A 72,089-nucleotide genomic window follows, 5' to 3' on the forward strand; every position below is an offset into this window, starting at 1 on the left:
TAAACGTTAGCCAGGAACCATCTCCTGGTAGGCCCATGATAAACGAAGAGACAGATGGCACCGAAGGTCACCAGTAACTGGCACATCAAAATGGAGTACACCTGAAAAATTAAAATACATATCATAAAAATACATAATAACCAAGCAGCCAAGGCAAACCAAGGCAGCGGCAGCGGTGGCGTAACGTCATCGCAACAAATTTAAACGCCTGTGGGGTAGCGGAAACCGATGTCCAGGATAGAGCGAAGTGGAAGGAGAAAAGTAGGAAAGCGGACCCCGTCACAGTACGGGACAAACGCTAGGAGGATGATGATGATAAAAAAAAACCTAGTACAGGCATGTGATGCGGAGGGGTAAAAGTCATGTGACGAGAAAGATATTACGAATGAATGTGGAAGGAAAGAACGGGAGAGGAAAACCGAGGAAAAGGATGGACTGTGTGAGAGATGATATTTAACGAACGCGAGCGAATGATGAGATGACAGGCGAGAGAGAGGTATGGAAGAAAAAGACATGCTGGGCCGACTCCAAATGAATGGGATAAGGGTAAGCGAATCATGAGGTTTAATATTGTTTACCAATATTATGAGTCATGCCGGGTATACCTACCTACCTGCCGGATATATTATATTATCTAATTTCTTATCACTCGTCAATGATTCATTGACGAATTAGTCATAAAATATTTATTTCAAAACTCTGACCTGCAGGTGTTCTTTTTACACGCTTTGTGTACAGTCACCGTCAAAACTAACAGATCAGCGGGCCTAGCTAAGATTAGAATCGCTATCGCTTCGACAACGAAAAGCACTACGTCTCTCTATCACTCTTCCATATTAGTGCGACAGTGACAGTTGCGTTTCGATCGCTACGGAGCGTAAGCGATCGGCATCTTGGCTACGCGGCCAGACTACACGTCAAAAGTAGGTATACCTATACAATTTTCTAATACATACTTTATAAGTACCGTTGCGTGGAGCACGAGTTTGGTGTATTGGGGACGGGGTGGGAGGAGGTCACCCAAGCTGCCCAAGACAGGGGTCAGTGGATGAAAATGGTACACTCCAGCAGGGGCTTACGGGATGAAAAACCTCCTAAATATATATGATAAGGATCCTAGCCGAATATTTAGTACTAGCTTTTTCCCGCGACTTCGTCTGCGTAGAATTAGTGACAGCTGCTATTAAAGTAGGTATAGCGCCTGAATAATGCTAATAGCAATCATTCAATTCGCGCATGCTTACTTCAATTATTAGGCAATGCATTAACTATTTCAATTCCACCCCCCCTTTGCATTCTCTTCAGGGATGACTTCCGACATAAAAACTATCCTATGTCCTTCATCGGGACTCAAACTATCTCTATACCAAATTTAAACTAAATCCGTTCAGCGGTTTAAGCGTGAAGAGGTAACAGACAGACAGACACACTTTCGGATTTATAATACTAGCTTTTGCCCGCGACTTCGTCTGCGTGGAATTAGTACCAGCAGCTAGAGTAAGTACGGCGCCTGGATAAAATTTAATAGCATTTCGAGCATAATATACTTAATTGTTTACACCAATTAACAGGCACTTCATTAATATTCTCATTTCTAACCCCCTTTTCACCCTCTTTAGGGATGACTTCTGACATAAAAACTATCCTATGTCCTTCCCCGAGACTTAAACTATCTCTATGCCAAATTTAAACTAAATCCGTTCAGCGGTTTAAGCGTGAAGAGGTAACAGACAGACAGACAGACAGACACGCTTTCGCATTTATAATATATCGCATTTTTTATAATATAAAGTATGGATTAGTATAGATTTTTTTGCAATTTTAGTACAACTAAGGCTTGTAACTCACGATTTTTGACCACAACACACATATGAAATATTTAATCTCACTACAGTCACTACTATGAACCACAAACTAAACCACCTAGGTATATAATATGACAATTATTTCAGTTTATAATTTAATCTCACCTTTCGTATAAATCCTCTGCGGATGCTCTTGTCGTTGAATTCGAAGCCCTTGACCTCTCCATCTTCCACCTCCATGGTTCCTGGTTGCACGTAACCAGACGTCTGGAAAACACAACCGAATATATTTGATTAATTGACGTATTATCTAAGGACTGCCCCTCAGGTATTATAAATGGTACTAGTTCAGCGGTGTCTGGGTGTCACTCACGAATTCGAGCCAATCGTGCAGCCTAACGCAACTAGTTGCGACCAATCGCGCGCGTGATGGCTCCTCTTCACGTTGGGCCAACGCCAACGCCAACGAGGGACGCAGCCATGCGGTAGAATGAGATAGCAATATCACTTGCTCCCTCTAACGCATAAATGCGTCCCTCGTTGGCGTTGGCGTTGGCCCAACGTGAAGAGGAGCCATGATGCGAACTCATCAACCAATCGCGTGCGTGATCCGAACTCATCGCGTTATTCGCGTTGTAGCGATGTCACACCGCTGTACTGGCCCCATTCATGCACCATTCTTATTGCCCTCAAGGCCAGTCCTGAGATACATACGTCAATGATTTGATTCCTAATGAGAATACCACAAGTGTGGGCTTATTATCTCTTATTTGTGGTATAATCTCTAGATTTAAATAAAAGGCATATTCATATTTACAAAAAAAAACCTTGCATTTTGTCAACACATTTAAAGAGGATATACAGCAGGAGATAGGCATATGTATGCAGGCAAGGAAAAATTAACGAGAAATTTAAATTATACTAGAACATACCTAATATACAGGGCGTTTTTTGAACAACTTTTTGGAATTTCGGGGTTGGTCCAATAGAAAAAGTTGTTCAGTATGACCTACCTAATCACTTCGCACAATATGGCTAGTTGTTCAAAAAACGCGCTGTATGTATATGGGTAGAGTTCTGGTAAAGAGTGAAAAAGACTTTTGGGCATGTATTATAATGGTTGATGTTTGAGTGCATTGTGTAATTATTGTGGGTGATATTTAAATTTAACTTACCCACAATGTAAAACACAAATTTAATTATGCCTCTGTTTCAGTTGTGTTGTTGCTTATGAGCAATTTAATTTAATCCTCAAAACCTTAAAATCTTCATTAAACTTAACTGAAATTACAACAAAATTAGAAATATAAATATAAGCCAACTCGATGGAAAATCATAGACATATTCCCTTAGTGGCATGCAAAAAAATCACAAAAAGATATTTAGATGAAAACTTCTGGCTTTCTAAAATACCGTAATTAATGCTCTTGCTCTGCTCTATCAAGACTAGTGAAAAAAAACATAATTGCACACTGAATACTCAAACCTTGCACTTGTCCGATAATTTAACGATTTATCGTATCTTAATCGGTTTCGAGAAAACGATAAGCATTCTTACTTACCTCTCGTCCTAAAATATCACTTGCTTAACAACACTTCTAATTAATATGAATCAATTGTCTTAAAATAAATGTTTAACACAAAACAGCAAGAGAAAATACTAACCTCAGCCATAACAGGGGCACAGTTCCTAACACACTATGTTTAGGGAGCGTTATCACTGATAAGGACCTCTGGATATGATAAGGATAACCGCTATATCAAGTTTTTTAGCTACATTTATATCTGTGTTACAGTAATTTAGTAGTGCACAGATTTAAGTCAGTGACGATAATGTATTAAAAATATATAAACTTGATTACCATCTAACTACTTAGGCATATATAGATATTATGTAAATAATATGTACAATTTTAGATTAGATTAGTATGTTGCTCTATGTGGAACTATGTTGCCGTGCCCTAACAGGGCGTATTTTGAACAGCTTATATGTACGAACACCTGCACCTGCCATGTGATATGCAATAAATAATTTCAATTTCAATACTTTCTAGTAACACACTGCATCTAGTATTTCGTTACAAATATAGGGAAGGCAACCATGGAATTAATAATATCAGTACCTTTTATCCATAGAAAAACTAAAATTTAAACCTTGTGGTTAAATAAATGACCGCAAAATAATAAAAAGGAAATTAAATAAGTACCTAAAACATTTTTTATTCCATTATAATCCTAGATTGTATGAAAACTTATCGTTTTCTTTTAAACCATGGTAAGTGTCAAAAACATGGTGTTGCGTGTGTGTGCAAGTGATGTTAAAAAATAGTTTGTAAAAATGAGAAAACGTTACATATCTATCTCATCATATTTTATTCACAAAGGCATTGAGTTATTATTATTGAAATTGTCGCAATCACAACCTGTACCAGGCGACCAAAACGTCGTAAGCGCCGTAAAATTCATGGCGCTTACGCGATTAGGTCGCGAGATTCACGCTCCGCTTCTATGGATTGATGTCAATACAACATCAACCCATGGCGCAAAATACTGGTTCTCTGTGCCGGTTCTAGACGTTAGTAATAATAGTTCAATAATAGGCTGCCTTCACATTGGGCTCCAGTACGCGAACGAAACATCAATACATTCTTACATAGCTCTGTCTCACGCACACACCGAAGCATCATAACCTAATAACACTGTCTCTACTTCTTCGATTTAAACAATAAGTCCAGCACTATCATGAAGATATTGACAATATCTACATACAAGTTCAGCGTCGCGAACACATAGTCATCCGGACCTACGGTGTACTTATGTTTGCCCATTAACATGAGTTGTGTGTCGTAGACCAGGTACATTGAGAACATGACGCATGTGACGGCGGAGTAGACGTAGTCTAGGATGTTTTTGCGGACGAATATGCAGATGATTCCTGAAATGAATGTTAAACATGTTACATTTTAAAGTTATTATTTAGCTTAACATGTTTCTATTTCAAGGTTCTTCTAAACCCCTGTAAATTTAATTCGATAGCGTGACGAGTGTTCGCGTTTGCGTTGTCTATTTTTGTATGGGATTTTGAACAGCGCGCCAAGCGACGTTTTGTAAACTCAAAATCCCAAACAAAATGACGCTTAACGCAAACGCGTACGTCACGTCACGCCATCGAATTAAATTTACAGTAAGGAAGTTACATATATGTCTTTGCACTAGGGGTACAGAATACGTGCCTAGTCTAGATATAGGTAGATTGAAGTCGGTAGGTAAGTATCATATTAAACTTACCAAGAATTAAGATGGGTATTGAGAAGCATATTAAGAATCCTCCCCACGTAGTGAAGTCATATTTGGATTTTAGCGCAAATACGGTTAAAGCCAGAGTTATGATTGCTGTAATGGCGACTGCCGTCAACACCTAGTAGGGAAAAAATTAACACTAATTGTGGTGGATAAAATCAGATTTTACAGATAGACAGAGGTAGAGTCGCTTAAGTTAGAGGAACCTAGCCGACGCCTACATTCTGAAATATGTGTCATGAAATTTGACATGAACATTCAAGTAACATATATACATATGTCTGGCACTAGTTTTCGTATCTAAAAATTATAATAGGTATAAAGAAATTAGAGTGAGTAAGTTTACATGGTACAAAGAAATTAGAGTGAGTAAGTTTACTTTGTACAAAACTTTTACTCGCTTTATTTTATTTGTGTACCTAATAAGTAACAATTTTTAGCAACCAATACTAGGTACCTATACCTACTAGTTTTCCAAACATGTTTAAGTATATGTTACTTTAATATTCATGTAATTTAAGCATGTCGTTTTAAATGAGAGCTTAACTTCGATTGTATGGGAACGGCTTTTTGGTGGATCATGTCATCGAACTTAAAATTGGAAGTTAGTCTGTCTAGATCAGAAAAAGCCGTGTTTATACATGATTTTATGTATGAATGTTACAAAAAATGACCAAGGTTCGAGTCTCCTCTGCGCTCAATTGTCCTAATGATTCTGGTTCAGAAAAAAATACAAAAATTGGGTCAAAATTTATGCCGTTTCTAACCTACGTTGCGAAATAAAAGGTTGTACATGTACCTAATGGTAATAATTACCGCATTGCGCGCATAGCAGCTAGCCAACATCCCCAGAATAACTCCCTCTGCCACGGTGTAGGCGCCTAGGAACAGATAGTTCCATGGCGCCTTGCGTCGAAAGTCCATGAAAAACGCCAAAAGGACGATACTCATAAACGCCACGGCTAGGGATATGTATCTACAAGAAACCAAAAACAGATGTAAAACAGTTGACATAAAAATTGAAGAGGTTTCGAGCTGGAAGGCCCTCAAGTGTTCCGAGGTGCCTTCAGCGGAGTAAGTTGCTGGAGCAGCCCCAAATGATGGGCTCGCAAGAGCAACGCCGACGGGGTTTCGGAGGTCTACAATCGAGTTCCCGAAACCCCGCCAACAAAGCGCGCGGCGGAACACCCCAGGGGGTTTAGTCCGTGGAAGTCGGACATAACCACTGAGCTTCTCCCGGGCCAGTGGGATCCATAAAGGATTCCCTCTGGGTCGTCAAAAAAAAGGTTGTGTGTGAGGTGTTCGTAGCCGATCCCAGCATTTTTTCGCTCTGTAGAGGAAAGCAACTACGTACAGTGAACCCACCCAGCGGGTTCTCGGTACCCAATGTGTTAAACTATAAACTACGAGTTTTAATAAGTAGTTACTTACAGAATGTAAGTATTGTTTTGAATCCAGCGCTTCGTGGGCTGGTGAAAGGAAAAGAACAAGATGAAGCCCAAAACCACCAGCAGTTGAATCGTCAAGATTACGTACACCTGAAAACACCTTCGTTTTATTGATCTTTTTTTGCATTTTTCAAATCCAAATGCTTAAGAGCTGTTTCCCACTGACGTCCAGATTTTTGCGGATATACCTACGGTTTTTTGCAGGGTCCAGTTTTCTGTAGTATGCATGCAGGATCCCGCAAACACAATCCTCGTGTGAAAGTAACTATATTAGCACCTATACTACAAAAATGGGATCCTGCAAAAACCGTACCTACCCGCAAAAAACTGGACGTCAGTGGGAAACAGCTCTAATACGTAGGTATCATTTAGTAGATTGTACAACAAGGGCATAAAGTGACCTATTTTTACCCGAGGCAATTTTTTGGTCTGAGCGAAGCGAAGACCAAAATAGTAGACGAGGGTAAAAATGGACATTTATGCCCTTGTTGTACACTCTGCTTTTCACTTCGATTGCGAGGAAAATATACAAAAAATCTAATATTTTAGGTTATTTTAACGTATTTATTCAAGACTAAAGAAAATTGTTCTTGGGCCGGTCGGAGGCGCGGGGCACGCCGATCGGGAGAGCGCCGGTCGGGGGCGCGCCGGCAGGGCTAGCAGTTTGCATGGCTGAATTTGGACTTTATTGCTAAGTCAATAGGGTCGTAATAGATGATTTTACTTTATGCTCTAGAGCATAAAATGCGATTTTATGTCGTCTACGCACGACATAAAGGTGAACTTTTTGAGCATGAGAAGTGAAAAAAAAAATTATGAACAAGAGCTTAGTTCATTATGTGTAAGTAGTTAGTTGCTTAGCAAGGTAGCAAAGTTCGTGCTAATATTGAGATCCCAATAAGTAGAGTAAGTCCAAGAAAAGTCTGCAACGATTTTGATAGCACACGCAGTGCAAGTGTTATTTATACGTCATAATTTCATAGAAGTTTGACGTATAAAATAACATCGTGTGCTATCAAAATCGTTGTAGACATATCTTGGTCTAACTCTTTAGAGCTTCCAAGATTGGAATCTTGAGCGTTACTAGGGCACGAGAGGAGAACAAATATGACATCAAAATTATTTTTCATTGTAACGGATAAAATACGACTTTGCTCACTGATTTAAAAGAGTAAAGAGAACCTTTCCGAGCGGCCGCGATGAAAAATATTTAGCTAATTTGAAATTACCCCCTCCCCGAACTAAAAGTCACCCCAATTCTTACCTTTTTCACAAAAGCCTTGCGTATCTCCGCAGTACTGAATTCATTCTCAACTTTTTCCTGCGACTGATCGCCCTGGACTTGTGACGGATGGTACGAATATTGCGTGGTAACTGGTGACGAAACTTGAGTCGCATCGTCCGGGTCCTGGGTACTGGGAAACTTAGAAACAAACACACTATTATTGAGACCAATACACAGGTATATACTTACGGCCAAATGTGGCCAAGACCTGCATATAAAAATTATTGCTAGGCTAGGAAGATATACAAGAACTCTTGTTTTTGTATAAGTCGGCCGCTCAGACCGTCTGAAACGAGAGCTTCACTACTTCTTTGCTTTAGTTACTTACCGATCTTCTCTAAGGCCCACTTGCACCATTCCACTAACTCGGGGTTAAGCGGTTAAACCCGGGTTAGTAAGATGGTGCAAGTTTTATTATTTTTACCTCAACCGACGTTTCACCTCAAACCCCACACAGCTGACAACACCACTGCACCACACAGCTGGTGCAACCCAGCTGAAACGTCGGATAAGGTAAAAAAAAAATGAGTGTTATATTATAATTAAACCCAATGTTTTATAAAATGGCTCTTTTATATCCCCCGACCAAAAACGAGCAGTTTTTGACGACAATGTTTGAAAACTAGCTATATCAGTGGCATCGTTAGCTCTCAAACGGACGGACTGATTTAGATGCGGTTTTTTAAATAGAAATCGAGTTCCTTTGCGGTGGTTCTTAGCTATGTTTGATAAAAACCGATCTAGCAGTTTCAAGAGATTCAGCACGATTCCAAAATGACTAAAGGGTTTTTTATTAATTTAATATTTATTATATTACGTACCAATACCATGTTTCAGCCTTCCAATACCACGTGTTTTCGAAGCAATGCCCTCGAAGTAATTACATATGAGCACCTAGTTTGAAACTCATATTTGATACACTTAATGCTGTAGATATGCTTAATGAGTAATCATTAGATAGTTAATTGAATTTTCACGCTCATCAACAATAAGGAAATGAAAATTCATTCTTGCACTACCTACCTAAAAGCAAGAATCCATATGCCGCCAGGAATCAGTTTTGGGGGCATTTCAGAAGTGTAGGGACTGTAGGGTAAGTGACGCTATGTTATCGAAACTTCTGATGAAGCTAAGAAGCCGATATTTGGCACGATAACTTCGCTTTAAATTCAACGGCATATTAAAGTGGCTCAGTCGCTCAAATAACGCTATACTCTGTAGCACCCTTACGTGTTAGAATAATCATTGAGCGTCCATTTGACTTTGTTCGATTACTAAATGTATCTGTTTTATTAGCAGTGAAGTCTCTCATGTTGTAATTATCAGTGTTGGCCGAAACGTTAATGCAATTGACCATTTTTGACCATTAACCAGTACAAATTTAACCGTCCTTTACTGTTTACGGTTCAATTTGTAATGGTTAATGGTCAATTGCAATTAACGTTCGGCCAACACTGGTAATTATACTCTGTAGTTTTAGGTATTTAAATAAAAGTAAACACATAATTTTGTATTGTTTCGGATAGTTATAACATTTATTGGTTAACCAACCAAATACAAAACCGCCTGGATCTGTCACTGAACGACCTGACTTTAACCAACATTATTAATGTTTTCATGAGGGTAGATTTTCTTTACTTTTATTTAAATACCTAAAGATACAGACTAGGTTAAATAAGCCACTGTATCCGGCATTTTTTTTCCGATTCACTGTTCCCTACCATACGTCTATTTTCACGGGGGATTGGGATGTTAAAAAAAGACACTTTTGGAATGTACCTGCCATACATTTATTATAAGTAGGTGAGATTTTAAAGCACAGATTCACGTTTTATCTAAAAATACCGATTATCAAAGGTATGCCAAAGTTAGTAATGCATTGTACATTGTACAGTCAGCAATAATATACACTTGGGACTCAAAAAAATCTATACACGCCAGTATTGTCATTGTTTTTGTAAAGTATTTGATATTTTTTTAAGCAGTTTCTTCAAGTAAACATAATATGTCTATATCTACTGCTGAATGTACAGTTTAGTACAAAAATACGAGGCAATGAAATTTCTACCAAATGTTTTATACTTATTGTACAGTAAATCGTCTAAATATCACGTTTTTGAAGCCAATGAGTTGTATTCATATTTTTTTAACACGATACCAATCTCGAGGAGAAAGGAATCTAAGGCGCGAAGTAAAAAAAAGCTGAATATATGGCGCTGTAAGAGACACCCCACACTGGCGTCTTTTGAGCGTGCGAAAATGGCGTCGCTGTGCAGTTGCGCCAACGTTGCGTCGAGCAGCAGCCATAGAGTTGACTAGACGCCGACACTCGGGAGACGCTAGTGCAAGGTGTCTCCTAGGGCCACTACACACTAGCGTCTTTTGAGCGTCGGCGAATAATCAGCAACTGAGCGCTATGGAAAATGGCGACGCTGTGCAGTTGCACCAACATTGCGCCGTGCAGCAACCAGAGCTGACTAGACGCCGTTACTCGGAAGAGGCTAGTGTGGAGTGGCTCTGACGATATTTAGATTTGACTGTAGAATATTTCTATTTGTTATAATTTAAATGCACCCGTCTTTCTAATATCATACTTATCTATAAATACAAAGTTTACAATAAAACCAAAGAAGCTATAACGATTTATTCGAAGCCGTGAATACGAGGGTGGTTTGAGAGATAACTTGGTTCGATAGAAATTCAGGATATGGTTTTAGCTGGAAGAAGAATAAAAGTACGCGAATTAGATGAAGCATCTACTGAGTGAGCGATGGCTGAGATACGCGTCATACTCGCGAACGGGTGCTGTTTGTGGAGACTGGTCTGTTTAAGCTAACACGAGCTATTATACTTAGTAACTTTATTTTTGAGTTTAATTACAGTGAGACGCCTCATTCTGCTCTCGTATGTTTCTTTTTTCTGATGAATGTGTTTATTATACAGGATTTTGACTCTTGGTGACCCTATACATCTCTAAGAAATTCAGGATATGGTTTTAGCTGGCGAATTAGATGAAGCCTGCATCTCAACTGAGTGAGTTCTCCACATTTTTCATAAAGCTTGGTTTCATAAAGTACACAACATTCCTCAACACATTTGTTTCAGGTCGAACCAAGTTACATATCAAACCACCCTAGTATGTATATATATTTCTATAGATATAATAAGATAAGGTATCAAAAAGCTGCTTTGTAAAAATAACTGACTGAATATGAATATATTTTTCTCGATACATATGTATTTTTAGTAACAGCTTTTTGATTATATAGTATATAGCCTGTATCTTTAGGTATGTAAATAAAAGTAAACAAACAATTTGTACATTTTCGGGTAGTTATCATGGTCTAATAAAACATGGTCTTCTATTCCCAGAGTGAATAGAAGACCGTTCACTCTGGGAAGATGAATATTCCCAGAGTGAACGGGCCTACGTCACAATAACATTGCCACTTTATTTCAACATAACATGTTACATGGGTACATTATACCTATGGTTAATAAGTTAAAATATTTCTTTATAATTTTCATTTATATGTATTTTATCTTAAATTTTACAATAACACGCCATTTTTAATTATTCGTTAGCAATATCTTCCGATTCACAAAATAAATTTCAGACGTTCGGGTAATTCTGTTTACATTACTGGCAACACAGGATAGCGCTGTCACATTTGACAATTCGGATCTAGATAACTTCATGCCCTGACCGTCATCCTTGTCGAACGCGTGTTAATTGTTATTTCCTTCTCGCTCAGTGTAGCAGTCGCAGTGTTTTCCAAACTTTTCACGTCGTAAGCTTGGTAATTAATGTGTAACTGTGAATAAAGAACTATTTATGTCATTTATTTGATACTGTGAATTAGTTTTTCAAACGTTTGTTTTGTATAGATAAATAAAGTTTAATTTAATACATTAGATTTGTTTTATTTTACTATGTTTCTACATGAATAACTTAAAATTAATGCCGTTAAAATAATTTTCACCGTTGGTTAAAATTCTCCCACATTTTAAAGTTTGAGAACCTGTAAACAGCATGATGACGTAGGCCCGTGTCAGTTAGGTCATACGCGAATCTCGGAATAGAGTACCAGGCGGAGTATATTATTATACCATGGTAGTTATAACATTTATTGGTTGACCGACCAATTACAAAACCGTCTGGATCAGTCACTGAACCTGACTTTAACCTACATTATTTGATCGTGTAATGTTTTCTTCTACCCTCAACTGGCTTAAGGAGCCATTTGAGGGTAGATTTTGTTTACTTTTATTTAAATACCTAAAGATACAGAGTATAGGTAAACTATAGAAGAGTATAACAAAACGAGAAACTATTCTATTTTATTATATTAGGTTATGAAATGACAAATACTTGTAAGGCTCATTCATTTTCGTGAATTCTAACTCAAACAAATAAACCTTACATACATATAATATGAGTGAATATTAAGTATGTAATATTATAATTATTTTAATGACTAATATTATTTCTCGATGTAGTCGCATTAGATATATCGGATCAGCCAAGGTGTTCACAAATATCTGAACAAAGCCTCTATTATTAACATAAAAAAATATTAACAATTTTGCCAGTGAAATTGAACCTTAATTGTAGGAAATAGAGTTAATTTTGCATTATTGAACGCAACAAATCAATTGCAACTATATTCCGATTAATAATTATTAAAATTTAATCGAACTTATTAATAACTTCATGTTGCGTGTTCAGATGTTTTTGAGAACATTTGCCGCTCAAATATGTCTGATGCCAACTGTGTGTGGATGGATCTGACAATCGGTACAAAATGGTGACATTTAGATACATATTATTGAATAATTATCAGGTAGATTATTATCTTTGGGTTAGGACAAAAACACATCTCGTGGGCGGTCAACTTTATTGCGCAATATATCAATAAAACCATCCGTCTACGGGGACCTTAAATGCAAACATTGCTTATCAAACCCAAAATCGTGTAAATGTTACATTTAATAAAGCCTTATGCACTAACACTGTAATAATTTAAGTTTGTACATTATATAAGACAAATCAATTAGAAACTCAGTAAAAACCATAGTTTTTAATCCAAACTAACTTAGCAGTGCCAAAGTGAAGAGTGTCACTGTAGACGTCATAACATCATCGTTATTACTTTTAAAGTGACACTTCCACATTCTGTCGCTTGCCAAAACGGCGCAGAGTTAGCTTGGCCTGACTAAAGAGAAATCAAATTAGACACGTTGTATAAAAATAAGTATTTTAAGGTTTATTTTAGTTTTATTAAAGCGGTCTTTAACTTAGGACCCTTCATGAAATAAAACTATTGAAACGGATTATATCGCGTATATTGAATTCATACTACATCCCGACGTTTCGAACCCTTTACAGCGTCGAAACGTCTGGATACTAATTCAATATAAGCGATATAATCCGTTTCAATAGTTTTATTTCATGAGTAAGCGTTTCTTTTATTTTTTGCCATTTTTATATACTGTGACATTTTTTGCCACTTTTGTGTTATTTCTAGTCAGAATCGCGAGCCCTTTCCATCCTTTTAGGAGAAAAAAAGTGTCCTAAAATTTCCATACATTTTTCAAACTTTCCTTTTTGTTACCGCCATATAAAGTATATGGGGAAATGGTAACACAATAGGAAAAAACTCTTTTTTTTCTCATTACGATCGAAAGAGCTCGTGATTCTGAGTAGAAATAACACAATTATTTTTTTTGTTAAAAGTTTTATTTTATAATTTTCTGTGGCTATAATTTATACAAATTATTACATGCTTAATTTTTGATTACTTTTAAAATAGCTACCTACCTTGCTTTAGCTATTAACTGTTATATTAATAATCCTACTTTAACTATTATGTTCTGTAATATAAATAAATTACCCCTATTTTCCCACCCTTAGGGTAGGTTTTTTTTCCAAATTTTTATTATTATTACGACTACTCTGTAAAAGGTTATGCGTGGTCATACGTTACAATCGGTGAGTGAAAAAATCAATCATCCCCTATTTTCCTACCCTTAAGGTTGGATTTTTTTTTTCCAAATTTATATGGGACCAACTTCGGGGTATACCCTTTCCAATAAAAATTAATTATCAAAATCATACATAAAAAAAAAAAAAAAAAAAAAATATACGCGTCGACTTGAGAACCTCCTCCGTTTTTTTTTTCGTCGGTTGAAAAGTGGCAAAAAAGGTTACAATATATGAAGATGGCAAAAAATAAAAGAAACTCTCGAGTAACTATCGCGGTAACCGAAAACAATATTAGGACCCTTCGTTAAAATACCTAGACCGCCTGTTTAGTAAAACTACTGCAACCATTAAGTATTTGTATTCACTAATGTTACAAGAAAAATAAACAAAAAAAAAATATCTTCATTCAAAAACCTGTCAGCCGTTTTCACGTGATGCGCGTTCAAATAAACAGACAAACAGATAAACAGACAAACAGACAAAAATTCTAAAAACTGTTGGAACGTGTTCTGTTATCGATTCTAAGTATCCCCAGCCAAAAATTTAAAATATGAGTTGTATTTTATGTGTTCAAAAACAAGTTTAAAATATAGGTACTATGTGCAGTCGAAAGTTTTAATTTATGACCTTATTATGTGCCTTGTCACAGTGACAATAGTATGAGGTCTCTAGCGAATTTCATATTGGTTGTCACTGTGACAAGGTAAGAAATGATTCATAAACTAATACTTTCGACCGTACCTTTTAACAATTTTTAACTCCACTGAAAAAAGTACAAACGATATAAGGTAGCTTTCCCACCGCCGATAACTAGCAAGTAGCTATGAGAGATTTTTTCATAGAGTATTTATTATCTATTAGAAAAATGTACCATTGAAAAATGTTTTCTCTCAATACATATTCACATTGACTTTTTTACATTTAACCCCTTACCGCTTACGAAACCATATATGGCAGATATGATATTCAACTCTATTAACAGCTATTAAAGTTCAAATTTAAACAAGCCTTTTTGTATTACACGCAGTAAGGGGTTACGACATTTAAAAAATCAACAATCAGTACAGGCTTTTTCCCAGTAACCAACCATACAAACTTATTATCAACTCTAAACCGTTAGCATAAAGTTCATTTTCTGAGTAACTACTGGTAAGTATACAATTTATATTTATTCTCCACCACTAATATCAATATTAAATACATATCCATCATTTCAGTCTCATCACAATATCAATATTACATATTGCGTGAGGCATACATAACATCAGAGGCGGGTCGTTATAATTAAGACCAATCATTTTGTGGCAAAATCCGTATAGTGTAGTTGATTTAACCCCTCGAAGTTCGCGGACGCGATATCACGTCGTTAAAGAATCCACGGACGCGAATTCAAGATGTATGAAAAGTCAAAACCCTTGAGACTTGAGGGGTTTATTTACATATTACTGTTATAAAATTTTTCATTCACCAGTTAAGATGGTAAAATTGCTAACTAAATTGCTACAAAATGTCCGAATTTAACTATTGCGAAAACTAAGCTGTTTTATAATTCCAGGTGCTAAAATGACACGATTGAACAGATTGGGTTATAAATTCGCCAACAAACTGGTCAGTTTGGCGATATTTATTTTTTTGTGAGCATGTACCTTGTGTGTAAATAAAAAAAAATATTGATTATTGACCAATCGAACCGTTATTTTAGTATCTGAGATGAGATAATATAAAAACTACCGTGAGACACAGATATATTAAATATATTAACGATATTATGAGCGTTTTCCGACTTAAAATACGTGAGTGAACCGTTTTTAATATATTTAATATAAAAATTATAAGGAGTTCAAACCTTCCTGGAGTCAAAGTGGTAGAATTCGATGTTATAAGGACGTCCCGCCACTGCAATACATACATGTAAAGGCAAATCACCCCTTTCTCACGCGTACTACTAATATTAACATTTCTGCAAACATTTTCTAAGAAAGGTATAGATTATTATTATAGATATATTAGTATTTTATATTGATTAATTATATTGCTTTCTAATAAAAAGAAAAATAATGAAAGTCATCATTTAGGGTAAGAATAATTTATTATGGACCTTTGTAAAATCCTATAGCTTTACGAGAAAAAATATTCGATGTTTACTAATATTACGAATAATTTAAAAAGAGCAACAAACCATACGGATATTTAAATTTCCAATTAAACATAAGGGAAAAATAAATGAGTACCTATTATTGAGTTTTTAAGCAACACGACAACTTATTTTAGTCATGTGACAAAAATACGAAATATTATTGAGAATCACAATATAATAAACACTCCTTTTGACCGCCAAGCCCCAAAAAATAAAATCAAAGTCAGTAATAAAATACAGAATTGTTTATTACAGATTTTGCCCGTTACTTAACGTTCATTCACGTCATGGCGTTAAGGGCTCTTTATATGCGCGTGTATAGACGTCCTAGGCGGTCAAAAGGTTAAATTTATGCCTCACTATACTAATTTAAGAGACATAAGTTTTTAATTAAGATGACGACAAGCTAAGCACTACCTAGCAAGACTTGATTACTGTTTTATTAGGTGAATGAAATGAAATTACTACGAATTACATTACATTTTCGAAATCTATTGTCACAGTTAACTAAAGTTGTAAAATCTTGCATCGTGTGCGTTTTCGTCACCTTTTGCCCACGTAAAGGTAAACTACCCTATTGTTGCCCCTCCCCATATCCTCCAACCAAAGACAGGCTAAGATGACTTTCATACAAAAAGGTCCCAATAGCTGGTTACGTTTCAGTGCCAATCGTTGGGTAGTTTACCTTACAAAAATCACTCAAATATGATACCGCATCTAAAGTTGATCATCTGCATTATGTAAGTCTACTAAGCAAGTATAAATATGTGTAACTATAGAGGTGTCCGTTTGATAAATATTTAAATGCGGTATCAAATTCAAGTGCCAAATACTCCGCCTCCGCAGAGCTCCGTTACAACAACGCAACCTTAATCCCTCGAAGCGGAGATGATAGTCAGAATGTACATGAAGATGTTAATAATGTCCAGGTACAAGTTCAGGGCGGCGAAGATGTACTCCTCAGGGCTGATGCTGTACTTGTGCTTGCCGCCCATCATGAGCTGGGTGTCGTAGACGAGGTACATGGAGAAGATGAGGGCGCCGATGGATGCGTAGACCAGTTGAAGGATGTTGTTACGGACGAACATGGCGACAATACCTGGGAATAGATTAGATTGGTTTATTATTTTTCACATCACCTATTCGGAAAAGGGCTTTTTCTTCCCTGCTAGGGGGGATCAAAGTGGCACTTTTCTTCCCTGCTAGGAGGGATCAAAGTAATACTTTTCTGTCCTAGCACACTATTTTTAAATTTTTTGCACATTAATTTTTTAACTTAAATAATCTGTTTAAGCATCAGATTGTGTCAACACTAAGATTTTTTTATTTTCCTCATAGTTGATGTGAAAAGCAGTATGTGTCACACGGTATCAAAATTATTTCGTCTTGCGCGTTAACACTTGAATTGCGCTCAAATAAAAAAATCTTAGTGTTGACACAAATTATTATGTTTCAAAATATTATTCAAGCTAAAAAAAGAATGCAAAAAATAACAAAAACAGTGTCCTAGAACAGAAGCCACTTTGATCCCCCCTAGCAGAGAGGAAAAGTGCCACTTTGATCCCTCCTAGCGGGGAAGAAAAAGCCCTTTTCCGAATAGGTGATGTGAAAATTACTATTGTATAAACTGAAGTGACGAAGCCCTCAAAGACCTGTCCGCCTTTGGAATACCCAACTGACGTGAAGTGGCGCAGAGCAGAATAGGGAGCTCTCTTGTGTCGGAAGCCAAGTACCTTTTTGGGTTACTGAGCCAGTGAAGTAAGTATTATGTTGATTATATGAAAGTCATCAGGTCATCACCATTCTGGCTTCTTCCCCGCTTTTTGCCACGGCTCATGGGAGCCTGGGGGTCCGATTGGCATCCGCTTACGTGTTTTTATGCAAATGACATTTCGATGGGCTAACAGCCCAATCCAGCTGTATTTTAGCACAAAACCAGAGAGATTGGGGGAAGACAAGCCAACCGAATAATCATTTTAGTTTCTGTGATACCTATGAAAACAAACCCTAAATATTGTAAATGTGTTTTTCTCATATTGATAGGGATACTTTGACACATCTTACACATTTAAAACTTTCACGTTTTGAACACATATTAAAACATATAAAGGTAACAAAATAAATTCGCGATACACGTGATATATTATGTTTTAACATCTCACACATCTTAAATTTCGACCTCAAATTCAAAATGGATTATTTCCGGATGGTTTTGAGTGATGGTCGATTTCGAAAATGGCAAATGAGAAATCATGAAATTCTCGGTTTTTAAATATTTGTCATATTTTCCCACAAAAACGCATGTTACGGCAAAAGCCATTAACTAGACTTATACATTTTCTAGAAAATTAGCCTGCATGGTGAACGCAAGTTGTCTTGAAACTCACCAAGCAATAGCAGCACAACAGTAGCGCACACGAGGAATCCTCCCATCATGGTGAAGTCCCATTTGGTCTGCAGAGCGAATATCGTCAGGGCGAGGCACACAGCCGCTGTCACTCCCACTGCCATCATCACCTGAAACATGCAATTAGAATGTGAGCAAAAAATTTCATAAAATATGGCCTAGCTGATGAATTTGAAAGCTTTTATTGAGTTTCATTTTATTTTGGAATAACATCGATGCCTGTAGAGGCACGCTGCCGCAGCACGACGCCACGTGAACATGCGCTACACGAGCCGACCGGATCATAGCGCGGTCAGAGTGAGCTGTCAAGTGTCACGTCATCAACCATGAATGTTTGACTGACAGGAGGGAGACCAAGTTGACTGGATTCGTGAGTGACCAAGTGGGCGCTGCATGAGTGACCGACTGAGTGGGTGACTGGGATGAATGACCGGCTGTGACGTAGTAGTTGGGTTGATGAGTGACCGAGGTAGCGAATATAGAGTTGTGTGAGTGACAGAGGCGATGGGTGAATGACCGAACAATTTCAAACTTACCGCTTCAGGCGCCTTGGTGCTCGACACTGCCCCGAGCAAGAAACTCTCCGCGAGAGTGAAGATACCGAGGAAGATGAAGTTTAACGGCGCCTGGCGACGGACGTTGCCGCAGCACGCCATCACGATCAGGCAGACTATAACAACGGCCAGGGCCACGAACCTGGAAGCAAATAATAATAAATAAATAATAATTTACATTGAGATAATAGACCCATCGCAACGCTGGGCCGTACTCGTTGACATCACCATCCCCTATGATGAAAATCTCGTGAAAGCCGAGAAGGACAAGTCCAATAAGTACCTAGACTTGGCTCACGAGATAACCGCCATGTGGGATGTTGATTCGACGATCATCGTCCCGATAGTCGTTTCAGCGAACAATCTAATAGCGAAGAGTCTCGACCAACATCTTGAGAGATTCTCGCTAGGTGCTTGGATCAAGGGTCGGATGCAGAAGGCGGTGATCTTGGACACGGCGCGGATAGTACGTCGGTTCTTGTCTCTGCGGCCCTGACCACCGGTAGCTTGGGCCTTGCCCTGCTGCTGGCGGCACCCTAGGTTAGGTTTTTTATAATGTGTTTATATGTATTTTTTTTTTATTGTTTTTTATGTGCTTTTGTATTTTACTTTTATATTAATGATAACATGAATATAAAAGTAAAATACACAACCTAACTTAACCTTTTGAACGCCAAACGGCGCATCCATTTGCCGTGCCGCTGACGCCACGGGGGTAAAATTTAGTTTTGTGAATAAATAATGCCAACCTAATAAAAGTGGGGTATTTTTCAGTTGATTCTCATCAAAAAACGATCGACGTCAAATGCCGTCTTTGGCGTCGTTGTCACGATTTTGCGTTGACGTCAATTGCCGTCTGTGGCGCTCAAAAGGTTAAGACGAAAAATAAATAAAGAATAAATAAACTTACATCATGTAGGAATGATCTCTAAACCACAGCTTGGAGCCCTCATGGTAGGTGAAAAGTGTAATGAATGCCATAGTGACCAGCAGCTGACACATCAGGATGGAATACACCTGAAACATAATAGTTATTGGATATATATAGCATAATATAAGCCAGGGCTCTCCAAACCCCGGCCCGCGGGCCAAATCCGGCCCGCGACGCGTTCCAATCCGGCCCGCCGACACCCAAAGCGTCCGGCCCGCGTGAGCCAGGCTCCAGGGGTTCATCCCTAACAGCAGCAACCAGCTGAGGACCTACCTACTTTCCGAAAATTTCTAAACCTTCAGGAAACGAGAGGAATTGGCATAGAAAAATAAAATAAAAAAAATACAAAAAGATTTCGCCCAACGTGGGGCTCGAACCCACGACCCTGAGATTAAGAGTCTCATGCTCTACCGACTGAGCTAGCCGGGCAGTTGACACGTACTTCGAAATTAGGGAACACCTCCTCGTCAACGTGATATTATACAATACTAATATTGTCAATCACAAATATAAACTTTATTCCATTGATATAAAGTTTAAACTTAACTGTAGTAATTCTAATACGATGTTTCGACAGTTACTCGTCGATACGGTTCGCTAACCTTGGTATAAAATACTGGTGTAAAAAAGTAAAGCTTTTTTTATGATTAGAATAACTGTTACTTACGTGATATGCTGATTATGATAAGTGTAATTAAAAAAAAGCCCTAAAAAAACATTCATTCTATCTTATCTTAAGGGGCTACCCGAGGTTTTCATCGATTTTTGACAAGTTTTGAATCGTATCTCCTTTTTTTGCACTACAGATAGAATTATAAGACAAACGGTTATCGGTTTTTCAATCTTTTATCTCCGGTTTTGTCCACCGGATTTTGATAAAAATGAATACTTATTTTTTTATGAATTTTATAAACATTGTCTAAAATAATAAAAACCGGGCAAGTGCGAGTCGGACTCGCGCACGAAGGGTTCCGTACCATAATGCTTAATAACTTTGATGCCAAATATCTCGAAGACAATGAACTTTGAAGTAAATATGGGATACTATATTGCTTAAAGCCGTTGCTGTTATTATAATAAGCTACACAAAACATTAGAAAAGTAAGGGATTCAGATCGAAGGTCATTGGCGTGGGGTAGCCCCTTAATGAATTATTTTTCTGTAGGTACTTAATACATTTTCACCTAGTATCTATTTAAAAAAAAATGTTTATTGTGTAATTAGGTCGATCTGCGAAGTTTGTTTCGAATATTTAATAGGGATGTTTATTTTTCATTGCAGTTATTTCAGCATATACATATAAGCATTACAGTGTCATACCAAAGCGCTTACATACTAATCACATCAATTAACATAAAAACATTTAATACACATAAAAATGTTGACTGTATTTAAAAAAATTAAAAATAATTTAAAATTTATTAAATACAGACAAATTAAAATTTAAAATAAAAGAATTTAAAAAATCAGACACACAGAATACTCACACACGCGCGCGTACACACACATCACAGTTTCATCTTACTTTAAAATTAATTTTAATATTGTTAAATATGTAATATGTATAAAATGTCTAACATTGTAACATTACCTACGCTTGTAATTGGGAAGGAACTGGCTCTTGAGACACAGGGAAACCTACTTTGAGAGCCAGGAACCAATGTTATGTAACAACTCAAACTTGCAATAAAGATTTTTTTTTTAATTGTACATTGTGTGCTACGTTGGCAATTACATAATTTACACAGGCGATATTGTGCACGTGAGCTGAAAGCGAGAAAAAAGTAACCCTTACCTTACGAATGAAGGACTTGCGGATACTCTGGTCATTGAAATCGAACCCCTTGACGGAACCATCTTCCCCCAAATCTGACACGCCTGGTTGGCCGTATCCACCCGCCTGAAAAAAAAACATTACATATTAACAAATGTATCTATGTCAAAAATAGGGTATGCTATCGCGGATGATACAGAAAGTACCGGGATTTCCCGGGAAAATTCAAGCCAATCAAAACCGGTACTGATCAAATGGACATCCCGGTTCATCGGAATGTGATATTTAAAAGGATACCCATAAAACAAAAAGCAGACGAAAAATGATTTATTCTTTTATCTGAACTAATAGCAAAACTATAAATGGGTCAAAATTATTTTAGTCGTCTTGTTTTTTGTCCCCAAAAAATATGACGGAGTGGAGCTTTTTGTAGTGGGTGAAATTTAGTTTTTAATTTTTCTCAAGAGAATTATAATATAATTTACAGCTAGAAATACATGCAATTGCACTCAACTATTTATATTTATTTGATAATAGACAAAAATAAAGGGGGACAGAGTGGTAGAAACAAGACAACGAAAATAATTATGACTCAAATAACTCGGTAACGAAAAGTCCCAGGAACTCCCGGTTTCGAATCGATACCGGAAATCTCAGTCAGGATCGTGAGAAAAGTATTCGAGCCACCTGTTTTCTAATCCTTCTGATTTTGGTAGTAAGTTAAAACGTACCTTATTATTAGTTATTACATACCGTTGTATAAAAAATAATCGATTGAGATCTTATTCATTAACATTGGTTTCATTAGTGGTGAAGCTAAATTGACCTTACTAGTATACGAGTCATTTAACCGCAATACCATGTTTCTCAATATGACGAAGCTCAATGTTACTAGAGTCAATTAAATAATAATGGTTTAACGATTTATCAGAGAAGAATCAGATCTATATATTTTGGACACTTCTAAACCCGCAAGATTCCGAAATCGTGTCTATTAATTTAATAATAATAGTTTGACATCAGTTTTTTTGTCTTGTCAATTTTAAAGTGAATTATTTTAAGCATGTCCTGCTATTTATAATGTAGGTACCTCATCATATCAGCCAGAGGACATCCACTGCTGGACATAGGCCATAGGCCGGGTGCGTAACGGTCCATATAACAACTTTTGATATATTTTTAGTCGATATAACGATTGAGGGACATAATGCACTTTTGCTATAACAATACATGGTATATTCTTAGAGAGTCTAACTATCGTCAAGTATAATTAACTTGTAATATAACAACTTCTAATCTAACATTAACAGCGTATAACGCATATGTGAATTATGTTCGATATAACGCTCAGTTGGCATAATGTAGTACTGGTATAATTTGTAATATTTACTACTATTATAACAACCTACGTATTCGAACTTAAGGCAGGTCTCAGTTTGGTACGACGACGAGCGAAGCGAGGAGGAGTGTTAGGTAGAACTGCGACTCTACAGCGCGCGAGCCGAGCGAGCGAAGCGAGCGTGCCGCGGTAGCGGCCGGCGAAGCGCCAGAACCGAGTTTTTATTAAGGTCACTGTGGCGAAGTCCGGCATACTTTATTTTTTTTTGACTTTGGAGTGATCTAGTTCCGTTAATTATTCACCTATGTTACTGCTTGTAATCGCATACGATGAAGAATTTAATAATTAATAGTTTAGCCTTAGTGACAGATCATTTCAAGCACAAATTAAGCAAAAACAATGACATTTTTTAAAATTCGGCGAGTAGACGGACTTCCCGTGCAGTTTAAGGGAAGTCCGTCTAGTTATGATATCAGCCAATCTATGGATGTGTATATGTTCGTAGTCAAATTCCTAAAAAGAACGGATCAAGACAATGAAAAGTGTATTTTAAACTTGTCAATATACGGTTCAGATTCGAAATAAACACCATTTTTCTAAAACAAAGGCAAGTCCGGCATATACTACCAAGATGGGGTGGTAAACCTTTTTTGGCAAATATTTAAACATAATTATTTTTTTGATTTCCGAAATAAAATATCAATAGTAATTTTAAAATGAATTTTAATCGTTTCTTTTAATTTACTGAGATCAAAATTTAATAAAGTAACATCATGTGCAAAGTCAGGAGGATTTTTTGATACCTTATCAAATGGTTATAATATTAAAGTCGCAAAAACAGTTGGTAATCTCTGATTTAACGAAAATCCGGCATATGACGGACTTGCCTTGAACATAATAGACGGACTTTCCAACTTAGTCAAATTTTAATATGATAAATTGTGGAACGTATAATTACAAAACTAAGCTAATTTCTGATATTTTAAAAATAGAATAAAGACAACTGGTTCTTAAGCTACCTACGTAGTTACTTTCTGATGCACAATCTTTTCAAAAACTATTTTTTAAAAAATTTTTTCGAACGGTTGTCGCACTATGACTTCGAGTTCAAAACACGAAATGACTTGTTGAGGCGGATTGCTCTGAAGTTGGTTGTCACAGCGCCATCTGTTTTACAGTGACGGAACTAGCGTGAAAAACTGGTTACTCGACTGGACTCCAAAGTCGCATACGCCTTCAAATTCAAAAGTTATAACGTGTTGACGGACTTGCCTTGTAGACGGACTTGCCCACAGTGACCTTATTTTTTTTTTGACAAACCTCAACTTATTTTTATACATTAGAATACATTATACCATAAATACTTCTAACAAATATTCATTATATCCAGTAAACGTTATGTCGAATAGCTTTTATATCGATTAAGCATTATACCCCATGAAAATATTTATTTTGTTGTTATATCAAAAGTTCATTATACCGCTTAAGTGATTATACACCATGAAATTATATCAAAAATTGTTATATCTTTTGAAAATATATCAAAAATTGTTATACGGATCATTACACAATACACACCCCCATAGGCCATGTAGGTACCTAATATTTATTAAAACATGACTTACATGTAAAACAACAGTTTGTCCTGAAAATGCCATTGTATTCCATCTTTAAGCCATAATTTGGCATTTAACAGGAAAATAACACACTTCGTTCCATTTCTACTTCCTCTTTAAACAATTTGTTACACGATTGAATCTCGAAGTAGAATTTTAATGAATAACTTTTATTATAATTTATCAATGAACTATCAATCATTTTTAATTCATAATTCATAACCTACTAGATATTTAGTATGTAAATGAACGAAAAGCAATTACTCAAACCCGTTAATGTTTAGGTCATACTAAGCAACTTCTACAATGGGACCAACCCCGAAATAGCGAAAAAAAAATTGACTCCCCCATAGGAAATTTCAACATGAGACCAGCAAAATATATGAAACATCCAATTTTTTTTCCGCGTTTTCGGGGTTGGTCCCATTGTAGAAGTTGCTCAGTATGACCTAAACATTAACGGGTTTGAGTAATTGCTTTTCGTTCAGTTACATACTGTATTATATGTTATAACATTTACTGAATTGCTGACTAAGGAAACGCTTATCTGGCGTTTTTTACGTTACTTAAGTTTACCGCTTTTGATAAGCGATTAAAGAGCGGTTTCCTGCTTTAATTTAACTGTAATACTAATGTACTATGTTCAGTTTATTGTTAACTGTAATAATAAAATTATTTAATTAAAATTCAGTTTCGGCAGTTTCTAATTAAAATATTCTACCTATATCCACAAAATATTAGGTCCAGTTGTAGTGCATAATTATTTTCCATCGTATTTTCACAGAAACGTAAGTACGAACCTGTCTTGCTATTTCAGTCAGTCTCGGTACATCAAGTACTGAGGTTGACTGAAGTAGCATGACAAATAGGTACGAACGTTTCCGAGAAAGTACGATGGAAAACAATTTTTCAGCACACCAGCTCGGAAAGGCTTACTTTGCACTTCACAAGCTGATAGCAAAGTTGCATTTTATTCACATGTGAGGCAAAGTAGTTAAATGCAAATTTTGAGTTGTTTTCTTATGTTTGCTGGTAGAATTGACTTTTAAATGATGATTTTGGATGATAAATATTTAATAACATTCATTTGGATCTGGTTTGATTTTGTTTGATATTTTACATTTAATATTTGCTGTGGTGTGGTGAAAAATTTTGTGTTTCACTCGGGGGCAAATTTTGTTTAACCCTCGTGCTTTGAAACCCTCGCAAGGCTCAAGATTCCATTTTTCGAACCACTCTACGCTCGTGGTTCAATTTTGGAATCTTTCGCCTGCTCGGGTATCAATATTAGCACGAGCGGTTAAACAACAACTTTGCCCCCTTGTAAAACAAATAACTATTGCACTACATCCGTACCTGCTTACATATGTAATTATAATTAGTTTAAGGAAAAATAAAATGATAAACTTACTTCACCAGCATATCCCGGAGCGCCATAGCCCGGCTGAGGTGCATAGCCACCTTGCGCTGGATATCCAGCTTGCGGCGGATAGCCACCTGGAGGGGGATAGCCACCTGGAGGGGGATAGCCACCTTGCGGGTAGCCACCTTGCGGGTAGCCTCCTTGCGGATATCCACCTTGCGGGTACCCACCCTGGTTCTGGTCTGTGGATTTAAAGAATGTAAGTAGATAAGTTAAGTGGTCAAAATTATCCCTGAAGACCTCACACGGTTAACAACTTTTGCCGCTGATTGTACATGTAACATATAGAGATGCCCCGAATAGTGCATTTTGGCCGAATACCGAATATTCGGCCTCTCTCTCCGCCGAATACCGAATATTCGGCATGACATGCGACCATTTTGAGTCACAATTATTATGAAAACCGTTCGCCAAGAAAGCACAACGTTTGCTAAGATATATTTCTATGTTGAACAGAATTATTTAATGCAGTTATAGTAAATCAAATCAGACCCATAATAAAAATAAAATATTTTGTAATCAACAAATGCTCAAAAACGTGCCTTCGTATAGTAACTACTTTCACATTTTAATCTTAAATATACCTAGTTTTTGGTTATTTTTCTGTGTAAGTAATTTTTCTTTTTAGGTAGGTGCAACAGATATTCGGTATTTGGCCGAATAGCAGGCAACATTCGACCGAATACCGAATATTCGGCAATGTGGCCGAATAGGCCGAATACCGAATAGTTGCCGAATATTCGTGGCATCTCTAGTAACATAGTCACGAAACGGATTTAGGGCAGGGGTCTCCAAACTTTTTTAGCTGAGGGCCATATTGCGGCTCAGAAACTTTCGAGCGGGCCACCGTCGGTTTTTGCGCCGGGGGAGGGTGTCTGGCTGCTGCTGTTAGGAACACTTCCACTCTCAATGAATGCTGAACCCCTGGAGCCTGGCTCCCGCCGGACAGTGGGCACTCGCTTTAGGTATTGGCGGGCCGGATTGGAACGCGTGGCGGGCCGGATTGGAACGCGTCGCGGGCCGGATTTGGCCCGCGGGCCAGGGTTTGGAGACCCCTGATTTAGGGCGTCCGCTAACTGGCGCGGGTGCACGCACGCGGGTGCCATTGTAGGTAGAATCCGTCGCTCGCGTTCGCGCCAGAGGGCCTACCGCGAACCACGCTCGACGTGTTGCCTCCCTGTCACACTTACGTACGAATTTACAAGTGCGACAGAGAGGCAACACGTCGAACGTGGTTCGCGGTAGGCAGCCAGATAGTGTTGCTCATACAATTTTTCGTTAACCCGCACCAGCTAGCGGACGCCCGAAAGCAGGGTACAAGTTGGTGTAATACACCCGTATTTACATTTTGAACGCCACTGACATTAATTAACATGCAGTGCAATTGATAATAATTATAATAAAATATGGACGTTAAGCACGGAGAATTTCGTTCATTGACCCGCCTGTTTCTATCTCTATCGCACACGCATAATTGTATTGCTGTCCCGCCTATGATGCCGTCGGTCAATGACACTGAGCGCGCGGGTCAGTTTATTCGTAATAAATAATCTGTGAAAACTTGTCATAAAACTCTTGAGCATATATAAGTTACAATACTCTTTATACACAGTATACAAAACAAGTACAGTTACTTAGTTTACAGTGTGTGCTAGTGCTGCCTCTGGCGGCAGAACATTGCAGTATTACTCCTTATTTTAAGCAACAACCACAACCTAAAAAAACAGCATGACTAATGACTATTCACTTTTTTCCATGCACATCGATTGAGACTATTTGGCAAAGCATCAAGACTTGCTGTAAACACACAATCTTCGATACCGTTAATTGACAATCCATATACCTTATTGCAACGTGATAAAGTCTATCTATGGTCAGTTTTTATTAGTAAGTACTGTTTGCGATTTAAGAGCATTGATCTTTTATGCAGTGCCGGGAGATATTAGACGATATTTTGGGAATCCCGTAAAAAAACGCTATATGTATGACACCATAACCAGGCGTGGCTCACTCCGCGATGTCGTCGCTTTAGGTAGCTATTAGCAAAAAGAATAGATAGTATAGAGGGGTCCTGTCATTGTAAATTGTGTAGTCACTGTAAATTTACTGCCATCTATCGACACACTACTAAAACTCAAAATGAAATCGTATAAAGTTATCAAAAAATGTATATATATGTGACGTCCCACGGTCAAAGGTACCTTATGGCGGGTATGGAGTTATGCATACCCCAGTAATCTACAATAAATAAGCTATCGATAACACAAAAGATCAACCTTCTAGGTTGCGTAGTTACAGAGTGATGATTTTTTGAAAATAATGTTGTGAAATGAGCAACTTTACGATAGAGAAGTTTTAAGTTTAGCCGCCTAAAAAACTATGTTCCTGAAGTAAGTTACATAGTTGACTACAAATAATAATGCCTTATATATCTGAGATTAAAAAAATATTGCGACTTGTTCTGTAATGCAAATAGAAACTTTTGATATCGACTGATTTATGTGTATACTAACCAATCTCTTGAAAATAAAGTTTTATTTCATTTTCACGATTGATTGCAATGAGCTCTCAAGATTTAAATTTTATCTATTAGAAAACGACACTGACAGACAGTTTAAGCAAAAAACAATACCGATTTAGAGGTGAAAATGTATTTTCTGACTTTTTCATATAAAATCACAAAATTGAATATTTTTACTTTTAATGTGACACACAATCAATTTTTCTGAGCACATATGAAAGAAATTCTGTCATTCAAATGAAATAAATCCTAAAACCCCAACTAAATACTATATTTAACCCCTTATGCCACTTTAAACTTACATAACAATAACAGTATTTGCTCCATACATTTACGAAAAGGTACCTTATGGAAATAAATCTAATAATACATCACTACAAAATATCAATCATATTATAGTTTATCTTTTATGAATAGAAAATATTAATTTACATTAAACTGCCCCCAATTTAATTAGTTCTTCGTCATAATAATCTTAAAAAAGACCAATAATTTGTATGTAATGAAAAGGTACCTTGTGGTCAAGTTACATGATGAGGCATGATGATGATGGAACAGTTAGGATAAACTAATAATATTTTGGGGTTAATATGGTATAAATCGTCTATTTCTTATCAATAATATATTTCGGTTGCTATTGAAGATAAGCGGCATTGAGGTTCAATGACCTCAGATATTCCATAAGGTAATGCGTCGGGTATTGGCATTTTTCAGCTAACCAATGGCTGATTTACTGCATGCGACCAAACCAAATGAAGATTATTCTAGTTAAGAAAGACTTGACGAGAGTAACTTTGGTATAATAGCAGTCTACTTGGATTTGTGATGTCGGTCTATGCACGGTTATAATATTTGCGAGGCGCCCCAACCAGAACTGAAATTATCAAATTAGTTTTGCAGAATGCTAATACAGTTCTCTGCCAAACTTCTTTTCCCGTATTGACTAGTTTTTTTGGGAATTTTCAATCTTTTTTCCATAAGGTACCTTTTCTACTAAACTCTGAGACGACATTACTAGGCTTATAACTAACTTATAACAAAAATAAAAACAGGTAAACAAACGTTACGCATTAAGGTTTCAGATCACACAACAAAAAAAAATTGAGCATTTTTTCACCTCTTTACAAAACATTTAATATCTCCGAAACTAGAAACCCTCATAAGGTACCTTTTCCCGTGGAACGTCACATATGGATAAATGATTTTATTATTTTTATATCATTTTGATCCATGTTCATTCACTGATATCTATGTGTTAAAATTGTTAAATATGAAACGGTGTCGTCACGCCATCTAGCCGAGGATAGGCTAAAGGTGTGTGCGCCATCTATTCGAGAATGACTTTTGCTTGAATTCCGAGGCACGTTTTTTCCTTAGACTTTATTCGTCTTATACGAAGTTACATATGTCTTTGCTATTAGCTAAAAGTACATCCGTTCCGCCCCAATTTTGGGGAAAGCCATAAGCCGCCCGTGGCGCTGTCGCCACCATATCTGTGCTGATCGTAATAGACGCGTTTTGTTAGAGAGCGAGTCTTCTGTAACTAGTACTATGAACTATTATTTATTCTGTGCCATAACATAATAGTTACAGCTTGGCAAAAAAGAGTAGAAATTAAAAAGTGGCAACACTGTAGTGTCGTCCCGTTTTCTTAAATATATTGGTTTGAAAGGGACGACACTACAGTGTTGCCACTTTTTAATTTCTACTCTTTTTTGCCAAGCTGTACATATTTATTTGATATACGTATAATTATTGCAATAGCAACTATAGAAGATAACATCGCACTTTAAAAGAACTTCAACAACATAAAAGCATACATAAATTTATTAAGACGAAACGGGAGCTGAGCTAAAAGTCAATTTTGAGATTTCAAGCTGAATATACCCGTCGCTCTGACGGGGCGTGAGAGACTGTATTTGTGTGTGTAATGCACGCACACAGATGCGTACGCTTGCACCCGCGCGCGCCTCATTGCCGACAATTTGCAATGTTATTTTTCGTGCGTTACTGCCACGAGGCGTTCACTTATTACTTACTGTGTTGCGATTGAATTTTTTGACCCGGCTTACGTTTACGGAACTCGATAATCTTTCTACTACTGTGACTTGGCTTTGTTTACTTGACTTTGCTGATCAGCTTATTGTTTTGGACTCCGTGAGTTGTGGTTACCTATTGGACCGCACGCAATTCATCTACCTTTATTCAAGTAATTAAGCGTAATTAGCCGAAACCTTTATAAGAGTGTAATTCATAAGAAGTACATAAGATATAATTTATGTACTGGTTTGCTGTTAGCTTTTAATTGTATCACTTTACATATATGTTACTCAAATAACTAACACGGTTACACTGTTGTAAGAACATTATTTTTCAGGTAGGCCTTATTATACCTACTATAGGCCTTATTACCTCCTAGTACCTTAGTAGTACTAGTACTACTACGGAAATTGATTCAAAGACTCAAGACTGACTTAAGTGGCAGTAGGGTGTAGGGTTTTTTCTAGGCTTCATGAGTTCGCTGAAGCTTATTTTTTATACTTAGCGCACAGAACCACTAGTTTAACAGTATCAGCTCTAACCACATGTCACCATTTTGTCCTTTACGTAACAAGCTCAGGGGCCCAGAATATCCGATGTACCTATCAAATCAAGGTTCTGTACCAAATAAGGCCCGGTTATTATAGTTCGTTATTTTTTAGCATTAGAAAGAAGGTAAACAATCATGACGTGTCTTTTTATTAATAATTATTGAAAAACGCTTTCAAAAATTAGTTTATATTACTTATGAAAGCAAAAGAATATAAAAAAGTATATGATTAATACATACATACATACATACATACAATCACGCCTATTTCCCGGAGGGGTAGGCAGAGACCACGGATTTCCACTTGCTACGATCCTGACATACCACTTTCGCTTCCTTCACATTCATAACATTCCTCATACACGCTCGCCGGTTTAGGGTGCTCTTGCTCATTAATATGATTAATATGATTTATAATTGTAACATATTTGCTATGACTTATTTTTCAATGGTAATTTTTAATAAGACATGTCAAAATCTGTTACCTTAATGCAAAAACTAGGGTTCCGTACATAAGTCCGACTCACGCTTGACTGCACATTTCTAATAGGTTTTCCTGTCATCTATAGCTAAAGAACTATTTTGTGTATTTTTCAATATTTTAGACCCAGTAGTTTCGGAGATAAAAGGGGGTGAATGGTAATTTTTTGGCTGTTTTCTTAAATAACTTCGAACCTATGTATTTTAAAATTATAAAAAAACATTTCCATCTTTAGGTCACTAATTTACATATGTGTACCAAATTTCAACTTAATTGGTCCAGTAGTTTCCGAGAAAATAGGCTGTGACAGACGGACAGACAGACAGACGCACGAGTGATCCTATAAGGGTTCCGTTTTTTCCTTTTGAGGTACGGAACCCTAAAAACGAACTTTAAGCGTGCTAACTTTCAAAATTTCATTTTTTATAAGATAGTATAAGTAGATGGGCAAAAATTTTGCGTCCATGTCCACCAGTGAGTAAGTGATTGAGATACCTAAACATTTAACTTTATAATGTAAAATGATATAATTTACTAACCTTCTCGTTTAATTTCAGGTAGGTTGAATAAGGAACCAAGTAACCATGGGGAGGAGCAGTATTTACTAACATTTTCTTTTTGGGTCTTCAGAGTGTATCGTTTCCTTTTTTTTGCACATATTACACTTAAATATATATTCTCTGTGTAAACCCTTACGTCTTTCAATGACAAAGGCAAGATCAGCAAATGTACAATTTGTATGATCGTGCCTGATATTTGAGATCACAGAAAATAAATATTTTAAATCCACTATTCTGCGACCTTCTAAAATTTTGTTTTATCATGATTCATGATCAAAAAGCTCGGATTCAATAGTCATATCAAACGTCGATTATGCAGTTGATGATGAGCTTACATTTTCTACCATTGGTGCTGCAAATGCATCAACCGGTGGCGATAAACTTTGCCCTCTTCTAAAACAAATTACTATTGTGATTGTGTCCAGCAAAAGGCCAAAATTCGGTTTACTTTCCTGTTTAAAATATTACTAATTTATTCATATTTCAGATTAGGTACATAGGTAACTGTCTGAATGTTACAATGCCAGCTGGCAAATTCTATCACATTTGTTTGTTTGGTAGTCATGGTAACATTCACTTACATTGATATCCTTATTAAGATCTGTATCTTATTATCCAGACCTTAAAATATTGCCACCGTTGCCCTTTAAAAAAATACTGTTTAAATAATTGGCTACTCAAACAATGCTTCTATAGTATAAATAATGACTACACAAAAATGGGTAGTATTGTATATAATGCACGAAATAAGGCCCGATTCTTAAGCGGGTTTAAATTTTGAGGCCATGTCCGCTAATACTATAGACAAAATATCAAGTTTAATAAACACAAAAAAAAAAAACATTGATGGGCCTTATTTTATAATTTAGGCCTTCTTTGTAATTTAAAGTAGAGTTAGGCCAAGAAAAATCTATAGCGATTTTGATAGAACACGCAGTGCAAGTATTATTTCAAACGTCGCTTCTATGAAATTATGACATATAAATAACACTTGCACTGCGTGTGCTATCAAAATTTCTGTAGACTTTTCTTGGTCTGACTCTAAAATATTCTTTATTACACCACAAACATAAAAACAAATTTAAAAAAAACCGGCGAAGTGCAAGTCGGACTCGCACACGAAGGGTTCCGTACCATTATTTATAAAAACGGTCACCCATCCAAGTACTGACCCCGCCCGACGTTGCTTAACTTCGGTCAAAAATCACGTTTGTTGTATGGGAGGCCCCACTAAAATTTTTATTTTATCCTGTTTTTAGTATTTGTTGTTATAGCGGCAACAGAAATAAATCATCTGTGAAAATTTCAACTGTCTAGCTATCACGGTTCGTGAGATACAGCCTGGTGACAGACGGACGGACGGACAGCGGAATCTTAGTAATAGGGTCCCGTGTTTTACCCTTTGGGTACGGAACCCTAAAACCGGTTCTTATTCTTCGTTTGTTTAGCATTAGAGTGAAGGTGACGTGTCTTTTTTAAGCATGCAATCGTATAATTATTTAGCTTTTTTTGTAATAGTTATGTACTTAGTGGTTAATATTAGTATTTACTATTTTTTTTTCAATAATGCTTAAAAACGAAGTATAGACATGACAACCAAATATTAACGCCATTGTAGGGCAGGATATACAGAACATGAATCATTAGTACTGTCACGCTCCGTGATTGTTGAGCCATTTAGGGTTCTAGCTAAATTGGACATTCCATAGAGCACGAGTAAGTATGGAACAACCAATTCAGCTAGGACCCTAAATTGCTCGACAATTACGAAGCGTGCCTGTAGGTACCTAAAAATTTTGTTAATATTTTTGATTTTGATTTCTAATTTGAAATATTAGAATCAAAAAGTTCATAATAGATTGTATATCATAACTACAAAAATGTGTTCCCTACTCTCAACCCAAAACCCCTTGTATCTTAGGATCTAGATATTTTCACACAAGACGGTTTATCGATAACTTCTTACATCACTAGATTATCGACATTAAATGTCGACTATTGCCCATCACTTTTCTGGCTGTGTACGTATTTAGAAACTTGACTCCGCCCCTAAAATTAGTGCGATAGGGACAACTGCAGCTGAGGCGAAAAATCCTGCGTAAAAATGACAAAAATCGAGGTTTCGTAGTCCTCTTTTTCCTCCCCCAAAACTTAACCAATCGTAACCAAATTTGGAAATCTAAATGATTATGAAATTATCTGTGTCGGACCGTTTTGCTTTTTTGGCTAATTGATATCAGTTTTGAATACCACGCCTCTCATTGCGGCATAGTCTATTAGGCCATTTTGGCCGTTTTTGAAGGGCTCTAGCGCCTTAAAAAACAAAAATATCAAAAAAAGCAAAACGGTCCGACACAGATATTGACAATATTAATCTGTGTTGAAAAAATCATTGCTCTAGCTTCAAAAACCACGGAGGAAAACGAGGACTACGTTTGTATGGAGGAATGACCACTCCTGTTGGCTCTTAAGCAATCAAATAATCGATACGTTAGGATGAGTCAAGTTCAATTCTATCGGCCATCATTCGAACTTTAATATACGTCAAAAATTTGCTCTAGATACGATATGGATCGGATATGTCAGTGTCAAAAGTGACGCTTCATTTGACACTGACATATCCGATGCTCAATCCATCTAGGAAATAATAATAGTATAACTTAAATAGTGGACAAATCTTATTAGTAAAATGAACAGTGTAGAAACTGAAACAGACGTCAAATAGGTACAAATAGGTACAGTCACCAGCAATAGAAAGAAAAAGTGACCAAGCCGTCCAGTGCCCAACATCGTATTTTAATCAGTAATACAAGAATCATAATATTTACTATGAAGTATTTGAACAAATTAAATTATTTTTCAGAAAATATTTTAATTTGTTTTTATCAAGTAGAAACACTACTATATAAATTATAAACTGAAATAAATGTCATATACTAAGAAAAAGTGACCAAGGCCTCCAGTGCCCCAGGCTGGAATCGAACCAGCGTCCTCTGCTATCGCGGCAGGTGCCTGAACCACTCGGCCACCGGGCCACAGCGACATTAGTCAAATTTTCCAAGTATATGCACTTCCTACTGAAGGCTTGTGGCGCCCACTGGAGGCCTTGGTCACTTTTTCTTAGTATATGACATTTATTTCAGATCATAATATTTAATAAAAAATAATTAGAAATGTTTCTCAGTTTTATCAGGCGTGGCTCACTCCGCGATTTCGTTGCTTTAATTGCTACAGGTAGCTAAAAGTACATCCGTTCCGCCCCAATTTTGGGGAAAGCCATAAGCCGCGCGTGGCGCTGTCGCCACCTAGCGGCCATATCTGTGCTGATCGTAACAGACGCGTTTTGTTAGAGAGTGAGTCTTCTGTATCTAGTACTATTATTTATTCTGTGGTTTTATTAACATAACAGTGTAAACTTGCCTGTTAACGCAGATGGCGACACCTGAGTCACCCACATTATTATCACATTTCACTAAATTACACTGTATTTTTAGTGCTCCGTAAAAAAAATTCTACACGGTGCTGTTATGGGATCGCATCGGTCTTTAAAGTCGGTTAAATACGGTCTCAGAGACCGTTTGACGCAGATAGTTAAAATTTGGAACAGATATAGCAACTACTAATACTGTGAACAAGTCAAAACCGCTTATTTCTTTATTTAATTGATAACCAACCTTTGTATTTTAAAATAACTTTTTATCGAAACCGTCTAACACGCTTTATAGACACTTAATAACTGCTATTTACCTACAAGTCGGGTTATCGATTGAAGTAATACAATGAAGGAAAGAATTGTGTTTCGATCGAAAACTCGAAGCCTGGCTAATATAGCTACGTACCATCGTACTGTTAACACATTTACTGCCAAGAACACGTAATGTGTGTTCATTTTGTACTGGAAACTGGGCACCCGGCACCGAAAGTGTTAATAGACACAAACCTACATTCATTCTGAAATAACATGATTTTTTTATGAACATTCAAGTAACATATTATCTGTGTCTAGTATTAGTTTTCGTTGTTATAAATTGTACAGTCGCCATCAGATATATCGGAGCGGCCGAGGTGCTCACAAATATCTGAACACGCCTCTATTGTCAAGGCGTTAGAGTACAGTCAGCAGCAGAAGTTGCTAAGCGGGCCATGTGTTCAAAATGATCTTGACGTGACTTTATCGTTAAGAGAATAAGAGCGTGGCAAGGTAATTTTGAACACCTCGCCCGCTCAGCAACTTCTGCTGCTGACTGACATGTTCAGATATTGTGAATACCTTGGCCGCTCCGATATATCTGATGGCGACTGTACTTAATACAAATAAATCAATCGTATGTGCCCTTAGTCCTGCAGGTGATGGTGAGGCGGACACTTGGGTAGCGAGACAGCCTTCTCTTGCTAAGACGGTTGAGTCGAAGGTTTTTGAGGGTGATCTCAGGGGGGCAGTCCGGGTGTTGATGTCGGACGATAGTGTGGCGCCTTCGGGCCCGGAGACTCTTGCCGCTTTACGTTCGAAACACCCGACCCCTTCTAGGCCTCTTGCATTGCCTCAGGCACCTGATAACTCTGTTTCAGCATATTCTGTGAAACCGGAAGATGTAGCACAGGCACTGAGCTCCTTTAGTAGTAGTTCGGCGGCCGGCTTGGACGGTATCCGCCCGGCGCATTTAAAGGAGCTCACTTCTGGCCCTGCGGGGGATAATGGTCTTCGGTTGCTGGGAAGCTTAACTAAATTATGTAATTTCTTGCTGAGTGGCCAGTTAAACTTAGCCGTCTGTCCCTATATTTATGGGGGTTCTTTGTGTGCGTTATCCAAAAAAGATGGGGGTATAAGACCTATTGCGATCGGCAGCACTTTCAGACGGCTAACTGCTAAACTCGGTTGCCGTGCGGTAAGGGAAGAGATGGCCTCTTATCTCCGACCTTGCCAGTTGGGATTCGGCACAAAATTGGGCTGCGAAGCGGCCATTCATGCGACTCGAGCTTTCTCAACAGATCCCAATAACGTGGATAGCGTCATAGTTAAATTAGACATAAAAAATGCTTTTAATTGTATAGAACGAGATGTTGTGTTGTCGGAAGTTAAGGAAAAGGTGCCGTCCCTCTACCCTTTTCTCTTCCAAGTCTACTCTTCCCCTTCCTACCTATTTTATAATGGTTCCCTCATTCTCTCAGAGGTCGGTGCGCAGCAGGGTGATCCACTGGGCCCTCTTGTGTTTAGTCTTGGAATACAGAAGGTTATATCTGGGCTTCGTTCTCCCTTAAACATATGGTACCTAGATGACGGTACTCTAGGGGGCAAGCCAGAGGACGTGAAGCAGGATTTGATTACACTGCTTCCACGCTTTCAAGAATTGGGGTTGGAGGTAAACGCAGGCAAGTGCGAGTTCTTCCCTTGTGGGTCCGATTCCCGTTCCTCCTTTCCAGTTTTTAGCGACCTGCTTCCCGGTCTCAAGGGGTTGTCGGCAGAAACTTTCACCCTTCTGGGCTCCCCTATTTTTAAGGATGCTGTCCCGGATGCGTTTGAGGTGCTAAGGCAACTTCTTCTTTCTGCTAGAGACAGATTGAGGAAGTTGTCGGCGCACGTTGCCCTTGTCCTGCTTCGGCTCTGCTTCGCTGTCCCCAAGCTCACATACTTTTTGCGCACCGTGCCGGCTTGGCTTCATCCTGACGAGTTGGATTCTTTTGACAGCGTGTTAAAGGAGACTGTGGAGTTCTTAATTAACGTCTCCCTCAATCCTGACCATTGGGACCTGGCCTCTTTGCCAGTTCGGAGTGGCGGACTGGGTATCCGGCGCGCGCGAGACGTGAGTCTTCCTGCCTTCCTGGCATCGGCGAGTGGGGTTGTGGAACTGGTTACTCAAATTTTGGGTTCAGATGGTAATAGGGTAGCCATACCGTACTCTGCCGATGCGTTGGAGGCCTGGATGGCTCTCAATCCGGGTAATTCAGTGCCTGAGAGGCTGGAATCTCAACGGTCGTGGGATGATGTTGGGGTGAAGCGGGTGTTTGAGGGCCTGTTAGAGCGGTCTTCGGGAGTGGATCGAGCAAGACTTCTTGCAGGGTCGAGGCCGGAGTCGGGGGCGTGGTTGCATGCGCTTCCGTCCCCGCATATAGGCACCCTCCTCGACAACGATTCGTTGCGGGTGGCTGTTGCTCTTCGCTTGGGCTGCGATATGTGCGTACCTCATTTATGCATTTGCGGCTCCATGGTGGAGAGCAACGGTCACCACGCTTTGAGTTGTTGCCGATGTGCGGGAAGGTTCCCACGCCATCACGCTCTAAACGATATTATTCGCAGAGCGCTCGTCTCGGCTAATGTCCCTTGCGTGCTTGAGCCCCCGGGCCTTAGCCGGTCTGATGGCAAAAGGCCGGATGGCATGACGTTAGTGCCTTGGCAGAAAGGGAAGTGCTTGCTGTGGGACGCTACATGCGTCAGCACTTTTGCTGCTTCGCACATAAGTCGCACAGTAGGTATAGCAGGGGCAGCTGCCGAGATAGCCGCTCTTAGAAAGCGGGAAAAGTATGCGTGCTTGGGTGGTTATTTGTTTGTTCCGCTCGCGGTGGAGACCGCTGGGTGTTGGTGCTTGGAGGCACTGTCCTTCTTTAGGGAGCTCGGGAGTCGCTTGCGCGAGAGGGGTCTTGATCCCCGCTCCGGATCATTCCTGGTCCAGAGGTTATCTATTGCGATTCAACGCGGAAACGCAGCGAGCGTGGTGGGGACTTTTGCGCCTGGAATGACTCGGGGTGGGTTATTTGATTAGTTTGGTTTTTTGTGTGTGTGTTTTTATTTTTTATTTTTTTTTTAATGATTGTTGGTGTTTTTGTATTTTATGCCTATTTGTGTGGAATGTGTATTTATAGTTTTGTTGTGTATTAGTTTTTTGATAAGTGATGGAGGTTAGATTAAGTACCTAATATTGTTTTAGTTATTGTATTTTGTGGACTAGTAAAAAAAAAAAAAAAAAAAAATCAATATTTCTTTGTATAACAATTTTTGTACCGTGTTTGTACCAGACATAATATATTATATATGTTACGTAAATCTGCTAAATACTTCGACCGGCCATCCCCATTAGGTTAGGCGTTACTGTTTTATCATAGGTAGATGTTGTTAGACATAATCAACCGAACCGACCCTTGTATGTTAATCCTATTAGAATGAATGGCACTCGTACCTTGTAACACATATGCCTCGTGGGAACTGTCATGTATAGACAAAACAATATGCAGTGTTTATAGTCATTTCAACGACAATTGATCTACTGTGTTTTTAGTAGTACCTTAGTTTAGTAAAATCATGAATCTAGGTACACATTTGTATGTATAAACCAAGTGATATACCATAATCGACAACCATAAAGGAACGATATGATCGAATATTTAGTTTATTGGAGAATACTCCATTTGATAAGTATTTGAAATTAGAAATTATAACAAGCCTCATAACTCATAACCAAACGTCGGACTATAGGGGGCAGTTTGAGGGCAAGGTAAGGTTTACAAAAAAATCTTAACTTACGAGTATTATAATGTACCTAGTATTTGTAACATAGTTAATTAAATTAGTTACCCGTTATCATTTATTCATCTTTAATGTGTAAATACTCTTTGAAGTGATGACTGGTAGCCCACTGAAGTGGCCACTTAAAAAACAAATAAATAGCTGACATGCGTCATTATGACTGTTGTTCATACTTATACATATTTGGAATTTCACATTATAAATACTAGGTACCAAATACTAAGTACAAATACTGGAAAGTGAATTGATTGATTTGCGAACCTTACCTATCATTCTGACATGCCACGAAAATGCCCGCTGGAGTCCGACGTATGCTCATAACATAACAAGAGAATAATAAAAACAACGGGTTATACTCCGGGAGTGCCGGCAGAAGTGAAAACTCAATGACATTGTAACTCAACATATTAATAACAATCAACATCTAGTGCAAAATGTCTGCAGCACTATGTATAATTCACGTTAACGCCATCTAGCGTTATTTCGTCGCATTACTTGAAACCCCTAAGCACATCACTGTGAGTACTCGAGTTATGTTAGTACCAGTTTGAGGGAAACTCACTAGATGGCATTTAAATGACTTTGTAACAGTGTCCGTCACACGTGACGTCACGTCTTACGTCTTACGCTCTCGCGAGTTTAACATTTTTTCCCATCACAAAAAGTGCTCAGCGCCGCTAAAGAAGTTTTTCTTCAAAAACATAAACATCTCTGCGAGATTGCAACTACGAACACTCCTACATACGTATAGTGGCACAATCAAAAGTGGTTAATTATGGACGCCCTGTGTAATTTTGTCTAATTTACTAATTTCTATATCCATTCTCATAAGTAGGTAATGTATGTACTAAAAATAACAAATATCTCACTATTTACTGTCGACATTACACCAATAATATTCCACCACAACTGACTGTCATAAGTAGTCATAACACACGTCTAGTCGTCTCTGATAAACCATTCAGACTCAAACTAAACCTAATCACAATCGCCTAAAGTCGAATTTCGAATACCGTTTCAGAATATAGTATCCTCAAACCAAACTGACGACCGGGGTCATATTACTATCTTTTTTACTCTTTCTACGACCGTGTAAGTGTGATAGAGAAGTTTTACTACCCCGGCCGTCAGTTTGGTTTGTGGATAGTATACACGTCTGTCGTCTAGCCTCTTCTGAAAATCTATCCAAATCTAAACTGAACCAAATTACAATGGCCTAAAGCTGAATTTTAATTACCGATTCATACGACAAGTCTAACCGCATCTGAAAATCTATTCAGGCCCAAACTGAACCTAATCACAATTACCTAAAGTCGGTTTTGGAATAGCTTTGACCTTTTAGCGAAAACAATTGCTAATTTCACAAGGTCGTCCTGCGTGTGGTACCTAACGTTGAAATTGCCGTAGTTAATGATCGGACCATGCGAGCTATTCCAAAGGGTTCGAGTAGGTACCGTGAATATCGAACATCGAAATTTTGATATCTGCGTCTCTATCGCCCTTGCATATTTAGCGGCAGCAGCAACATCTAAGTTTAGGTTTTGCGTTACGTTGGTTTAACTTAGCTAATATTGAAATTCGAATATCGCATATGTCAGTATATGCTCTTGTTTTAGGTCAAGCCATGATAAACAAAAGAGGGAAATGGCAGTCATTCTACGAAGCCCTCTAGACAGGGCAATAGTGCGGGGTGTGAGGGGTGGGTCGCGCGCACCCGAGCTGCATACATCGCCATTGTTAGTAGCTCGGTACTACTTACAGGGCCAGCGTATCTTATTTGAAATGTTTGGTATGTTTGTGTTCTTGTACGGTGTCGGCATTTACGCAAACATCAAAGGCGTCGGTCCTCTGTTACTTTTTACACTGTGGAAATGGAGCTAAAGGTTTACAATGGTCGTCTTGAGCGTTTGAAGCTTGGACCGAATCGAACGTCATATGCGATAATACGATATAATTGAATGTGTCATCTTTAAACACGTTACTTCAAAAACGTCATATCCAGTATTACATTAAAATATGGAAAATAGATTTAAGGTGCATGGAAATAAAGTTCAAAATTCAAATAAGGAGTATTTCCTAATTTTGTTAACAAACTACGACACGTAGGTAAGCAAACTTGATGGATTGAAGACAATAAATGTTCAGGTAAGTGTACTAAACTAGTGGCTCTGTGAGCTGTAGACCTCGCGAGCAGAGCTTAAAACTGAATAAATGTATGGTTCCGTTGTTTAGAAGAATTTAGAGAATCTAATTTGACCATAAAAACTTAACTATCAATTGCTTACAAAATTCGGGAATTTGTTTAGATATGCGACCTGTAGAGTAGAACATATGGACATACGAAACAATTTTTGGCTAACAGGCCAATTCAAACTTACACTGATATCAGAAAGACATCTAACTGATGTCATTTAGTTATCGTGCATTTCACTCGTTCTTGTCCGTATATGTATTGGCGCAAGCGAGACGCACGATGACTACTAAATAACATGATAAAAATATCATCCCGATGTCAGTGTACGGTCGATGCCCCTTAAGTATCCACGTCGCCATACTAATTGTATAGAAAAGTGGATAGAGTTAGACCAAGAAAAGTCTGCAGAGAATTTGACAGCACATGCAGTGCCAATGTTATTTGTGCCAGTGTCAAAATCTCTGCAGACTTTTCTCGGTCGAGTGTGGCCCATAATTTCCGAAAATCATTTTTTCTTCGAGGCAATTACTCCGTTCTCATATTTTGCGTTGCCCATAATTTCCCGAAATCATTCATTCTCGGTAGCAATTTTATTACTCCGTTCCCATATTTTCCCAATGGTTTTCTTCCGCATTCGCCTATTTTTAATATTATTAAATTAATCTTTTCCGTATAGTTTTCGTTCTTTTAAATATCAAGGATAATATTTTCTTGTTACTGTATGTTAATAGTGTAGTAATTATATTTGTTTCTTGTAGGTATTTCACATACAACAAATATCAAAAACACTAAAATTAAAACATAATCTAAAAAACTACAAGTAAAAAACCAAACGCTGTCAGCCAATAACTCTAACCTACCTATATCTGGGAGCAGATTCGTTTTTAGGGTCATCAAAAAAAAAATAACCCTAACCTACCTATCTCTGGGAGCACTTTCGTTTTTAGGGTCATCAAAAAAAATAACCCTAACCTACCTATCTCTGGGAGCAGTTTCGTTTTTAGGGTCATTAAAAAAAATAACCGTAACCTACCTATTTGAAAAAAACCTGGTTATTTTTTTTTTTAATAAAATAAAATAAAAATATTAAAAAAAAGAGAAAATATGGAGATAGAGAATATTTAGTTAGTGAAAAAAAAAAGCCTACTGGTTATTTTAACTACTGGGATCAAAAAGAAAAGGGAATAAATTGAGAAAGGGAAAATTTAGTTTATGAAAAAATGTCCACGAAAAATTAAATAAAGCGAAGAAATTCCACTGGGAAAAAATGAGAACGGAGTAATTGCCTCGAAGAAAAAATGATTTGCGGAAATTATGGGCCATTTTAGCGAGGCGATCCAAATTAAAAGGCTCTAGGATAATGTTAGTTAGACTTTGAGCCCGGGAAAGCGCAACGTACGAGCAACCTACAGCTAGTTCCCTGAGCCCAAGGTCGACCACTACCCTAGGCAATGTTAACCCCTGCGATTTATGGATGGTGACCGCCCATTCTAAGGGGCTGTCCATAAATTACGTCATCTATTTTTGACGATTTAAGACCCCCCCCCCCCCTAAAATCATCCAAAAATCATGCGTCATGTGACCCTGTTTCCTCCTACGTCATGCTACCATCATCCGATGTCCAGACCCCCGCCCCCTAATTTGAAATGACGTAATTTATGAATAGCCCCTAACGTAAGTGGAAATTGACTCCTGGAACAGCCATGCCCTTGAACTTAAACCGCTAAAAAAATGTTCATACAAAAACTCAAACGAATACGCTTACCTCGCGCTTCGCGCTCGCTTGATCAATCAGCAATACGATGTTTAAGTGCAAAAAATAAATAAAAAAAGTTGCATTTACTGGGGATCGAACCGGGTACCTATCCCATATCCTTGCTTGTAAGCGTCTTTCCAACTGCGCTATGATAGCATTTAGATGAGCTGACGAAATTTGGTTACTTATTCTCGAGTAAGAATTTAAATATCTAATCTAAAGAGAATAAAGTGTATAGGGGACGTGCATGAACTATAGGGGGCAGCACAGGAGCCGTCAGATCTTTGGCGCGAAGCGTAGATGTGTAGTTTATGATTCCGATGTAGCCCACGAGATGGCAGAACCTACTATGCACAAGGAAACGTACTTACGAGAACGGTAGATGGTAGCACTTGCTTTGGCAATGTACATGTGCACATATGTTTCCGATTCAGGCCACAAGATGGCAGGCCCTCCAACGCGCACGGTCCCTATAGTGGGCGTGCGTGAACTATAGAGGGTAGCATAGGAGCCGTCAGATTTTTGGCGTGAGGCGTAAATGTGACGTTTATGCTTCCGATGTAGCCCACAAGATGACAGAACCTACTATGCATAAGGAAACGTACCTACAAGAACGGTAGATGGTAGAACTTGTTTTGGCAATGTACATGTTTCCGATTTAGGCCACAAGATGGCAGACCCTCCAACGCGCACGGTCCCTATATGTAGTAGAGGGTTATTGTCATACTAAATTTTGTAGTCACAGTAAATTTACTGCCATCTTTCGATACAGGATTAAAATGAAAATGAAAAAAAAAATATCAAAAAAATGTATATATGTATGGATAAATGATTTTTTTTATTTTTAGAACGCCATATGATTTTGACCCATGTTCTTTTACTGATATGAGTAAAAATTGTTAAATATAAAATGGTGTCGCCATCTAGACGAGCATAGGCCAAAGGTATGGCGCCGTATATTTAAGAATCAAATTTTCTTTAAAGCGCAAAAAGCCATCATCTCTTGCAAAAAATAAACGAATACGCTTAGCCCGCGCTTGATTTAAATACGATTTTTTTCATTTTTTTCAAAATAAAAAAATAAAATAAAAAACAACAATTGATACGAAATTTAAGTATAAAAAAATACAAAAAGTTATGTAGCAGCATACAATTACTGGGGATGGAACCAGGGACCTCCCGATGCAAACAAAAAAGTGAACGTTTGCAAAATGCGCCATGATAGTTCTTACTAAAGCTGACGAAATTTAGCTACTCATTCTCAAGTAAAAACTAAATATCAAAATACCGCCGAAACCAGCAATACAAATTTTCTGAATTTTTGGCCATTTAATCTATAATCATATATCAAAAAGAAAAAACTCTTATGATATCGTTACGACTATTTGTTTAGGCGACAGGTATCACGACTCCGCCATTTTAAAAAAAATCCAAAAACCGGATTGACAAAAAAAAATTATTTAGTCATAGAATCTGGTCAAAAAATTTCATGAGAATCGGTTAAGAATTGCGACCTGTAGAGGAGAACATCCGGAAATACAAAACTAAATATCTAAATACCGCCTAAACCAGCGATAATCTTTTTCTGCATTTTTTGCTATTAACTCTGTAAACATGTCTCAAAAAGAAAAAACTCTTATGATATCGATACGACTATTTATTTAGGCGCCAGGTATCACGACTCCGCCATTTTTAAAAATTTCCAAAAACCGGATTGACAAAAAAATTTTATTTAGTCATAAAATTCGGTCACAAAATTTCACGAGAATCGGTTAAGAATTGCGACCTGTAGAGGAGAACATCCGGACATACGAAAGCAAAATGCCCGAGTCAAAACGTAGACCTTCGCTTCGCTTCGGTCAATTAATATCACATAGTGTAAGTTGTACGCGTTGTGGTATATATATTGTACAAAAACCGGGCAAGTGCGAGTCGGACTCGCGCACGAAGGGTTCCGTACCATAATGCAAAAAAAAAAACAAAAAAAAAAGCAAAAAAAAAACGGTCACCCATCCAAGTACTGACCACTCCCGACGTTGCTTAACTTTGGTCAAAAATCACGTTTGTTGTATGGGAGCCCCATTTAAATCTTTATTTTATTCTGTTTTTAGTATTTGTTGTTATAGCGGCAACAGAAATACATCATCTGTGAAAATTTCAACTGTCTAGCTATCACGGTTCATCGCGGTATCGCGGTATCAGCCTGGTGACAGACGGACAGACGGACGGACGGACGGACGGACGGACAGCGAAGTCTTAGTAATAGGGTCCCGTTTTACCCTTTGGGTACGGAACCCTAAAAAGATCTGCATTATCGTATCTGGACCAGCCCAAATATGGTATGTTTTGATAATTATTTTTGGTTTAATTTTTTTAGGAACTGCTGGTCAAAAATTTTGTAATACATGTGCCAAATGGCTAAACTGTAAATCGATTTGCGGTTTTTCTTTGAAATTGGGGTCGTATACGGCTGCCGCTACAGACTTACTCCCTGATTCATAAAACTTTACGGACCCGATTTAGTTAAATTATGTTTTATCCCTTTCTTACAAATAGATAAGTAAAACTGACAGATAAAGACAATATAGCGCGGGCCGCGCTCTTCGTAAACGCGTCATACTGCGATGTCTATAGCGCGGGATCGCCAGGGTGCCTGCATACCATACATAAAGTCCCCCGCCGCGTCTATCTGTTTTTTTGTAAGTACATATGTTCGGGATAAACTCAAAAACTACTGAACGGATTTTCATGCAGTTTTCACCTATCAATAGAGTAATTAAAGTAATTTAGGGGAAGGTTTAAGTGTAGGTATAATTTGCTAACCCGTGCGAAGCCGGGGCGGATCGCTAGTAGGTATTATTTTCATCTTAAATTATTAGAGACCGTTCTTACTGCATCATTTTAATGACTATATAGATACACAATGATATTATGTACACAACTCATTGGTTAATAGCTGTTTGTTACGGCTTTCACATATGGCGCAGCAGAATTTATAACCATTGTTTAGATTGCCTGAAGAAAGAACCTTGTCCCAAATTCTAAGGGGTTTGGGCCCCACTTGTACAATTTAATCACGCATGCTAGTCGATAGAGTATGATCTGTAAATTATTAATATAAAGGTTTCTACTTCTTATTGTATGTGCAAGGATCCCTAACATGTAACTTAAAGTTATACTCTAATAAAAGTTACACCATGAGTTTAATTTTGAAATCTCTATTTAAATGTGTCTTCTTGCGTCCAGACTATCCAGAGCACCTCCTCGTGGTTGACGGTGGTAACAAACAATATGTCTTGTTTGGCTAAGACTCTGGGCGCGTGTAATGCCGTCATGGCAAGAAGAATTCGAGAATGTGATTTAAATGTCTCTGGAGTCCGTCCTGGAGGGGAAGATATGCAAGCGGCGGATGTGCCGGAGGGAGCTAGTCAGCCTCCGGTACGGGGTCACCTCGAAAAGGTTACTGGCTTTAATTAAAATATTTGATGTTGTTCCTTGTGACGCTGCTCTCACGCGGTCGACAAAACTATTGCGACAACATTCATTATCAGGGAGTCCAGACAATGAAAAATCTTTTTTTTCTACCTGTCGACTGTAATTCTTGAATTAAGATTTCGTATATTGGGTACTTTTAATGTATGAGCTCCCAACTCAACTATAATATCCATTTCGATACAGTTTAGTCAACTATAATGAAATTGACCAATCACAGCTCGCCGCGGTCAAGAGTGCGAAACAAAACCATAGCTCAAATTATTTATTTATTTTAGGTTTTATTGTAGGAGCAATTGCTTCATAAGTCAGAAACGCGCATGTGACACCCTTAATATAGGAACATCCATAAACTACGAAAACCGCTTAGCGTTACTTGTTAGTCTCCATAGGCTACGGTGGCGAAAATCAAGAAAACAACTGGCTAAAAATTTAATTTAGCGCGGAGCAAGTACCAGGCCTCGTAGCCAAGATGCCAATCGCTTACGCTCCGTAGCGATCGAAACGCAACTGTCATTGTCACACTAATATGGAAGAATGATAAAGAGACATAATGCTTTTCGTTGTCGAAGCGATAGCGATTGTAACCTTGGCTAGGCCGGCTGGGCCTCATGAGTTACGAGAAGGTGTCGTTGACCAACCCTCCGTGTTGGTTGCGTATGTGTATGAATGTATCGCGGCTGCTCGCGTACTTAGCTGTATACTTTTGGTTTGGTTTGTCTGTAACTATCATGGTATAATTACTCCGACCACGTGACTGACACAAGCCTACGTCATCATGCGACAGCGCTATATAATAATATGAGATAGCGCTATATAAAGTGGCAATGTTATTGTGACGTAGGCTTGTGTCACTCTTGGAAGAGAAGACCATGTTTTATTAGACTATGGTCTGTATGATTCTACTATTTTAAAGTATTATTTTTGTTGATTCGTAGAAAAAGTATTGTATACAATAGTAATATAATCAAGCTTTTCAATCTCGTACCTTACTTAGGCAACTCAGCAAGCTTCGTTGCCTAAACACGGTACTCGACTGAAAAGCTCTCTATTATGTCACGATTGTATAAAATACTATTATTTTTCCAAAATGAACCTACATAAAAAAGAGATTCCATCAAAGCATATTATTGTACTTACATGTAAAAATGGTGCCAGTACTGTTGGATGCTGTGTACACATTCTAACGGTAATTTGGTACCTAGCTTATGCAAGACACCAAGAAAAACTTCCCAACCCACCAAGCGATCAGATAGAAAACATTTTTGTAATTTTTGACAGCTCCGATGAAGAGTCAGTTTCTGACGAACTTTAATTAACTACAACTTATTTCACACACATGTTCATAAGTTAAAATATTTTGGTTATTGTTCTACTCGGTTAGTACTACATACTGTAATAAAAATCATTCGTGTACACCAGGGGCCCAGTTTGGGACATGGTTCTTCAATGAAATGATATCATAAGTTTAAAGCAGGCCACTGACGAGCCTTCCAAATGGATGCCGTTACAATGGATTCATCCAAATGGACGGCATCCTAATATTAAACATTGTACTTACGTTTTTGACATTCACGGATCGATTTTGGATTGCAGCCACGCTATTTAAACTGTTGGAAGGCTCGTCAGTGGGCACCTTTAATGTTTCACAGTAACTAGTTGTTCAAACCAATTTGTCAGTCAGTAAGAACCAGGAAACCTTTTCTTTTGGGTGCGAGTACTAGTGTAAGACAAAGATAGTATGATTCTCTCTGTCTGTGATTGAAATGAGACAGTCCTTTGACAAACTAAAACTTAGGTACCTACTGAAGTACCTGACGATCTACTCGCTTTAATGGTTAAGAATTTGTTAATTGTTTATTTGTGACGTTCCACGGCAAAAGGTACCTTGTGGCGGCTGGCGCTTACGTCGCATAGCGCCGCAATAATATTGGAGCGGGGTTAATAATAGCGTAAGCGCCAACCGCCATAATGTACCATTACCCGTGGGACGTCTCATTTATTATTGTTTAACACATTACGCGTTAACCTTATCAGACTGGTTAGTTAAATTATTTCAAGAAAATGATTAAAAAACCGGCAAATTTTATTTAATTTTTTTTATACTGATAAGTACGTAGGTACCTACAAATTTATTTAAGTAGTAAAGTATATTACTTTTGTAAATGACAGCAGTCTACCCATTATGGATATGCTATATGTTGTTATGACACGTATAATACGTATTGCGTAGTCAAACCAGGTTTTTTTATTATTGAATTAGCTATGTATTAATAAGTTTATGGCAAAAAAACATTTTTGGTACAAGCTTTTACCGCTGACTGTACTTTTTGCCACAGGCAATTAATACTCATCGAGACAATTCAAAAAACCCCAAACACAATTAGGTTTCGTTGTTTTATCACAAAGTTCCTATGGCTACCTCTTGTCTCCATCGTCAGATCAGCTCGATGGTACCATAATACATATTGCATTGTCATCCGATTTATACATGCATGCAAATTTTCAGCTTCTTTGGAAGTCGGGAAGTAGGTCAAATTTAACTTGCAAGATTTTACCCTTACAAACATACATATGTGTACATTGCAAGTTAATAAGTTTTTGGCAAAAATTTCATTTATGGTACAAGCTTTTATCGCTGACTGTACTTTTCTTACGACAGACAACTAATACTCATCGAGACAATTCTAAAAACCCCTAACACAATTAGGTTGCGTTGTTTCATCACAGAGTTCCTATGGCCACCTCCTGTCTCCATCATCAGATCAGCTCGATGGTACCATAATTAGTGATGTGCCGAGAGTAAAATACCATTACCGGTATTTTACCATTTGGGAATATTACCAGTAAATTACCATTCTTCCCGGTAATATTCCCAAAAGTGGGTAGTATTAAATATACTCGTACTTGAACGCTTACGTTATAAATGAATTAATTTAATTTAAAACATGTAGAAATGGCTTAATTATGTCACTAAATAAATAAAATAAATAAAATAAATAAAATAAATAAAATAAATAAAATAAATAAAATAAATAAAATAAATAAAATAAATAAAATAAATAAAATAAATAAAATAAATAAAATAAATAAAATAAATAAAATAAATAAAATAAATAAAATAAATAAAATAAATAAAATAAATAAAATAAATAAAATAAATAAAATAAATAAAATAAATAAAATAAATAAAATAAATAAAATAAATAAAATAAATAAAATAAATAAAAAAATAAAATAAATAAAATAAATAAAATAAATAAAATAAATAAAATAAATAAAATAAATAAAATAAATAAAATAAATAAAATAAATAAAATAAATAAAATAAATAAAATAAATAAAATAAATAAAATAAATAAAATAAATAAAATAAATAAAATAAATAAAATAAATAAAATAAATAAAATAAATAAAATAAATAAAATAAATAAAATAAATAAAATAAATAAAATAAATAAAATAAATAAAATAAATAAAATAAATAAAATAAATAAAATAAATAAAATAAATAAAATAAATAAAATAAATAAAATAAATAAAATAAATAAAATAAATAAAATAAATAAAATAAATAAAATAAATAAAATAAATAAAATAAATAAAATAAATAAAATAAATAAAATAAATAAAATAAATAAAATAAATAAAATAAATAAAATACATAAAATAACATATAAAAAATAAAAATTAAAAAAGAAACAAATATACACGCTCAAAATAAGAATATAATTATATCAATTAAGCTATAAAAAATTAATGAATAAATAACGTATAAAAACAATGTCATTGAACTACACCTTACCTACTCATAAAAATGTGATGATTATTATTAAATCAATGTGATTTTTACATTTTCGTTTTAGTTTTACTAAAATTCTAGTATTATTCATTGAGTGGTTTTGACTGGAACTGGTTTTGACTATGCCCACTTGCCCAGACAAGGGGAATACTTCCTAGTAATATTGGTAAAATACCGAGTAACATTGGGAAAATTACCAGTAGTTTTGGGAATTTACTAGAAAAGTAAACCTATGTTGATTTTTTGCACTTCGTATGATGCATTTGTTGACAAGTAATGATTTAATGTAAAACAACTTATGTTGACATTTACTTAATTTGAATATTACCGTAAATTACTGATTCTGGGTAATATTACCGGTAACATTACTGGGTATTTTACCACCTTGGGTATTTTACCGGTAACGGCACATCACTAACCATAATATTGCATTGTCATCCGATTTATACATGCATGCAAAATTTCAGCTGATTGAGCTGATTGAATTTCAGCTCAATCGGAAACCGGGAAGTGGATCAAATGCAAGATATTACAGACAGAGAGACAACGGTCAGGTGAAACTAAATAAAAGCTTGTAACTTGTAATAAAAACGAGACCTCTTTACTTGACAAGTTTTTGTTATTTATTAATAGAAAATATCATTAAGATGAATTTTGTAGTAGATCGATCGGCTTCCTAATGATGTACGTAAATAAGTAGTTAATTATTTATTCATAGATTAGGTAGTTACCTATAAATGACGCCATATTTAAACCGGTTTTTTATTAAGTACTATTATACCGCTGCCAAAAAGCCGCTCCCATACAATCGAACTTCCGCTCTTATTTTTAAACATAAATTAAAACGTTACATAAAACAAATAAAGCATTTCTTTTGTTTCATTGCTTTTTCAAACGGAATTCATATCAATTTACTCTATAATAAGGTTCAAAATTAAACTTAGTAGAATTTTGTATGGTGGGCCTTACGAGGATAATAGAAAATAACGAGGGAATTCCTGTTTAAAGAGCATGAATCATACACTACACAATACATTTATCATTACAGACACAACGTCACATGACTACTTGAAGTAAAGTTCTCAACTCATTTTCAACCCTAAAGAGGAAGAAATAAGGATACATTTGCAGCGCGAACTGTAACTAAATGTGTACGTTTTGTTATCAATTAATTTTGAACCCTAACTGTGGAAAATAAGGTTTAAAATTAACTGATAGCTGCGGTAATAAAGTAAATGAGTTTAGGCAAGCTGTTTGTGGGCAGATATGCGAAAGCACCTTTAGTGTGTAATTTCATAACTCTCTGTAATGATAAGAGAGAAATAACTGAATTTAAACCATAACGATTAAGTTATTAAGGCTAATTTCCTATGTACCACTTGAATTATGTTTATGTTGGTTAATCGATACTATTTCGGATATTTAAGAGGTATAGAGGGAGAGGTAGGCTAAGGAAATTCAATTATTTAATTTATGTTAGATTTTATTGCAAATCTCATTATAAGCACTGGCTGTATTATCAGCTAGCATTTTTTTTTAATGTATCTTTTTTGGATTTCACAGGCCTATAAATCCCGGTCTTTTGATAGGCTTGCGTGGGGATATAGATCCAACATGTAGAGGCCCTTCGGATAGCTTTAATGTCATGTAGAATGTGTAATTATAGCTGAGAGTTAGTCCAACTTATTTTGAAATGAAGAATTAACACTGTTGGCCTAGCGGTAAGAGTGTGCCACTTTCAATCTGAAGGTTGATGGGTCCAACCAAACCCCAGCTTGTACCAATGAGTTTTTCGGAACTTATGTACGAAATATAATTTCATATTTACCAGTTGCTTTTCGGTGAAGGAAACTGGACTGATGTGTAAGTGTTCACCCCGGTTGAGAGTATATATTTTTTATTTTCAATGATACTATTCCCAAAATGAAAATGACTTGAAGATGTTACATACTTATCCCCTTATTCATAAACGTTTACTAAAGTTGACAAGCCGATAATAATCGTTTGTCCCTTTCCATCATACCAATACGTCGGAAAGGGACAAACAATTATTATCGGCTTGTCAACTTTAGTAAACATTTATGAATAAGGGGGTTAGTGTGTATATAGTGTGCCTAGAATGTGCAAAGTGAAAGTGTTCTTTTGTAAGTTTTAACCAACCTTGTGTAAATGTTGTCTCATGTAATTTGTATGACTCATGTCTCATCATGAGGATTTTCAGTATAACTATAGTTACTTTAAGTAGGTTTCAACTAAAACAGTTCTTATGTATTTACACAGGATTTAACATCACAGATTAGCATGCCATAGACGAATAGTGCTGGGTGTACATTTATCCAGTGATTCCAGTGCATGAATAAAGATCTTTTCTTATCAAAAACTATACTATAGTAATATTAAAAAGCATAAATTACACAACTAATTAGAAAAACTAAATAAAATTTAAAAAGCTGCACACATCAAACATCAGTCTTTTATCATACACTGGCATAGACAACATAGTGTAACATTTATAATATTTGAATAAAGACCTCCCGGATAAACTCCTGGATTCTGCCACATTTCCCACTACTGGCTGCAGAAAAAAAAGAAGAGATTATGAAAAAAGTAAAAATAAAGGCATACATACACATTGTGTTGTAATTTGGTTGTTGGTTGGGGTTTAGCTTGTCGGAATCCGTTTTGGAGCACTTACACAAGTCTCCGGCTTTCTGTAAATAAACAGTGTTGCATAGATAAGATACCTGGTACCTACTAAGGAGAAGATAATATCAATATTTGTCTATGATATCAAGGTTCTAGAAAAGAATAAACCTCACAGATTATAATTATTAAAAAAAACAGTGGAAACAATAAGAATGACATTGAAAACTATTTCATTATTATGCTCTAATTTTCTAGCATATACAAGATAGAAAATATTTGCAGACCTTTAGCAAAACAAATACAATATGAAGGTTTAAAACAAACCTTGGCTTTAGAACCTTGTCGTGGGAGTTAACTTCCGAAATAATCTATATTTTAACCATGATGCAATACACGAAACACAGAATACAAACAATTCGGAAGATATTTTTATTCGTCAGGTAAAAACCCTCTATACAGTAATGTATGCTTCAAATCATCTCAAAAGAGCGTAGTTCCACTTTTAAATCAAGTGGAGAAAGTGAAGAAAGTTGTAGAATATGCTAGACTTAGCGGCGCACTCTTTGATCGATCTGTTTTCAAAACACTACATTTCGTTTTGGGTATTACGCCATTTTAATGAACTCACCTTATAAGAGTTATAAGCACTCCTCAAACACTAAAACACACAAACACGTATACACACGATGTATACACAGTTATTTGTTTACTTGGAAAAGCAGGAATAAAACAATATCACTGCGAAGAACGATTATTCACCACGGCCTTGATAAAATAATACTGACTCGATCTCGCGTTTTTATGACGTATGATTATGATTTCACTGCTTTTCAATGAATGACAAGACGTACCAACCTACTTGAACCTACTACAACCTACTAGCATTTTCTACTGAAGTTGATTGGCGTACAATTTTAAGCTGTCAAATAACTTGAATGTGATTGGCGAGCTTCTGTGACAGAAACAAAAGCCACCAATAAAGTGTTAGCATGAGTTTTTCATTTTATTTCAAGCTGTAAGTAAAACAGCGTATAACGGAACGTAGCGACTACTGTTAGTGATGCTCGCATCGATTAGAATCGAATAGCGAGAGCTTCGAATAACTTTTGTAATATATGGAGCGGAAAATTATATCGATTAAAGAAATCGTGTCTATAGGGGGTATTACTGCAATGCAATGTTCTGCTACCAGAGTGCAGCACTAGCGCCTATAGTAAACCATAGAGTAACTTATACATACTGTGCCTTAAACTGTTTTTGACAAGTTTTCACAGACAATAAAATATTAAATTGATGCATCAAGGCGGTTTGTTAACAAGGGCCTACCGGGAAACGCGAAAATCTAAATTTAGTTATCTGCCTCTTTATGGCTCGAGGCTCGAATATGCAAGAGTGTTAAAGAGGTTAGATAACGAAATTTCGATTTTCTTGTTTCGCGCAGAGTTTCACGTAATATTCCCTATTAACGGCTAGATACCCTGAACTCAGACTTTTGGTATTGGGCAAAACCTTTAAAATAAATAGGGGTCTTAGAATAACATTTTTTGATTAAGTGAATGTTTTCGGAAATAATCGCTTTGAAATAATCAAAATGTACGTGATTTTTTTTTACCGTTTTAACCCTACAGTGTGGGGTGTCGTCGGATAGGCCTTTAAAAATAAATAGGGGTCTGCAAACAATATTTTTTGATAAAGTTAACCGTTTTGGAAATAAAAATTTAGAAAGAACAAAATACGGGTATTCCTTCTAACTTTTGAACCATTGATCCAAAAAATATGAAAAAAATCATAAAAAAAGTGCTTAATAAACTCATTCAAACAAAATTGAAACAAACTTGATAGGTTAAGCCGTTTATGAGTTATCGGTAAAAGTCTTCCCTTCTTATTTTACTTAAAAGCCTGGCAACCCTTATTTGTGACCGGATTTTCGCAGGCAACCCTATGCCACTGTATTCGCAATAAAATTACCAACATTTTGATGTATAATTCAAGCGTCAGACAGATGAGTGCAATTATCGTTAAAAACGCACCTGTTTAAACATGGCAACCACATAATAAACCTCCATTCACCATTAAATTCCATCAAATCTACCACTGTGTTGCCAGTAAAATGAAACGTTTTATTAATAGTAAATATATTATCGGCGGAAGAATGCACATAAGTAAATAATTTACTACTAATTTTAAATACAATATTTAAATGCTTATTTTAAATAATCAGTCTTCTAAAAAAAACTGTCCCATTAATTAATATTGAATTATAACTATTTTGAGGTAGAAAAGTTCGTATTGAATTGGTAATACTTCAGGTGTAAACAACATTTGGTATTCCGTTTTAATACAATAACTATCGTCTTACGATGTGCGTATATTTTTATGCCTTAAAACGTAAATTCGAAAACGACAAGTATAGGATAGTGTTAAACGGCCTTATGTGTACCATGATGGATTTATGGCGGCCATGACACTTACTTGTCAAGTCAAGTTGTCACTTCATTCGGCATTTGACGTCTGTCTTGAGCGCTCGAATGTTTTCTTATCTCGTCGTGGTGATTTCCTTTGTTAAGTTTTTGTTTCTTGTTAAGTTTTTCGTTAAGTTTGTGTTGTTTCTTTTTGTTGATACGAATACTGTGTTAAGTTTGTACCGCGAACGTGAGTTTTGCTTTTACGAAAGCAAAATGGAACCTGTGGCAGGTCCCTCTCACATGAAGGAGAATATTTCTCTTTCCCCACCCAAGAAACGACCCAAAACACACATGACTGTTTCCGAAAAATGTATGGTGATGAATTGTTATAAACATACCTACAATACGTGGCCTGAGGACAAGTATTGGACACATTTGTTATGTGCGAAACAAGTGGCGGAAATATTAGGAATTTCCGAAAGAACAGTACGAAATATTGTCAAAGAGCACAATACGGGTGAAGAATTCACGCCACCCAAGAAAACCGGTCCCAGGTTAACAGTAATTGAAAAATTGGATGAGTTTACCTTCGCAGCGATTAGACGGACAGTTCATCAATTTTTCCATCGCAACGAGCCACCTACCATTCAAAAGGTATTTTTTGTACATGTAATCTTAACAATTTATTGCTCTTATAAGAAACTTTCCTTTAAAGCAGAATAATTAAATATTGTGTATTTTGATTTAAGGTGTTGCAAGTTGTCAATGATGACCCGGATCTACCAAATTTGTCTGCATCTTCCTTGCGACGGGTACTTAAGCACCTGAATTTCAAATATGCAAGTCGCAAACGACAAAGCTGCCTTATTGACCGACAAGATATAATATTGTGGAGAAAGCAATATTTGGTGAAGATTAAACAATACCGCAGACAGGGTAGATTTATATATTACCAAGATGAAACATGGGTTAATGAAGGTAATTTATTGAATTTATATTTTTATGTTTATGTATTACACTGTGTATGACGTGTATACATACAAGGCAGATAAGTTTCATGAATATAGTTCATTTTTGCTGACCGTAAAATAAGTTACTTCAAATAAAAACCTTTTACCAGCTTTTAATTCATTTTATTTTTATTTGGGGGTTTGTGTGTTAGGTTAGTATGTGTAGAACAGATTTTACATTTGAATTGTAACGTACTTATCCTCAACTGATAGAGCTGAGTTTGGCATATGTAAATTAGTTGACAATACATGTTATGTTACCACTGAGCCAATCTGAAACTGGATAGAATTTAAATTATACAGGAGAGTGTTTAGGCCAGTTAGAATTCTCTCAATCAGTACCTGATGATAGTGCAAAAAAAAGTACAGTCAGCAATTTAAATCTTGTACCAAAAATGATATTTAAGTTATAGTAGTCATTATAATTTTTATCTTACTTTATGTTATTATATGTCACACGGTTAACAAAGTCTGGCAAGATACGAAAGTTTTGTCATCTCGACAAGCTTTTTTGGAGGGACTTACGACAGGACTGAAGGCTCCGTCAGGCAAAGGAAGGCGGCTTATTATTAGCCACATTGGCAGTGAAGAAGGATTTTTGGAGGATGGGCTTTTGTTATTCGAATCAAAAAAAAATACGGATGATTACCATAAAGAAATGAATTCGCAACATTTTGAAGAGTGGCTGGCAGGTATACTGCCAAGGCTTAAGCCAAATTCTGTTCTTGTCATGGACAATGCCCCTTATCATTCTAGAAGAATGGAAATTGGCCCCACAAAGAAATGTAATAAGGGCCAACTTATTCAGTGGCTACAAGAGAGGAATATAGTGTGTGACATGTCGATGCTAAGGGCACAGTTATGGGATTTAGTGGAAAAAGAGAAACCCAAATTTGAAAAAAAAAGCAGTAGATGAATTAGCGGCTGCCCATAATATTACAATTTTAAGACTGCCCCCATACCACTGCGAATTGAACCCAATAGAATTAGTGTGGGCACAAGTGAAGGGGCATGTCGCAAAAAATAATAAAACTTTTAAAATGGCAGACGTCCAGTCACTCTTCCATGAAGGTTTGGAGCTTGTCACACCAGAGCGGTGGAGATCTTGCATAGAGCATGTTATAAAAGTTGAAGATGAAATGTGTCAATTAGATCTTTTAATTGATGATGTTACAGAGCCATTTATTATAAATACTAATGATGATGAATTGAGTGGATCTGAACTTGAAGATTAAATAAATCTTTATTGAAAATGATATATTGTTGTTTCTGTTACTTATTTGAAACAATAGGGCTAAATTCCTGCCATGCCATTCCTGTCAAAATTACACTTAGGGCCACTTGCACCATCCTAGTAACCCGAGGTTAAGCGGTTAAACCGTTAAATTTATGTTAAACTTGTCAAATTGGAACGGTAACCATAGTAAATAACTCCAGGTTTAACCCCGGGTTAGTTGAACGGTGCAAGTGGCGCTTATAGTATTTTTCAAACAGAAAGGGTAATCTAACAAATATCATCTCATCTCAATACAATTTTGGGTGATTGTGGATTTTAAGATTATAAATTGTATGGAGATGACGCCTGTTACCATACCCCGCATGTTTAAAATACTCTAGGCCCCAACAGTAAGGTTTGTAACTGCTGTATAAATTTGTGCTTAAAGACGATACCTTTGAAAGTAATATTGTATGTATTGTGAATAAATATTTACTATATGTATACTTACATAAAAAAACATCTAAGAGTCGAAATATAGGCGACACATTTAACGAAAGCCCTGCATTTATGTCGTTGGCTGTGTTTCAGTAAAGGTATAAAAAATGGAGTCTATATTTTGACGTAGCTTCCATATTCCATACAAAAAGGGATTTTATTAAGTACGTTAATTTACCTTCAGTTAGATAATTATATTTTATATTATCACAAAAAGGTTGGTGACATCTGATCCGTCATACTGACGTTGACAGATGTCATTGTGACAGTGACATTTCGTGGTAGATTTGATGGAATTTAATGGTGAATGGAGGTTTAGTGACCGGAAAAAGATAGGCAACCTAGTTGATTTATGTTGTACAAGTTCTATACTTTCTATTGGAACTTATTTCGTTTGTCAGACAAATCGGTGAAATTTGAAGAAAAAATTTTTTTTTCAAAAATTTATTAAAAATAGCCTTGACCGGATTTCTTTAGGCAACCCTATTTTTTAATGTTCAGGAACATATTTTCTTTCATATTTTCATAGTTTCATCCGTCAGACAGATTGGTGAAGGTCGACCATAGAAACGGGATCGTGGGATCTTAGACCATAAGTAACAAATCGATTTGATTACAATTCCTTTTACCGCTTCAGCCGTTTGGCAGGACATCACTAGAAATGTCAAATGTGCTAATGTCATAACATTGCTGTATTATAGGTTATCATACAAAAAAATAATTGTACGGGTAATCAAGCTTTTAAAATGAGTATCTTAATGAAAAAGACCTCATTGCATCTTCCAATTGCACGTAAGTACATTTAATTGACTTTTCATCATATTCCAATCTCGGAAGAAGTTAATTTTTCAGTAAAAATGTTGAGTGATATATTTTCTATATTTCAGTGTTGAATCGCAGTTTTAGCTGCACTCCTGCGCTGGAAATCAAGCAATGGCGTGTCAGCAAAGGTCTGCCTGTGAATCGCAACGCCGAGGGCATACTTACCGATGGTCCGGATTATACTTTCTTGGATGGACGTCCTACACCTTTACTGGTAAATTTATTCAGACTTACACCTGAACTCCTGTTCACGGTGGACGCTATGGTCCCTTTTTTATTACTGTTATACTCCATGTCATCCAATTTACATGTGTATGCAAAATTTCAGCTTAATCAGATAGAGTTATATTATACCAAGACAAGTCTGCAGCGATTTTGATAGCACACGCGGTGCAAGTGTTAGTTTAAACGTAAATAACACTTATGTATAAATAACACTTGCATGGTATGCTATCAAAATAGTTGCAGACTTTTCTTGGTCTAACTCTATTGGGAAGTGGTTGAAAGTTGATTGGCAAGAAAAATAATTACTACTACCAAAAATAATAAATAGTATAGAGGGGTCCTGTCATTGTAAATTTTGTAGTCACTGTAAATTTACTGCCATCTATCGACACACGACTAAAACTCAAAATGAAAACGCATAAAGTTATCAAATAATGTATATATATGGATAAATGATTTTATTATTTTTATATCATTTTGATCCATGTTCATTCACTGATATCTATGTGTTAAAATTGTTAAATATGAAACGGTGTCGTCACGCCATCTAGCTGAGGATAGGCTAAAGGTGTGTGCAACATCTATTGACTGTATGTGACTGAATGTGACTGTATGTTATTTCTGTCTTTTTTCTTCTTGTCTGTTACCTTCCGTGATTCTTCTCACTTGATGGTCTCATCGGAAGATCAGCGCTGGAAGCCACCAGCAACATGCTGAGATGGGGCCATTTCGTGGCACTTTAATCTTATTTTGTGTTTTCTTTTATACTATGTACTGTTCCGATTGTTTGTGCTTACGAATAAATCTATTCTATTCTATTCTATTCTATTCTATTCTATTCTATTCGAGAATGACTTTTACTTGAATTCCGAGGCACGTTTTTTCCTTAGACTTTATACGTCTTATACGAAGTTATATATGTCTTTGCTACTACTAATGTGTCAAGTTTTTATAAGCTTGTAAATTAAGAAGTAAGTTCCAAATGTTTGTAGAAATGTTAAAATAGTTTCTGTTTATATAGCTTTTAACTATTTTTAAGCTATAAGTAGTTTGTTTTTTTTAGCATTAGAAATAAGGTAAACAATCTTGATGTGTCTTTTAATTGAAAAACACATTTTTAAAATAAGTTATGGCAAATATGTTACAACTACGAATCAAATACGAACATTTATATTCTTCTGCTTTCATAAGTAATAGTTACTGATTTTTAAAAAGCGTTTTTCAATTAAAAGACATGTCAAGATCGCTTACCTTCTTTCAAGTTCTTTCTAATGCTAAAAAAAACGAACTATAGCTTAAAACATTCCTGCACGCAAAACCCCGATGTATAGTGACATAGCTGACAACCGGTCTGGCCTAGTGGGTAGTGACCCTGCCTGTGAAGCCGATTTTCCTGGGTTTGAATCCCGGTAAGGGCATTTAGTTGTGTGATGAGCACAAATATTTCTTCCTGAGTCATGGTTGTTTTCTATGTATATAAGTATGTATATTGTCGCCTAGCACCCATAGTACAAGCTTTGCTTAGTTTGGGGCTAGGTTGATCCGTGTAAGGCCCACTTGCACCATTCCATTAACCCGGGGTTAACCGGTTAAACCTGGAGTTGCCATGGTTACCCATACAATTTGACACTAGGTTAACGGTTTAACCATTTAACCCCAGGTTAGTGGGATGGTGCAAGGGGGCCTAAGATGTCCTCTAATATTTATTTATTTATTTTGTAATTTTCAGCATAAACAAAAGCTCCGCATGGAGAAACAACAAGACTATGCATCCCGGATAGTTCAGCTTAGCTCGGAATTGGACTTTGCTAAAGAGAGATACCAGAACATACAGAAAGCCAAAGAGGAAGAGAGACAGAGAATATTGAACAACAGGTTGAAACCCAAAGGAGAAGCATTGAAGTAGAATTTGTTTATAATTTAAGTTAGATAATAAATTGTGTTAAGTAGTGCATTTTGTTTTTAAAGTGAAACTTTTATTCTATCACCCCTCCTTATTCATCAGCATGTCGCATTCCATAATTAAAGGCATGGCGCCATCGCTCGAAAAATGGAACCATACCTTCGGCCTAGTCTTAAGTAGATGGCACCACTTTTTGACATTTAACAAATTTAACCTTTGAAAGAATAAGGATCAAAGTCAAATGGCGTTCTAAAAGTTTTAAACATATGTCGAAAGGTAGCAAATTCACTGTGACTACATAATTTACTTTGACAATAACTATAACTCTCTATTCCCTCTATTCTCTTTGAATGGCGGCATTTTAAATATCTTATTTATGCGCCATCTAGGAAGAAAATAAGGAAACCTAAATTAAAAACTCCTCGGTGTTTAGTGAAACAAAACACTCAGAGATGGCGCTATTGCCAATATATCTGCAAAATATCATAATACCATAAACATCATTAAGCCCCTGCTACACGGCAGCAGACAAGCCTACTAACCGTCTGACCTTGGTCCGTCCTTGGTGTGTGGGTCCGTCTGAGTTGTCTGGCTAGACGGTGGCAAACCACAGTGTGTTCAGAACTCGCGGACGGACAACACGTATTGCAAGCGCACAAAATGGCCCCTAACCTTTCAGAAAGTTGGCGTGGCATTAGTACCTACTCAGTGGCGTATGGCCCTAAGGGCGGCGTATGCCACCCCTGGCGGATTGTATTTTGTTTTTCTTCCTTCACTTCTGGGGCGGTAAAACTTATTGGCCGCGGCGCCAAATTTCATAACCTACCTAGTCATACTAGTGCAATGACAAAAAAACAAGTTTTTGGCAAAAAAATAATTTTTGGTACAAGCTTTTATCGCTGACTGTACTTTTATTTCCAGAGGCAACTAATACTCGTCGAGACAATTCTAAAAACCCCAAACACAATTAGGTCGCGTTGTTCTATCACAGGGTTCCTATGGCCACCTCCTGTCTCCATCATCAGATCAGCTCTATGGTACCATAATAATGCATTGTCACCCGACTTATATATGTATGCAAATTTTCAGCTCCATCGGAAACTAGAAAGTGGGTCTAATTTAACTTGCAAGATTTGACCCGTACAAACATATTTACATACTTACGATTAGGTATATTGCAAGTTAATAAAAAGTTTGTAAAAAAAGAAAAGGGTATATGAATGAAACGCTGGCTCAAAAAACGGCATTTGTTGAGTAATTTCAACTTAATGAATTCGCTGGACTACGCTACGGGGACATACATAACTTTCTGAGAATGAAGAGGAAAGTATTTGATAAATTATTAGAAATGCCACCACACGAGCGCACACGGCGCGTCCTTCAAGCGAAATGGCCTAGTGCGGTCGGCGTCGGGCGGCTACACGGTTCCGGACCGACCGCTCAGACCGCGGTCGCTGGCGCGCGCTCGCATGCCAAGGGCGTCCGGAGGTCAAACGAAATTTTGTTGGTAACAACTGTCTACACGGTCCGGGACAGACCAAGGCCACGCGGTTTGGGGGCTTGTCGGCTGCCGTGTAGCAGGGCTTTTATTCATATGGCATAAAGTTAGAGTTCTACAAAATGTTCAACCTATAGTTTTAATTGCTGAAGTAGATAGCGTTGTATGTTGCCTTAACCATAGAGAAGAAATACATAGAGTGCTCACTCCATACTTCAATTTTAGTACTAAAAAGACTATTATTTTCGTAGTCGACATCGAGTAGCGGAATTATCAGTACCTACTGCTACTTGACAATAGATGTTGCAACGACCGAAAAGTCTAATGCTCAACAATTTTCAGCTAATATTATAACCAGATTAACCGGAACTCTATTTTCAACGACTTCTGCTTTTAATATTAGTTGTAAATTGTTGTGTTGTTGTTGTTGTTGTTTTCGTGAGACTTCGGTATTACTGATAGTTCCGCTACTCGATGCTAGATGTAGACTGCGAAAATAATTGTCGTTTTGGTACCAAAACGGATGTTGTGACGTATGTATGAAAAAAACAATGAGGAATAAACATAAATGATTTGAGACTTTCTTATTTTCTGGCCGAGGTGTGTATACTATTTTTCTGTTCGACGTCGCCGGAAAGCAGCCACTTCGTTTAGCGCATCGGGACGAAAGTTGACGCTTTCCGGCCCGAGAGCAGAAAAAATATATTCCGATTTGTTGTGTTCGTCCCATTGTCATTAGGTCAGAAATTTCGTTATCTGCCTGTCTATCACTCTTGCACAATTCGAACAATAGTATAGTCACAGAATAAATAATAGTACTAGGTACAGAAGACTCACTCTCTAACAAAACGCGTCTGTTACGATCAGCACAGATATGGCCGCTAGGTGGCGACAGCGCCACGCGCGCCTTATGGCTTTCCCCAAAATTGGGGCGGAACGGATGTACTTTTAGCTACCTGTAGCAAAGCGACGAAATCGCGGAGTGAGCCACGCCTGGTATAGTGAGGCAGACAACGAAACTTCTACTTTTGATAAACTATATGCGTCTTTCGTCTCTTCTTCTTCTTCTTCTTCCTCGCGTTATCCCGGCATTTTGCCACGGCTCATGGGAGCCTGGGGTCCGCTTGACAACTAATCCCAAAAATTGACGTGGGCACTACTTTTTACGATAGCGACTGCCATCTGACCTTCCAACCCAGAGAAACTACGTTGTTCGTCTATTACTGTTCTATTTTTTCCATCAATAAGTCCATCAATAACAATAAATAATTCTCGAAATGTATTTGCAAGGTATTAATTTATGTTCAAAGTGTTAATACTTAAACAATACGTAAACTCCGAAATTATTTTAACACAAAATCTCCCTCAATTTCAATTTTAAATGAATCTGCTACGTAAATCGAATCTCAGTCGGCCATCACCGACATGATGGCTTAATTTCATTCAAATTGTAATTGTGAATGACTGAATGAATTGAATGACTGAATGATAGTCGATCTGTGTCGCTTAATAAATGATAGGTAATTTATATGGATTACACACACTAATGTGCTTAGGTATGTATATTATGTTATGTTAAATTAATGAACTAAAATAATGACTAGTAAAGAATTCTTGAACTTCAACCCCAATTAACGTGAAATTTACGTAGGTGCTATATACAAATATTTACTAGGTATAAAGGTAGCTCAAATATTTCTAAACACGCTAATGCCTAGATTTTAGCCATGCTTGTCCGATTTAAAGTAATTGGTTACAAAATAAGAAAAGAAAGACATTGTAAATTTAATTGCAACTTAATTTTATATATACCTAATCAATTTACAAATGCTAATTTAGTAAATAGTACTTAACATTAAATTAAATAAATCCTCCATTTTGAATAACATTTGGACTCCCGTCCTAAAATAATGAATTATGAAACGATTTCAATGAGTAGCCTAAATTCACGACCACTGCCTTTGACAGCTAATTAGAGGGAAATTAAAAAAGGAATCGTCAAGGATGGCAGATTTTTACGGTATTTTTTTAATCAAAAGGTTGGACTTTAAAAGGGAGCACTTAGACAAGCAAGGCGTGAGGATTTCAAACCGTAGGACGTCGGTTCGAATCCTGGCCCGTACCATTCGTACCAACTACCAATGAGTTTTTTGAAACCTTGCATGAAATAAAATCCTTTAAATATTTAAGCACCAATAGGTTTGTATACGCCAGATATAGAGCACTAAACAAAGACGAGTGGAAGAAGAGGGGGGAGGCTTTTGCCCAGCAGTGGGACACAGTGGGCTCTGAATAATAGGTTGGTCGAAAAATATTAGTATCATCAGGAAAACGGAATAAAAGAAAGGGGGTCGTTAGTCCGATTATTTTTTATCAGTCGTTTTCTGAAAAATTAAGGCATGCGCCATTTTTTGGGTTAGATTACCGAAACGAACGCGTACGTAATATTTAGGATGATAATGTAAAATGATAAGATTGATAAGCATTTTTCGTATAAGTATAAAATTAACATTTTAATTTTAGCTTTAATGCAATGGTGTGGGCTATCGTTGGATAGGTCTTTTAAAACGAATAAAGGTCACCAAAAAACGTTTTTTTGATAAAGTGAGAAGGTAGGTACTTTCAGAAATAGTAATTTCCGAAAATCATTTAATTTGGTCTAGATAAAATTAGCCTACCTATATATTGTTTGTCGCGTTGTGTAAACAATAACCACTGTTCTATATTTGTGACGTTATCTATGAAAAGGGACCTTAGGCTCCGACATGAATACTATGCCGCCCGACGCTGTGCGGCGTAAGCGCCATCGACAATAAGGTCCCTTTTCATAGATAATGCCCTATTTTACCGCGGCAAAGGTCGACCATAAAAGGATTAAGCCGCTTGGTCACCCCCTAATAGATTGCGGCGTATCTCGCTTGAAACAATGAGGGTCAGTGGAATTTCATTAACCGGACCTCTGATAGATATTGATGGTTTATTAACGATACACTGATGTAGTTGAACCAATGAACCAACATAGTACCTAAGTACATTTTTTATTCTCCCAAAAGATTGCCTAATATGAGTTTAAAAAATATATAACGCTACGAAACGCACGCGTCGCGCATGCACGCTCGCAGCGAACTGTGGGCCTACCGCGAAAATAGAAATTTAGTTATCTGACTCCCTATCACTCTTTCATATTCGAGCGAGGAAGATAACGAAATTTCGATTTTTGCGGTAGAGTAGACCATCTGAGTTGCTCTGAGCGAACGCTTGAGCGGCGGCAACTAACGACGCGGCATATATCCATGTTAAACAAATGCCAAACGTTTGCTTTCTATCTTAGGTACAGTCAACAACAGAGCTATGAATACAGGCAAAGTGCCAAAAATATGTATACACGACCTTAATGTACAGGCAATAAAGTACTGTATACATATTTTTGACACTTTGCCTGTATTCATAGCTCTGTTGTTGACTGTTCTTATTCGCAACTACTACTTATTCGCAAACCAAAATGACGACCGAGATCATATATTACTACTGCAAACTACGACTATTAAAAGTTAAAAATGAAAACCTTACTAAAGTGTACCCAAATTTGTGTTCAATTTAATTTGGTATCTCCGTAGTAAAGAACCCCGTTTTCTAGAAGGTTTTCCACTCATCTACTATATCTACTTTAATATTGAATATTGAGCCTTAAATATCCGGGCGATCTCTCATAGAAACACGGATATTCACTTCTTCCTTGTCATTTCCTCATGACTCAAGGACGTGATGACTGTGGACACTCTTGACCAGTGCTCTCCATGCCGCTCTTGGGCCCAGTGTATGCTAGCCTGCAGTGGCTGCAGTGTGGCGTATGTCTCTGACATTATTCTGTCCGCCCAACGCGTGGCCATACCTCCATCCCTACCCTTCTTTGCCATGCCGCCAGTGATTATGAGCTTTAATACGAGTTTAATAGAGTATTATTTAGAGAGCTGAGGCTATAATAGTCTATAAGTAAACATGAGTAAGTCATGATCAAAAACAACAGGCTTTTAAGCTCATATTAACATCGTGGTTGCGTCAAATTTGTGTCATTAAAGTTCGAAACAGAGTTAATTAACATTGACGAAACTCATTATTATCATATATGAGGCAGGAATATTTAATGCTTTAAAGGTTACAATCGGATTTCAGCAGTGGGAAACCGTCAAATGTTAACTACTAATTCGCTTGTAAAATAAATAAAAAACGAAAAATTTTAGGCCTTCTTCGTAAGCTTACCCGCTTTAAGATCCCTTCACCCCTTCTTACCTACTTGTGAATAGTCTGACTACTGAAAATCAATTAACCTCCTGAGACTAAATGTACATTACAATGTACATATTCGTGCAACCTAATTTGAACCTTCCATGAAACAAATAAAGTAGGATTTCTTTTGTATCATTGCTTTTTAAAACACACGAAATTCGTTCTATAGTAATTTACTTATTAGGGCGAGCGCAGCGAGCCCTATCACTATTCGACAAACTATGCATTCTTGTGGTACACTTTACGGAAAAACTATCGCACTGATAGGTTTGAAATTTAACATAGTAATTTAAATTCATGTCTAGATGTGTTATCATTGTTATCAAACATAAAAATATCATTTTATAAACCTAAAAAAATAAAATAAAAGAATAACACTTTGTATTACTACTAGCGCCATCTGTTAGAAAAATTATGTATTAAAATTAGTGCTAATGTACTATGTGCTAACAACAATGAATACAAAAAAGGGTTAAAATTTTGGATTCTGACCCATCTCGCTTCGCTCGGTTTGATTCCCAATTCAGCAATTAAGTTTCTGTGAATACTGGAACATTCAATCTTGCTGTATTTTTACTGCGGAGGTCAATTTACTCGTATGTTCTGTTCTGTGACGCCGATGAACTGATCAGTCATGTTGAGTTAAGCGGTATCCATACGGGACTGATCAAATCGGTCAATTTGATCAGAAATGAAATTGGCGTCAATCTCCAATTTTAGATTTATAGTGATATTAGAGCCCTCTAAATTGAAAAAATGCCCCAGAACGTAAATACTGGCCTCACAAATTGGTATTCTTGCGTCCGCACCTCATTTTATCGGTAATATCGGTCATTATCGGCGGTTGAATTCGGCGAGCCAAATTGGCGTTTACGTCCGCACCTCCTGATTCGATCGGGCAATTGAATCAGATTGGCGAAAAATTGACTAATCTGGATACGCCTTTAGCAAACTTAAATCGGGTATTTTCAGTTCGAGAAACAGTTTTAGTGTTACTATTGCTTGGAACTGCCAAAATTATAAATAAAGATGAGCATATTATTAGGCCGTCTGTATCGGCCCTAAATCACTGAAGTTTATTAATACAAACTTCAGTGATTACAACCCGACTGCAACTTGTATGGAAACTGCACGCCGACTGCACGCCAATTGCAACGTCGGCGTGCAGTTCAACAAAATGACCCAGAACCCTGGCAGTACCTAGTGGAACTCGGGTTTGGTGCAACATAGGCAGATGCTGTTTTAGTAATTCTACAAGTCTTGATGAGCACTTGGGAGAGCAGTAGGTACGATAGAGCTGATGCTGAACCCTGGCTGTACCTAGCGGAACTCAGGTTTGGTGCAACATAGACACACACTGGGTTGGACATCGGACTCGTCATGATGATCACTTACTTGGTAGAGCAGTACCCAAGATAGCTGATGCTGAATCCTGGCAGTACCTAGTGGAGCTCGGGTTTAATACAACATATGCACACGCTGTTTTGGTCATCCGACTCGTCTTGATGAACACTTAGGAGAGTAGTACCCAAGATAGAGCTGATGCTGAACTCTGGCTGTACCTAGTGGAACTCAGGTTTGGTGCAACATATGCACACGCTGTTTTAGTCATTCGACACGTCTTGATGGGCATTTGGGAGAGCAGTACCCAAGATAGAGCTGATGCTAAACCCTGGCTGTACCTAGTAGAACTCAGGTTTGGTGCAACATAGATACACGCTGTTTTGGACATCTCACTCGTCTTGATGAGCACCTAAGGGAGCAAATTATACGTAAGTTTATGTGCGGAGCAGCATGATTACCGCCAGTAGGTGTCCAGACGGGATAGTTTTACGCTCAATTGTGTGGTGTGGACGCATAAATAAATTCAAGGACATTGGCTCGCCGGCCCCACATTATGTAGGAAAGCCAGTTGGCTTCCTTACAAAAAGTACTGCGCGACCGTGTAGGATGTAATAAACGCTTATGAAATTGTATATTACGTGTGGATGATATTGGCAATTTGATTTTGTCGTCTGGACACGTTTTTAATGGACAAAGTAAAAGCTGTAACAGACAGGCGTACCGGACAGCGACCGGGGTCCAATTAGTAGGTATATTTCTTTCTTGCTCTCACTTATAGCTGCGTCCTTAACGGACTTATTACGTACTCACTCGATCGAACATGGAACAAGCCTCGGACTGGATCAAAGTCGCGGTCCGGTACGTTTAGGTATAAAAACTCCGCGAGCCCTTACAAAGCTCTGCTTTTTGCTAGTAGAATAAGGTTCGAATTAAATAATTGAAAACTTTATATGGTGGGTGTTACGAGGTTAAAGTAGGTAATCATTAGATATACTCATTGGATAGTCTCGAAAGCCTACTTTACAAGCACGACGATTATTAACTATACCTACTTAGATTAGTATCTTAATACAAAGCTGATAATATCCAATTGCTTTGGGAATTCGATCAAGTGATTGGAATAGAAACCTAGCTCATTAATTCGTAATCTTAATTGTATTTTAGCCTAAGTGTTATCAGAGAATAGTCAATGATATTATACAGGGTGGAACATGTCTAGGGACTGAGTTGAAAGGATAGTGTTATCTAAGTGATCTACAATCGAGTTATTATAATCGTAAAATTGGATTAAAAAGTAAAACAAAATCATTGAAATTATTTATTTGTACAACAAGAGATCAAAGTTTGATATTTCTTCGAGTGCTTATTTTGAGTCCCGTGCAAGCGAAAGATTCTATAATAGATTCACGAGCGTAACGAGATGTAAATAACTTTGATCTCGTGTAGTACACAAAATTTTTCACCTTAGCAGTGAGAACATACCTATTCGACAACATGAAAAATGTAATCCTTCTTCGTCACTTAATACCTATGCACTCATGTTTTCTTAATATATACAAACAATTAAGTTTAGTTACGGCAATCGAACACAAAAACAAAACGTACTTAATAATACATTTCAGTAAAATAATATAGAAATAACGAATGTTGACACTTCAACCGACAACTTATTTTTGTAAAAAAAAACTTTGTAACGATGATACGGTCCGAATTGCGGATACGTACTATTTGTCAACTATAGTAGAAATTCTTAAAAGTAAAATAATTACTATGCGTGTGTATTTTTTGAGTTCATTATAGTACATAGTATTTTATCAGTTTTTATCAAATCTTAAACTTTATTTTAATTAAATAATTATTAAGAATTCATACTCGTACGGAGCTCGTACGTGGTTTGGAACGATGCCTTCTGAAGTTTTTCGGGGTCTATTATAAACAGTCAATATACCGTTGAATGTCGTTTGAACTTTTTTTCGTCTGTTTCTTTTTGCTAACAGTGTGAAAGGGACAGAGATAATAGAACCCAAGTATTTCGAACTTGTATTAGACCCCGCATGTTGAAATGACATTTGACTATAAAGGTCACTTGAATGTCATTTTGTCTCACTCGGTGAGCAAAATCGCATTTTGCTCACTGTGTTTAAGAAGCAAAGTACCCTTGTTCGAGTTGCTGAGGTGAAAAAAATATTTTTATATCAGTGTCAATCCGACAAAGTTATTTACATTTTAAATTGACATATGTCATGTCATTAAGCGCCACTTGCACCTTCCCACTAACCCGGGGTTAACCCGTTAAACCGTTAACCCAGTGTCAAATTGTACTGGTAACCATGGTAACTCTAGGTTTAACCGGTTAACCCCGGGTTAGTGGGATCGTGCAAGTGGCGCTTATAGGATCTTCTTGCTAGGGTTGAAACATACAGATTTTTGCACTAATGCACATAATTATTATGTACCTAAGTACCTTATAGATTAGATAGGTTATAGGTAAGTAAGTACGTAATTGAGAGCAAAAATACTTCAAAGTTTATTTGATTACCTAAGTATCACGAGTTATAATTTCATTGATTATTTCTCTAACTATATTACCACTTGCAAACGTCGCTTACAAACGGCTTTATGAGTCCTTTGTCACGGTACTCGCAAGTCGCGAGATTTTCGCGTCGCGACTTATCAGAGCATAACGTAGGTAGACGAGGAGAGAAGAAGGTAATATCGTCATGTGACAACCAAAACTCACTAATTACTTAAAAAATAATTAAACAAAAATTAATCTTATTTTGGTATAAAATACGGTTCACTATGGCTATGAACTTGTGATGGTAATTAGCATACGATACATCGGGGTTATCGGTGCGGAAATGTTTTACACTAGCCAAATAACAGGTAAAAACTGTAAAAAACGATACTAATTTACCATTTCTAAGCACATTTGGACCTTACTACCTACGTTTAATTCATAGTTTGGTAATTATTTTACAATAAACAAAGTTATATACACGAAATCATTCCCGCACCGAAACCCCCGATGTATGGGTAATTAGTGAGTTTTGGTTGACGATATATTCTGAGTTGAAAGTGTGAACCAAATTTCTACTATTTAATATCACAAATGGGGAAAATTATGCTAACTGTCCCGTAATATATATATGTAGGTAGGTACCTAACTGTACATTCAAGGATGTTTTTGGTAGCACATAAAGGTGTATCCACACCATTTTAAAACCTTTAGGAACAGAAAGTTGAATTCCTAAAATGTTGAAATCCCAAAATGTTTACTTTTCCAGAAATGTTTATTCGAAAATGACAACAATG

The 72,089-nt window shown here is 36.9% G+C and overlaps 4 protein-coding genes and 1 non-coding gene across 9 annotated transcripts in view; 1 reads left to right on the forward strand and 4 right to left on the reverse strand.

Moving 5' to 3' along the window:
* LOC134795838 (protein lifeguard 1-like) overlaps positions 1-3,106 on the reverse strand; it is a 5,290-nt gene extending 2,184 nt beyond the window's left edge. Inside the window, exons 1-3 of the mRNA XM_063767772.1 lie at positions 2,981-3,106; positions 1,971-2,072; positions 1-101 (exon numbers count right to left, since the gene is read on the reverse strand). The exon at positions 1-101 is cut by the window's left edge and continues 6 nt beyond it. Coding sequence (XP_063623842.1) covers positions 1-101; positions 1,971-2,045 — 176 coding nt within the window. The 5' untranslated portion in view covers positions 2,046-2,072; positions 2,981-3,106. The remainder of the gene's footprint in view (positions 102-1,970; positions 2,073-2,980) is intronic.
* Positions 3,107-4,143: 1,037 nt separating this feature from the next.
* Positions 4,144-8,737, reverse strand: LOC134795839 (protein lifeguard 1-like). Its single transcript, XM_063767773.1, has 6 exons — positions 8,660-8,737; positions 7,818-7,976; positions 6,537-6,643; positions 5,922-6,081; positions 5,094-5,223; positions 4,144-4,740 (listed from the first exon to the last, which is right to left on the reverse strand). The coding sequence occupies exons 1-6, from the start codon at positions 8,666-8,668 to the stop codon at positions 4,511-4,513; spliced, it is 795 nt and encodes a 264-aa protein (XP_063623843.1). The 5' UTR covers positions 8,669-8,737; the 3' UTR covers positions 4,144-4,510.
* Positions 8,738-9,604: 867 nt separating this feature from the next.
* Positions 9,605-53,652, reverse strand: LOC134795705 (protein lifeguard 1-like). 5 transcript variants are annotated; one of them, XM_063767644.1, is made up of 8 exons: positions 53,550-53,651; positions 26,131-26,187; positions 25,994-26,097; positions 21,649-21,753; positions 19,833-19,939; positions 18,905-19,064; positions 18,349-18,478; positions 9,605-17,060 (listed from the first exon to the last, which is right to left on the reverse strand). In XM_063767644.1, the coding sequence occupies exons 1-8, from the start codon at positions 53,551-53,553 to the stop codon at positions 16,831-16,833; spliced, it is 897 nt and encodes a 298-aa protein (XP_063623714.1). In that variant the 5' UTR covers positions 53,554-53,651; the 3' UTR covers positions 9,605-16,830. The 5 variants fall into 5 exon arrangements, with proteins under 5 accessions (XP_063623714.1, XP_063623713.1, XP_063623712.1 ...); XM_063767643.1 differs by lacking the exon at positions 53,550-53,651 and adding an exon at positions 53,452-53,503; XM_063767642.1 differs by having other exon boundaries at positions 25,994-26,187; positions 53,550-53,652.
* Positions 20,210-20,282, reverse strand: Trnak-cuu (transfer RNA lysine (anticodon CUU)). The gene has a single exon. It is a non-coding gene; the product is annotated as a tRNA-Lys (tRNA).
* Positions 53,653-59,356: 5,704 nt separating the features above from the next.
* On the forward strand, positions 59,357-61,693 carry LOC134795840 (large ribosomal subunit protein mL52). The gene is made up of 3 exons (XM_063767774.1): positions 59,357-59,487; positions 59,583-59,731; positions 61,472-61,693. The coding sequence occupies exons 1-3, from the start codon at positions 59,442-59,444 to the stop codon at positions 61,646-61,648; spliced, it is 372 nt and encodes a 123-aa protein (XP_063623844.1). The 5' UTR covers positions 59,357-59,441; the 3' UTR covers positions 61,649-61,693.
* The last annotated feature ends 10,396 nt before the right edge of the window (positions 61,694-72,089 follow it).

This window comes from Cydia splendana, chromosome 12 (genome assembly GCF_910591565.1).
Source record: "Cydia splendana chromosome 12, ilCydSple1.2, whole genome shotgun sequence".
Lineage (NCBI taxonomy): Eukaryota > Metazoa > Arthropoda > Insecta > Lepidoptera > Tortricidae > Cydia > Cydia splendana.

What these genes read in the sequence shown, in the direction of transcription:
- LOC134795839 (XM_063767773.1), bottom strand. An exon ending in CAAAACAATACTTACATTCT is followed by an intron (nt 6,082 to 6,536) that starts GTAAGTAACTAC and finishes GGTTTCTTGTAG; the next exon opens with ATACATATCCCTAGCCGTGG. An exon ending in AATACCCATCTTAATTCTTG is followed by an intron (nt 4,741 to 5,093) that starts GTAAGTTTAATA and finishes CATTCATTTCAG; the next exon opens with GAATCATCTGCATATTCGTC.
- LOC134795705 (XM_063767641.1), bottom strand. Translation starts at nt 53,482, where the DNA reads ATGTGGCAGAATCCAGGAGTTTATCCGGGAG. An exon ending in GCAAGTCCTTCATTCGTAAG is followed by an intron (nt 19,940 to 21,648) that starts GTAAGGGTTACT and finishes ATTATGTTTCAG; the next exon opens with GTGTATTCCATCCTGATGTG. An exon ending in TGTTGTGCTGCTATTGCTTG is followed by an intron (nt 17,061 to 18,348) that starts GTGAGTTTCAAG and finishes ATCTATTCCCAG; the next exon opens with GTATTGTCGCCATGTTCGTC.
- LOC134795840 (XM_063767774.1), top strand. Translation starts at nt 59,442, where the DNA reads ATGAGTATCTTAATGAAAAAGACCTCATTGCATCTTCCAATTGCAC. An exon ending in ATTGCATCTTCCAATTGCAC is followed by an intron (nt 59,488 to 59,582) that starts GTAAGTACATTT and finishes TCTATATTTCAG; the next exon opens with TGTTGAATCGCAGTTTTAGC. An exon ending in GACGTCCTACACCTTTACTG is followed by an intron (nt 59,732 to 61,471) that starts GTAAATTTATTC and finishes TGTAATTTTCAG; the next exon opens with CATAAACAAAAGCTCCGCAT.